This window comes from Magnolia sinica, chromosome 6, assembly GCF_029962835.1.
Source record: "Magnolia sinica isolate HGM2019 chromosome 6, MsV1, whole genome shotgun sequence".
In the NCBI taxonomy this organism is placed as follows: domain Eukaryota; kingdom Viridiplantae; phylum Streptophyta; class Magnoliopsida; order Magnoliales; family Magnoliaceae; genus Magnolia; species Magnolia sinica.
This window is the reverse complement of record NC_080578.1, coordinates 95,348,406-95,420,494: the sequence shown is the minus strand read 5'-3', so window position 1 is coordinate 95,420,494 and position 72,089 is coordinate 95,348,406. Positions and strand designations below refer to the sequence as shown.

General features: G+C 38.0%; 2 protein-coding genes across 7 annotated transcripts; one reads left to right on the top strand and one right to left on the bottom strand.

The window, feature by feature from the left end:
* Nucleotides 1-13,179: 13,179 nt before the first annotated feature.
* On the top strand, nucleotides 13,180-13,752 carry LOC131249747 (uncharacterized). Its single transcript, XM_058250512.1, has one exon. The coding sequence runs from the start codon at nucleotides 13,180-13,182 to the stop codon at nucleotides 13,750-13,752; it is 573 nt and encodes a 190-aa protein (XP_058106495.1).
* Nucleotides 13,753-39,655: 25,903 nt separating this feature from the next.
* LOC131249149 (COPII coat assembly protein SEC16-like) lies at nucleotides 39,656-59,293 on the bottom strand. 6 transcript variants are annotated; one of them, XM_058249726.1, is made up of 12 exons: nucleotides 59,146-59,291; nucleotides 55,574-55,811; nucleotides 54,576-54,682; nucleotides 49,528-49,636; nucleotides 49,359-49,398; nucleotides 47,330-47,419; nucleotides 46,787-46,886; nucleotides 46,101-46,240; nucleotides 45,476-45,578; nucleotides 42,840-43,082; nucleotides 41,593-42,761; nucleotides 39,656-40,162 (listed from the first exon to the last, which is right to left on the bottom strand). In XM_058249726.1, exons 2-12 carry the CDS (start codon nucleotides 55,710-55,712, stop codon nucleotides 39,868-39,870), a joined length of 2,535 nt encoding a protein of 844 aa, XP_058105709.1. In that variant the 5' UTR covers nucleotides 55,713-55,811; nucleotides 59,146-59,291; the 3' UTR covers nucleotides 39,656-39,867. The 6 variants fall into 6 exon arrangements, with proteins under 6 accessions (XP_058105709.1, XP_058105711.1, XP_058105710.1 ...); XM_058249728.1 differs by having other exon boundaries at nucleotides 59,140-59,263; XM_058249727.1 differs by lacking the exon at nucleotides 59,146-59,291 and adding an exon at nucleotides 56,129-56,842.
* Nucleotides 59,294-72,089: the final 12,796 nt, after the last annotated feature.

Below are 72,089 nucleotides of genomic sequence, written 5' to 3'. Positions count from 1 at the left end.
GGTCTTAATTCCCATCTAATACAGGTAAAATCATGTGGTGTAGCCTACCTGAGTTTGGATTGGCTCCGCCATTGATTTTGTGGTAAATTATTTTTATATTATTTGTGTTTTAAATATTAAATGCTAATAAAGAAACTTAGAAAGAAAGAAAAAAGAAACTCCTCCGAGTTTTTAAGTCAACTCACTCAACTGTGTTGAGTCTTGTTTTTGCGTTTTTAAAACCATGATTAGGAGTAAACTATCTTTGGGTTCTAATCCTTGCCCTAGTGGTAGACTCTAAGGAGTTTCAACACGGGGTCTTGGGTTTGAAACCCATAGGTAGTGAAATCCCACTATGGTGTGTGTGTGTAATTAATTAATATTTTTTTATTTTTTTATTTTTTAAAAAGAGGCTAAACTATATCTTTATAAACTTTATTAGTTTTGAAAGGCTCAAGTCATTCTTGATTTTAGTTCTATTGGTACTAAGAAAGAAGAGCTTTACTTAATTCATTTTTGTTTGCAAATGAATTCATTGAAAATAAGTGTACCAGGATGATTGCATGGAAAAGGTGTGATGATTGATCTAGACAGTTCATCATGTAGGACCCACCTTTGATTTTCCAAATCTTAAGAGTCACTTTGATCAGAGGATCCTAGCCATCTAATCAATGACAAGAAAAATGGATGGTTGTGATGGATTATATTTTAAAAAGGTCTTATCACCTTCCTAGACTACCCATCAACATGCAGAGCCCACCTTCCATTTCTCAGTACTCAAGAATAACTTGATTAAATATTTCTATCCAATCAATGAGTAAGAAAATGAAGTCCTAATTGATCATAGTGAAAAAATGATTGATTCTCCATCATGTGATAGTTGACTTTGATGGCCTATATATCTTAATAGTCACTTTAATGGGACAATCCAAACTATTCAACCAATGGCCTAAAAAGTGTATGGACCAGGCTATTTATATTGGAAGAGATCTGGTAGTTAATCTAAACCGTTGGTCATGTTGGGTCCATCTTTTATTGTCTATGATTTCAAGAATCACTTTGATTAGATGATCCTAAATGTAATAATTATTTATTTAGATATGAATAATAGAATAAGCTTTTGGTACAAGCACTCAATAGTTGTAGATTAAGCTTGTCTTTTTATTTTTATCCATCCAATAAATGTCCACAAATCCAATAGTTAGATGATCAAATAAGTATAATTTCTAGTTCATGGTACATCTGAGCTGAGAAATGAAATTTGCTCTATTTAATTTAACTTGCATGTAATGTATATAATTTCTAAGTGTCTATGTATCATCCACCGACCAGAGTATTAATGTTTTTCTTTAAAGAGACTAGCTTGCTTAGGGCAATTCATTTCAAGTACATGTAAAATAAGCTCATTTTATAAGTACTGAGGTGGGACCCATGTGGGCCTGTCTATGACATCCAACCTGTCCATCATGGTTTCCTACTAATTATGAAAGTTAGACTCTCAAAATTCAGACCAATCCAATCCAATCATGATGTGGGCCACATCCATCTCAACCATCCCCTTAACTGACACTTGTATCCAAGCCACCTAAATCGTCCAAGGTCAATAGAGTAGAGTCCGGAGATGAGATCTACGGTCCTCCTCTAGGATGAGTACCTTAGCTCTTCTTTCCTTCTCTCATATCTCCAATTACATTGGCGACAACATGGTCGTCCCTTCTATTTTTATGTTTCATATTTTGAATATCCCTCCTCTCACAAACCTCATATTCATAGTTGAGCAATTCTTAGTTATACTCTGCGCCTTGCCAATTTATTGGATCAAAAGCCAAATTTTCCTTAAACTAGCTTTCTTCTCTTTAATTATTGGCATAATGTAGTTGTTCAATTTTATTAAGCAGTTGCCACCTCCTTAAGTTCATTATAGAATGAGACATTGCAATCTTCACTTGAGTAGCAATATAGATTTAGTTATTGACACACACACACACACACACACACACACACACACACATATATATATATATATATATATATATATATATATATATATATATTGTTGCATCCTACATACTTTGCATTTGTATTTCTTTCATTCTTCGTATCTACCATCTCTTCTAAACATATCTTAGGTTGAGACATTGACTATTTTAGCGGCGATTTGGAAGAGTAGTGGTTTATTAATCGTTTCTAACATCGTTTGTAGCCAGACTAGCTCATTAGTATAAGACTTCTTAAAACTTTAAAAATTCTCAAAAAAAATTCTGAATCCTGTAAGGTAGAGATCGCCAGTGTCTAACACATTTCTTCACCATCACCGATCAAGGCCCACCTGAGTTTCAACTCACCCAGCTTTGCTTAGACCTTAGTCAAGTTTTCATGTTTTCAAAGGCTTAAGGCATTCTTAGTTTTAGTTTTGGAGTTGGTAAGAAAGAATAGCTTTACTTTTTATTTTTTTGGCAAACGAATTCATAAAAAATGAGTGTTCTAGGATTGTGTTGAAAAAGGTGTGATGATTGATCCAGACAGTCCATCATGTAGGACCCAATTTTGATTTTCCAAATGTCAAGAGTTACTTCGGCCAAAGGATCCTAACCATCTAATCAATGACAAGGAAAATGGATGGCTATGATCGATTATAATTTAAAAGGTCTTATCACCTTTCTAGACTACCTATCATCACGTAGACCCCACCTTCCATTTTTCCCTGTCTCAAGAATATTTCTATCCAACCAGTGGCTAAGAAAATGGACGGTCCTAATCTACTATAGTGGAAAAGATTAGATTCTCCATAGCGCAATACTTGACTTTGATGGCCTATATACCTTAAAAGTCGCTTTGCTAGACAATCCAAACTATATAACAATTGCTTTAAAGTAAATACACCTGATTGATTATATTAGGAGAGGTCTTATCATTGATCTAAATTCCTTCATCTTTGATTTTCTATGCCTTCCTAGATTTTCTATGATCCTAAATGTGAATATTTATTTAATATTAGGACTCATATAGACACCTATGGAATGGTTGTAGAGTTGTTGATGCTATTTAACCACGTCAGATCCTATGGCTAGTAAGCCGACATGTGGCAGCACCACCATACGAAAGATTAGGACCGTATCCTTATAATCGATGCAATTAACAAAAGGAGATTGTAAAGCACAAGAAAAGTTGTCGCCGTGAGACGTGTGTTACACATCTGAGTGAAAATCACAAGACACGTGATAAAAGAAGAGAGTCCATGGGCTCCACAATGGACTAAAGAGGATGTCACCAATACACTTTTAACTAGTGGTGATCCTTTACATAACATATGGTAAAAGACAAGTGATTACACATACGTAGAACTATAAGTGGATTGCTGTCCTTACCTTAGTGGTAGACTTCAAGGAGTTTCAACACGAGGTCTTGGGTTCGATACCCATGGGTGGTGAAATCCCACTACAGCATGCGTGGGTATGTGTGTGTGTATTATATATATATATATATTTCAAAAGTAAGTTGATTATATGAAGATTACAAAGACTTATCTCAAGATAAAAATATAATTAGTTACATTTACCAGATGATTGGCCGAACGCTGCTGCCAACAGAATACTACTCTTTTAGCACCATGCTATCTATCCTTTGTATGTCATAAACACTTCTTATTATTATTATTATTATTAGTCAATCTAATTCCTCTACTATTAGCTAACCCAAATTGCAAATCAATTTAGATCGATTAGATTAAAATTAGTTAGCTTTGCCACCATATGTTGACGATTACATCGCCGAACCTACAATAATTCTTAGGTTTTAAACAAATGGTTAGGAGGGTCATCTTGCCAAGTGACTGGAGATTCCACTGACCATCTCATAATAAAGTTTAGTCGAAGCGACGAACAAGCCGCCATTTAACCATGACTGTCTTACCACAGAACTAGTCGAGCGATAAATAGGTGGTCAGTTCACTATAGCCTTGCCTGCCAAGAATTAGGTTTCAAGCAACGAACAGATAGTCATTTCCGCAACTATCACGCTACAGGAGAAATGACGAACAGGTTGCCAACCCTATTGACCTTCCTACCACGAAGTACGCAGCTGAGTAACGAATTGTTGATCATCTAATCATGATCTACTTGCACAAAGCTCAGTCATGCTGGGTGATGTACGGATTGTCATTTATAACAGTTGTCTCACCACGAAGCCCAGTCGTGTGGTGAATGGATTTTTGAAGATTTGCTTACAATCGACTATCTCACCACGAAGTTCAGTCATGTAATGAATAAATTGTCGAAGATTCACTTGTTATTGATCATCTTGCTATGAAAGTTGAACCTGTGTAATGAATAGGCAGTCATTTCCAACGACCGCCTTGCTATGAAGCTAGCCGAGAGACGAACAAATGACCACCCCTCCCACAAACCACGATTGTCTCACATAAAGAAGCGTCATATGACAAACGAATTATCATTTCCAACAACTGTCTTACAACGAAGCAGCTAGTAGGTAATTTAGCTTTCATGCCCAACGACCTTCTTGCCTGAAGCCTGATTTTTTTAACAGATGATGAATCGATGGTCATTAGTATGCTTTTCTTTCTTTTTTATTCTCTTTTTATTTTCCTTTTTAACCGATTGTACTTACTTTAATACATTAATATTATCGACTTCAGCCTCCTTTTTACTATTAATTAATAGTATGTATTATTAAATGGTTTAAATTATCACTCACTTAATTGAAAGTTATTTCTCTAAATAAAAAAGAACTCATTAGAAGAGCGAACTCTCCCCTTCTTCGATCACTTGATTCTTTAATATCGATAGTTAGATAGACAAGCGATCTTCGCAAATTCAGTCTTAATCGGTCTATTTTGACGCTTGGGGTCGTAATATGTTTAGTTCGATTCGAGCCACATACAACTATAGCACGCCAAACACATACACATCGCATGGGCGATAGAATTTGATCCAAACAAGAATAAGTTTTTATTAATTTTTAACCTTTCAATAAATGTCCACCAACCCAACAGTTAGATGATCAAATAAGCATAATTTTTTGTTCATCATCTATCTAAGCCATGAAGTGTCTCTATATTTCACCAGTGTACTCTGTTGAAGTATCAAAGTTTGTATTTAAAGAGACTTGTGGGGCTAGAAATATTCCTCCACATCCATGTGTGGACACTAGAAGGCGGATTTTTCGGGAGATGGTAGATTGACTCTCCTTTCCAGTGGTTGTCTTGCTTGAGGGCTTTCATTTTAGGGTAAAAGGGTGTTATATTTGATTAGAGTTGCCACTAATCAATTATTATGATCCTACATTCGGTTAGACTCTTTAGAAACGCTTAAGATTGAGAACCTAAAGATCTATGACCCTAAGATGACTCGTGAGTTTGCGTTCCAGAGATTTCGAGTAAAGGACTGCAATTTTAGAGAGAAAGGCACCCACTCTGCTCGTACGAATGTATGGTTTTTTACTTCGCAAGATCTGACTATGAATAAGACTAGTTCTCGTATGTAGAAAATATAATACGATACAATAGCAATTGTAACGCCTGTATTTTTTTAAATAAAAAAATTAAATTTTAAATTTTAAGTTTTAACGTTTAAGTGAGAAAGAGATCCACTCATCATCCTTCCTATTATTTCTCGTCATACAAAATTTCTCGTATCTCGTAGTTCCCCAACCAATTTTCCTTCTTTAAAAAGAAAAACGTAAGAAGAGTTCTATTAAAACTGAAAGAAGCAATGAATAACTCGTAGAAAAAAAGAACGTAAGAAGAGTTCTATTAAAACTGGAAGAACCAATGAATAACTCGTAAAAAAAAAAATTACAGAAGGAAAAGTGGGAATGAGGAATTTCTTTGGAATTTACTTATTCAGGTAAGTAATTTTACATTATTTTTTTCTTATTTTATTTATGCAATATGTAATTTATCATGATCTACGCATTGGATGGATTGGATCAATCAAACATCCATTGTGTAGTTTTAATTAATTCATGTAAAAATGTATGCGCATGACTTTGAGGCTAATATGTAGAATGCGATATTTTTTCATGAACAGCGATCAGTATGATCCATACTGTTCATGGGTGTTATAAGAATTAATTATATAATATTTTTAAGAATCAGATCGATCCAACACCTTAATAGACTATACTGGTCATATATCTATCAATTTTCTTCCTTAACTTAACAAAATTTTAAAAAAATGGAAGAATAATTCTCTGCGCAAGATACAATTTGGCACAGAGAATTATATGACATATTTTTAAATGTATGATTAAATCATCACAATTCATTAGTTCCTTAAGATTAAATAAATTAAAATCTTAAATTCTAGACAGATCAGACCATTGGATGGGCAATATCGATCTGAATAAATGATAAATAATAAATCATACATTTTATTTATTATGTGTAATCGTAAGATTTAAAGAAAATTCTTATTTATATGATTTTAGAAAATCTTAATTCAATTCAAACCGTTGGTTCACAGAATCATCTTCACCACATCAAGGTGAGTGATCTCGATGTATTTCTCATCCATTAGTTAAAATAGATGGATTGTTCGATGTGTTATATTATTATCCTGATTTAATTGTCATGATTCAATTGTTATGTACTCTTAGTTGATTTAAAGGACTATGATTTCTGTATTAATAATGATATGATTTAATTAAGGTGTTAAACTATGTTGATTCAAATGTGATAAAAGTCTATGCAATACATGATTCATGATTACTTGGTGCATCTATCAATTGCATGCACAACACGTGCTGAATTCCTGGGGAACCTTCCTGGATGGTATATCCTGGTAGAAGCGTTACCAGAAGCTCACTATACTAGCGGAAGCCTACTCAAGGAGTAGATGCGGGCCTTGCCTATGCCTACCAGATGGTAGGAGCCTGCTAAGGGACAGATGCGGGTTGATGGGTTTCCAACTCAAGCAAGTGGACGGATTCCCCCTTGATGCATTATTGCATTACATTTGCATTTTTAAAAAAAAATTATATTGTGTATGATTATTGGGCATTCTATTATAATTTAATGTTAAGAACCATGTCGGAAATTCTCATTAGACCTGGCCACTTATCCTTTTTATTGATGGAAAAATCATACAGATGTGAATGAGGGTGAGCCGGTGGCTCAAGAATAGGAATATGTAGCCGAGCCGGAGGAGGATTTAAGGGACACGTGGCCCTACTTGACAGAGGAAGAAATTACTGCCTTGAAGTAGCCATGATTTTTTTTCTTTAATTATATTTGATTTTTTTAGATTGTTAATTAATTTTTTTCAAGTTGTTGGACATGTTTATTTCATGTCATAAGACCCCGAATGGAAGGGTCCTCAACTATGTTTATGATTGATTATTGGAATAAATGGTCATTTCTTATTTATATGATGCTTCTTAGTATGAATGGAATATAGATTTACGGTAAAGCAACTGGATATATAAGATCTCTTGTAAGCAATTTAACTGTTTAAGTACACTTAGTGTACAAGTCATGACATGGATATCGGGTCCAAAGTATACGCTAGGTACCTGAAATTTGGGTCGTGACAGAATAGTATCAGAAAATAGTTTTTCCAAAACCTAGAGTAACATATAGGTCATGTACCCCACAAAATTTCATAAATTGTAGACCCCTAAAATTAAAAATATTTCATCAGAATTTTCCTCTTTATTGATATATGGAACGAGGTACACAGAAATTCAAAACTAAGCTCCTATTCATTTTTAAACGTAAAAATAAAAAACTTTAGATTCTCGGCACTCCTATTTGAATATAATTTAAATTAATATGGGTTAGTGTGGACCGAAATTAATTTTTTAAGATTTTTAATCAATAAAATAATGTTTTGACAGCAATAGGCAGCAGAAATTACCCAACTTGTAAAATTCGTAACTATAAAAGTACTATTCTGATTGAGGCGATTCAAAAGCCTGAACGAAGATAGACGAATCTAAATTAATATAAAAATAATAATAATAAATTAGAATCTCAGAGTTACTATATTGATTAAGTGAGTTAGTACAAGTTGGTCAGAATTCATCAAATTCTAAACAGGTCTGACTGCAGGAAATTTAAAAATAAAAATAAAATTTGTGATTGAAATTTTTTAGCTAAGATTTCATAGAGATATATTAAACTTATAATAAGATCTTCAGAAAAATTTAGAATCTAATCTAAAATTTTAAAGTACAAGAAAAGGTGATAGAAACAATAGTCATCAAACCGAAAATCAATCTGCCCATACTAGTTTTCTATCGATTTAACTAATGAAGTTTTTCATTTTAATAATTACCTTTGGTTAAATTAATATTTTTATTTAAAGTATTTTAATATATATATATATATATATATTAAGAGTAAAATGAAATAAAATAAAGGTCATTATCTCTACTAAATTTAAAATTCTTTCTTATAGGATAATAAGCCCATACTTAGCGATTTTTATTTTTTTTACTGAAAAGGGGGGGGGGGGGGGATTTAATGTTAAACTTACTAAGACTTATTTTTAGGCATATAAAAATATTTTCCCCAAATTTCAAGGTCTAGGGTAAGTATTTCTAATTTTTGACAATTTGTTTATATTGTTGATTGAAAATCTGGACCATTTTAGTGTCCCTGATCAAACACAATAAAATTGTTATTCAAAAATATTTTAAATTTTTTCGAGAGTCATGTACATATAAATTATGAAAATTCAAATAGTATGTCATAAATGACAAAAATAACTGCTAGATAGCATGATTTTTCTCCCTTAGTAGTGACGAAAAACCCAGTAGATGCAATGATTTTGATCTGAAAATTTTTGTAAAAATCCATCAGATAGTTAGTGACCTATGTTCCAAATTTTAGATCATTCTGAATTCCAGTTTGAAAGTTAAAATTCTGGAAATAATAATGTGTCTATCAAATCCGAATTTGAAATTTTCCTTTAGTCACGTCGAGAGATGCAACGCTGATCTTTAATCATCGTGACGTGTAAAACTTAGAAACCCAACCTATAATCCTTGATTGATATGAAATATATATATATATATATATATATATATATATATATATAATATTAAATTTTCTTCTCATATGATTAAATGGCCCCCAAGAAGACCCATAGTATTCGAGATTTGTTACCCTCCGCGAGTGCACCTCTCCCTAAGACTCCCGTAGCAAATTTGACTATTCATGAAGAATCAGGGACAGCTCCTGAAGAGCAGGATGAGAATATGATAAATGAGGATGAAGTGGGCGATGTAGGGCAAGTTCCTCTACCACCTCCCTATCCAGTTAATATGAGTGGCGCAGGACTGAGCACTCATTTGCCATTATCTCCAAATATGATGCATGCTAACTTCAATGGACCTAACATTCAGCCCTAGGATGCAGCCTTTAGGTTGATGACTCAGATAGCAGCCATGATGAAACAACAATAAGAACAATTTACGGCTTAGTGGGATATGTTAACGAATTTGAACCAAGCACCTCATAATCATCAAAATTCTTCACCGCATGGAACGGAACCACCTCGAGAAGTAGATATGCTCGAAAATTTTTCCAAGCTACATCCGTCAGTTTTCAAAGGAGCTTCTGATCCATCAGTTGCGGAAGATTGGCTTAAACAAGTCGAGAAGACTTTAAAAGCTATGAATTACCCTAATAACCAAAAGGTTCAACTCGCAACATTCATCATGCAGAGCGAAGCAGATGTATGGTGGAGAGCAGCTAAGAGAATGGTACCAACTGGACATTTGTGGACTTGGAAAGAATTCTAAGATAAATTCTACAAAAAATATTTTTCCAAGGCTTATCGAAACCTGAAGATGGTAGATTTTGCAAACATACAGCAAGGAGCAATGATTGTGGCTCAATACGAGCCCAAATTCGCTGAGTTGTTACGATATATCATAAGACTAGACGAAGATTATAAAATAACAAGATTTGAAGAAGGTCTTCATCAGAATATCTGAATAAAATTTTGTTGTGCGGATATTCAGAAGTATTCTAAAATTGTAGATAAAGCCCTTCGAGTCGAGAGATATTGTGAACGTTTTCTGAAGTCGAAGGTAAGAAGCTAGATTAGAATCGCACCAAATCAACAACAACCTTTGGAGAAGAGACAACGGACGCATGTTTAAATAGCACCATCAGGAAATCAGGAGCAACATTTCTCTAGAAATTGTTCGTATTGTGGAAAATATGGATATAAAGCCCAGGTGTGCTGGACCAGACTTAAAGACATGAGAGTGATGTCGCTTCAGCAAACACCTCATAGATTGCAACTTCCAACACTTACTCAACAGTCGGGTCAAGCGTCACGTGCATTACCTTCTAAACCTCCACAGAATCAACATAATAGGCCTCAACCTCCTACATCTCAAAACCAAGGAAATTAATAAACCAAAATGCAGGCGTCGAGAGCTCGGGTTTATTCTATTCATTCCATCACACCGGCAGACAAGCCTGAAGATGACCATAATGTCATGGAAGGTACAATTGATATGAACGGCATTTTAATTTATATGTTGTTTGATTCTGGAGCTACATTATCTTTTATTGCGTCATCCATTTTAACTCCATTAGGGTTAAAACTAGAAAGTCTTGTAAAGAAGATTTCTGTGAAGTCTCCCATAGGAAAACCTGTTATTTTAGATAAGATTTGCAACTCTGTTTCGGTCATATTAGGAGGGATTCCAATGATAGCTAACTTAGTCGTCATGGACATGTCTGGATATGATATTATTTTTAGTATGGATTGGCTTATCCCTAATCATGCCAAGTTGGATTGTTACGAAAAGACGGTTAATTTTTCTGTATTTGGAAGAAAGTCATTTACAATTCAATGGAAGCAAAGGAATGAAAAGATCGAGCATGTTATGATGTTAATGAATGGAGAGACACCAAAATTGTCTGTAAACCAAATTCCAGTGGTGAGGGAATATCAAGAAATTTTATAAGATATACCGGGTTTACCACCTCGTAGAGAAGTAGATTTTGGTATTGATCTTCTGCTAGGATCAGCACCAATATCTGTCTCCATATCAAATGGCATTTGTCGAAATGAAGGAATTGAAGGAACAACTAGAAGAATTGAAGGCTCAGGGATTCATACGACCGAGCATGTCACCGTGGGGTGCGTTGGTACTGTTCGTGAAGAAAAATGATGATACTAGACACTTATTTATTGATTATCGTCGATTGAATAAGGTGACAATTAATAACAACTATCCCTTACCATGCATTGATGATCTGTTTGATCAGCTAAAAGGAGCTCGGTATTTCTCCAAGATCGACTTAAGATTTGGATACCATCAGCTGCGAATCAAGGAGGAAGACATCTATAAAACGGCATTTCGAACAGGCTGTAGACACTATGAATTTTTGGTTATGCACTTTGGACTAACCAATTCCCCAGCAGTGTTCATGGACCTAATGAATAGATTATTCCAGCTTTATCTGGATAACTTTATCATTGTATTCATCGATGATATCTTGATTTACTTCAAGACTAGTGAAGAGTATGAGCTACATTTGAGGACAACATTACAGACTTTAAAGGACAATCAGTTGTATGCTAAATTCTCTAAATGCGAATTCTGCAAGAAGAGTGTTAATTTCCTTGGCCATGTTATCTCAGAAAAGGGAATTGGAGTAGATCCAGTAAAAATTGAATCCGTGGTGAAATGGGAACGACTCACAAATGTCTCAGAAATTAGAAGTTTTCTTGGACTAGCTGGGTATTACAGAAGATTCATCAAAGATTTTTCAAAGATTTTTCAAAGATTTCCAAGCCATTGACAAGTCTGACTCAGAAGAGAGTACCATTCAAATGGACCGAGAAGTGTGAAGAAGCTTTCGCCGAGTGAAAGCGACTTCTAACCTCTGCTCCCATCCTTACTCTTCCCAAAGATGGACTGATGTTTGAAGTATATACAGATGCATCAACAAAAGGTTTGGGTTGTGTACTGATGCAATTTGTTAAGGTCATTGCCTATGCATTAAGGCAACTTAAGCCCCATGAGCGTAATTACCCAACTCATGACCCGGAATTAGCCGTCATTATGTTCGCATTAAAAATTTGGCGACATTATCTGTCTGGCGAACGATTCAAAATTTTTACAGATCACAAGAGTCTTCGGTACTTATTTTCACTGAAGGACCTGAAAATGAGACAAAGAAGATGGACAAAATTCCTGAAGGACTACGATTTTGAATTACTTTATTATCCGGGTATAGCAAAGTTACTAGCAGATGCTCTAAGCAGAAAAGAGTATAAGTAGAAGACTATACCTAGTTTGATAATCCACGAATGGGAAATGCTGAGTTTCATAAGAGAATTCGACGTTAAACTAAATTTCCAGGAGCAAAAGGTTGAGATATGTAATATTAAGGTGAAACAGACTCTTAGAGATCGGATTATCGAATCGCAAGCTAATGATAAATGGTTGCTGAAAATGGTAACCAAATATCAGGATAATTAGGAGTCTAAATGGAGTAATAGGGAAGATAAAAGGATTCCATAACAAGGACGTATCTGTGTACCTAATGTCCTGGAGTTGAAAGATGAGATTTTAAAAGAAGCACATCGAACCAAGTTTACTATTCACTCTGGAAGCACGAAGATGTATCAGGATGTGAAGAAATTATTTTGGTGGCCGAACATGAAGAAAGAGATCGCAGATTATATTTCTCGATGTTTTATTTGCCAACATGTGAATTCAGACCATCAGAATCCATCAGGTTTGTAGCAGCCATTGAAAATACCCGAGTGGAAGTGGGATTGTATTTTTATGGATTTTATGGTTGGTCTCCCCAAGACTCAGAAAAAGCACGATGCGATATGGGTGATTGTCGACCGACTAACAAAGTCAGCACATTTCCTTCCCATCCGTATCAACTATTCAATGGATGAACTCGCTAAATTGTATATCAGGGAAGTTGTAAGACTCCACGACATCCCTAGTTCTATCGTGTCAGATCGTGATCCTCGTTTTACTTCGCGATTCTGGATCAACCTACAGGAAGCTATGAGAACCACTACAGACTATAGTACAGCATATCATCCGCAATCCAATGGGTAGACCGAACATGTGAACCAGATATTGGAAGATCTATTGCGCGCATGTACCCTTGATTTTAAAGGAAGTTGGGATGACAATTTACATTTCGCTGAGTTCGCCTACAACAACAGTTAGCAGGCAAGCATAGGAATGGCCGCATATGAAGCTTTATATGAGCAGTCTTGTCGTGCGCCTAATTGTTTGACCAAAGTAGATGAGAAGAGTTTGGTCGGGCCAAATATTGTTCAGGAAGCTACTGAAAAGGTCGAGATCATTCGTAAGCGTTTACAAGCTACGCAAAGCCGTCAGAAGAGTTATGCCAATAATAGAAGACGTGATCTGGAGTTCGCAATGGGAGATCATGTATTTCTGAAGGTCTCTCCGATGAAGGGACTTATGCGGTTTGGTATAAGAGGAAAACTTGCACTGCGATTTATTGGACCTTTTGAGATTCTTGAACGTGTTGGAGCAATAGCATACCAACTCGCTTTACCTCCTCAATTGGCAAGTGTTCATAACGTTTTTCATGTATCGATGTTGCGGAAATATGAACGAGATGCCTCCCATGTTATTGAGTGGCAAGATCTTGAGCAGCAAAAAGACACTTCTTATATAGAGAAACCGGTTCGAATTTTAGACCGTAAAGAGCATGTCTTACGTACAAAAATTATACCGTTAGTCAAAATCTTATGGTTACATCATGGAGCGGATGAAGCATCTTAGGAATTAGAAGTAGAAATTCTCAAGAAGTATCCTCATCTCTTTAAGGAATGACATCGAGTAAATTTCGAGGACGAAATTTTTCTTTAAGGGGGGTAAAATGTAACGCCCGTATTTTTTAAAATAAAAAAATTTAAATTTTAAATTTTAAGTTTTAAATTTTAAATTTTAAGTTTTAAATTTTAAGTGAGAAAGAGATCCACTCGTCATCCTTCCTCTTATATCTTGCCATACAAAATTCCTCGTATCTCGTAGTTCCCTAACCAACCTTCCTTTAAAAAAAAAAAAAAAAACGTAAGAAGAGTTCTATTAAAACTAAAAGAAACAATGAATAACTCGTAGAAAAAAAAGAAGGTAAGAAGAGTTCTATTAAAACTGGAAGAACCAATGAATAACTCGTAAAAAAAAAAAAAGAAATTATGGAAGGAGGAATTTATTTGGAATTCACTTATTCAGGTAAGTAATTTTATATTATTTTTTTCTTATTTTATTTATGCAATATGTAATTTAGCATGATCTACACATTGGCTGGATTGGATCAATCAAACATCTATTATATAGTTTTAATTAATTCATGTAAAAAGGTATGCGCATGACTTGCTAAAGTATATAATGTGACATTTTAAGGTGTTTGCATGGCTTTAAGGCTAATATGTACAATGTGATATTTTTTCATGGACAGTGATCAGTATTATCTGTACTATTCATGGGTATTATAAGAATTAATTATATAATATTTTTAAGAATCAGATTGATCCAACACCTTAATGGACCGTACTGGTCATATATCTATCAATTTTCTTCCTTAACTTAACGAAAAAAAAAATTTTGAAGAATAATTCTCTGCGCAAGATATAATTTGGCACAGAGAATTATATGACATATTTTGAAATGTGTGATTAAATCATCACAATTCATTAGTTCCTTAAGATTAAATAAATTAAAATCTTAAATTCTAGACAGATCAGACCATTGGATGGGCAATATCAATTTAAACAAATGATAAATAATAAATCATACGTTTTATTCATTATGTGTAATCGTAAGATTTTAAAAAAAAAATTATTTATGTGATTTTAGGAAGTTCTAATTCAATTCAAACTGTTGGTTCACGGAATCATCTCCACCACATCAAGGTGAGTGATCCCGATATATTTCTCATCCATCAAGTTAAAATAGATGGATTGTTCGATGTGTTGTATTATTATCCTAATTTAATTGACATGATTTAATTGCCATGATTTAATTGTCATGATTTAATTTTCATATACTCTTAGTTAATTTAAAGGACTATGATTTCTGTATTAATAATGATATGATTTGATTAAGGTGTTAAACTATGTTGATACAAATGTGATAAATAATATATGCAATACATGATTCATGATTACTTGGTGCATCGATCAATTGCATGCACAACATGTGCTGAATTCCTAGGGGACCTCCCTGGATGGTATATCCTGGTAGAATCGTTACCATAAGCCCACTATACTACTAGAAGCCTACTCAAGGAATAGATGCGGGCCTTGCCTATGCCTACCAGATGGTAGAAGCCTACCAAAAGGCAAATGCGGGTTGACAGGATTCCAACTCAAGCAAGTGGACGGATTCCCACTTGATACATTATTGCATTACATTTGCATTGTTAAAAAAAAAAAATTATATTGTGTATGATTATTGGGCATTCTATTATAATTTGATGTTAAGAATCATGTTAGGAATTCTCACTAGGTCTATCCAGCTTATCCTTTTTATTGATGGAAAAACTGTATAGATGTGAATGAGGGTAAGCTGGTGGCTCAAGAACAAGAATACGTGGCTAAGCCATAGGAGGATTTAAGGGACACGTGGCCCTACTTGACAGAGGAAGAAATTATTACCTTAGAGTAGCCATAATTTTTTTTCTTTAATTATATTTGATTTTCTTAGATTGTTAATTAATTTTTTTCAAGTTGTTGGACATGTTTATTTTATTTCATAAGACCCCAAATAGGAGGGTCCTCAACTATGTTTATGATTGATTATTAGAATAAATGGTCATTTCTAATTTATGAGATACTTCTTAGTATGAATGGTGATTGATCGATCCGAATTTCTGATGGGCGGGATCTAATTATATCGGCAAGTTGCACAGCATACGTTTGAAACGATTGAGTGTAGGGTGCAAAGTATGTATGTATCAGATGCTTGGTGATGTATTGATACCTATAATAAAACAATGACTAACTGGCTAAGGTTTCTGATGGACCTGCTCCAATTATATCGGCAAGCCTTAGAGCATATGTCCACTAGTTAGATACAAGAAAATAATTAAATGCAATATAATGTTAATGTATATGAGGAACAAGGGGATTGAGAAGGGAATGAGTATTGTACGATGTTAATGCTCTGTGTTAGACTATTTAGAAATGCTTAAGATTGAAAACCCGAAGATCTTTGACCCTAAGATAACTCGTCAGTTTGCGTTTCAGAGATTTTGAGTAAAAGACCGCAGTTTTAGAGAGGAAAGGTATTAGGCACCTACTTTGCCCATACGGATATATGGTCTTTACTTCATGAGATCCGACTACAAATAAGACTAATTCTCGTATATAGAAAATATAATGCGATACAATAGTAATAGTGATTGATCGATCCGAATTTCTGATGGGCAAGATATAATTATATCGGCAAGTCACAGAGCATACGTTCGAAACGATCAAGTGCAGGGTGCAAAGTATGTATGTATGAGATGTTTGGTGATGTATTGATGCATATAATAAAATGATGACTAACTAGCTAAGGTTTCTGATGGACCTGCTCCAATTATATCGGCTAGCCTTAGAACATGCGTCCACCAATTAGATACGAGAAAATAATTAAATGCAATATAATGTTGATGTATATGAGGAACAAGGGGGTTGAGAAGGGAATGAGTATTGTATGATGCTACTGTACTGTGTTAGACTCTTTAAATACGCTTAAGATTAAGAACCTGAAGATCTTTGAACCTAAGATGACTCATGAGTTTGCATTCCAGAGATTTCGAGTAAAAGATCACGATTTTAGAGAGGGAAGGTATTAGGCACCCACTATACCTATACGGATGTACGATCTTTACTTCACAAGATCTGACTACGAATAAGACTAATTCGCGTATGTAGAAAATATAATGCGATGCAATAACATTGGTGATTAATTGATCTGAATTTTTTATGGACATGATCTAATTATATCGACAAGTCGCAGAGTATACGTTCGAAACGATCGAATGCAGGGTGCAAAGTATGTATGTACGGGATGTTTGGTGATATATTAATGCCTATAATAAAACAACAACTAACTAGCTAAGGTTTTTGGTGGACCTACTCCGATTATATCGGCTAGCCTTAGAGCATGCGTGCACCAGTTAGATACGAGAAAAGAATTAAATGCACGTAATGTTGATGTATATGAGGAGCAATGGAGTTAAGAAGGGAATGAGTATTGTACGATGTTAATACGCTGATTTGATGAAACTGATTGAAGCTTGTATGGTGGATGAACGGTAGTATTGTAAGGCTAGATTTATTGGCTTAGATTTGAACTTAAGTGGCCCAGGAGACTTGAACTCTGTCCAAGCTAGGCTAGGCTAGACCAGGGTTGGAGTCTCTCACTCTCACTCTCCTTGGTAGAGGGATGGACAAATGGCTAAGGCTAAGGGATATCTGGATGAGAATGAATGCTTCCTAAATCTAATAGATGTGAGTGAATGCTTGAAATGAGAAGGGAATGTGGTTATTTGTAACCTCCAAACTTGATTTTCTTGTAATTCCTGATAATCCTAATAAAAAGTGTGGTCGAAGGGTTAGTATTAGAGATTGCTATATGGCATTATCTCATCGGTTATTGGATAATATGGTAAAAGGGTAATTTTGAATAAGGAGATGGGTATCGAAGTAAATACACTTTAGCCGCACACTTAGGGTCTGACAAAAGGAGATTGCATATGCTTGAGGGATGTCACCCCAAAGAGGGGGAGTGCCACATGGCCAGCAGAAACCCAATCACTTCTGGTCCCCACTTGGACTCTTGCTTTGGCAAGCAAACTCTTCCAAGCATGTGGAGGATCTGTTGTGAAGGTTGCAACTTTGAGGTTTTACGACCTATTTCTTCAATTGGGCGGCTTGGGTTCGGGCTTGGTTTTGAGCTTAATTAAGTGAGTTGACTGAGTTGTTGGATTGGGTAGGCTAATCGGGAGAGTTGACTGGGTAGTTGGATTGGGTAGCTTGACCGGGTGAGTTAGCTTAGCGAGTTGATTGGGTGAGTTGACTCGCCGAGCTAACTTATAATTCTAGGGTTTTAGGTTTATAGGGTTTAGGGTTAGGCTAACTGGGTTGAATGGGTCGAGTTTAAGATTTAGGATTAAGGTTCCTAAGATTTAGGCTTGTAATATTAGGATTTAGGATCGGGGTTTAGTTGACCATCCATTAGTTCAAACTCAATCAGCATATCAACCTTAGGTGGGGTGTCTACACCATGTAAAAAAGCTTATTTCATAAGTGCCGGTTGTGGGACCCACATGCACCTATCTATAGCATCCAACTTGTCCATCATGGTTTCCCTACTATGAATCCTAGACTCCTAAAATATCAGGTAATCCAACCATCGTATGGGCCACCATTTGGAATTTAGTTATCCATCATTTTCAAAATCAAGCCCACTTAATAATTTTTGTAGAATCCCATCAACACTGCCGTATCACATAATTCACGTCTTAGATGGCATATAAAACACAATAAATTAGAAAATAATAGACAACCACTCAAACCCTCTAAAATCATGTATACATGATGGTTGGATTGACTTATTTCTTAGAGTTCCAATTTTCATGGTGGGGCAACAATGATGAAAATGTTGAATGCCACACAACACACGAGTCGGCCTTACGTACCCGTAGAGTAAGCTTTTTCTACAACGACTCTTAGAGCAGCTGCCCTCGTACCAGCTTCACGACACAAATGGTCCACTTGTTGAGAGGCCCAAATTTTTGAACCATCTATATCGTTATTAATATTATAAATAGGCTAATATTTCATTTGATTTTTACAGTTAATGAGAGCCATCGATATTTTCTTCTCCTTTGATATAAATTGATATACAGATAATGATGGTCACCATCATCCGTTCATTCTAACTTTCTTTTGGTAGTTGGCATTACACATTTTCTACAATATGGACGGTTCAGATTTTAGCACGACTCAACATGTGGTCTCAGTGGAAGGGCACAAAAGATCCACGGCTTGATTTTGGTATTTTGTCAAATCATAAGCATATTATTGTAATTTTCTTTCCACTCTTCGACGTCGAGACTCGAGAGTGGGTTGGACAGGCTAGGGTACCGCGCATGCATGGGAGGATGAGGATTGTGTAGTGAGTGGGACCCACCGTAATGTATTTATCATTATCCACGCCGTCCATCGGTTTTTTACGGTCATTTTAGGGCATGAGCCCAAAATTGAAGTATATCCAAAGCTCAAGTCGACTACACCACGGGCAACAATGGGAATTGAAAGCTTACCGTTGAAAATTTCTGGACACAAAAATTTTAGATCAAGCCGATATTTGTGTTTTCCACTGTAGGCCCTAGGAGGTTTCAGCGGTGGATATCATTATCTCCACTCTTTTCTGCGGTGTGGTCCACTTGATCTTTGGATATGCTTCAATTTTGGCTTTATGACCTAAAATAAGCTATAAAAACGGATGGACGGTGTGGATAATGACACATAAAATGGGCCCACAGAGTTTATTACACAATACGCGTCCTGCCTAGGAACGGCTTTGATGGGCTGATATTGGAAATGATTTCCGGACCGATGATTACACGGTCACGATGAGGCTGACTCTAGTCTGACAGAACCTTCGATATCCCTTAACGACGGGTAGGAAGGTAGGGTATTAGGGGCCCACCGGAACACATGGACAGTCCCTGTTTAAGGTTTCAACGGTGGGCGTCACTCTCCCCATTGTTTTTCATGGTGGGGTCTACTACCTCATTCTTTAGCTCATGCACTAAAATGATCTCTCCAAACGGATGGACGATTTGGTTACAACACATACATCATGGTGGGCTCACTTGGTGACGTCACTTCAATAGCGCGTTTGGGGGGTGTATATCGAGTCGAACCGAGTGGAGCTGACCTCAACTCAACTCGGCTACCAACTGACCTCAGCTCGAACTCGGCTTGGCTATGTCCTCAAGCCAGACGGGACAGCTCAGCTTGGTTCGTTCAGCAGCTTGGGCCAGCTCGAGCCGACTTCGAGTCAAAATCCAGCCAAGTTCACCTGTGCAGCATTTCCACAAACACCTAAACTGCACTTTCAAAATCCTACTATATGTAAAATAACCACAATAGTTTTATAAGTATTTTATCAAACACCTTCTAAGCAACATAAAAACCAAGAAAAAAAGGAATATTTGTTTTCAGTACATACCTTCCTTACCACCAGCCACACTTCGTTGAGTCATTTCATCAAACACTTGGTGAGCAACATCAATATCAAAGTAACTGTGTCACTGAACTGGTTCGATCCGAGTTCGATTCGAGCCGGGTTCAATCCAAGTGAGTTGGGGCCAGCTCAAACTCATTTTCAAGCTCAAAAAATCACGCGGCTTGAACTCAGCTTCGAAAGGAGTCGAACCGTGCTTTTTCGAGTCAAGTCGAGGGAGCTAACCAAGCTAGTTCGGATACAAATGTATGGCTGTGAAAACCTCAACCGAGGCACTGTTGTGGCCCACCTGACGAGGAGTGGACCACCATTTATTTTGGGCAAGAACAATCACATGGTGAGACTCACCTGATGAATGGCTTGGATATTGTACCGGTCCGCCACGCTGGCAAGTATGGGGGCGTGTACATGAGCTGCCCGGAAGGGGACTGGGTCCTCCCTTGCCTGAACCGACTCGGTCCAGTAGGAGTTCTGTGGGGCCCACCGTGATGTATGAGTTTTATCCACACCGTCCATCCATTTTTTCAGATCATTTTACTACCGAATCTCAAAAATGAGGCAGATCTAATTCTCAAGTGGACCACACAACAGGAAGCAGGGATGATCATGACACCCGCTGTTGAAACCTTCCTAAGGCCCACCACCGTGATTTTTATTTGCCATCTGACCTGTTTATAATGTCACATAGACCTGGGTGAAGGGAAATCACAAATATCAGCTCGATCAAAACTGCTGCAACTCCCATGAACTTTTTAATGGTGTTGTGGACCACTTGATCCTTGGGTCTGTCTCATTTTTGGACACATCCCCTAAAATGATCTACAAAAATGGATGGACGGCGTGGATAAAACCCATAAATCACAGTAGGCCCCACGTATCCCCTGCCTGGACCCAGTCCATCAGCTACCTCCTTTAATTGGAATAAAACCAATTTCATTTCTAATCCAAACACTCTGTTTTTATATTTTTAAATAGAGACGTGGGGAAGTATGTAAATGAGAGACGGAATACAAATGATCATGTTCACATGTTTGGCAAGGTTTTTCAGTTCCAACCCACATAACCCAAAGGGAATGTACGTTTCCTGTCTATCGCACTCATTTCCCAGCTGTGGTCAACATACAATGGATGGTTTGAAAAAGAAAAAATACATATATCCAAATTAGATAAGATAATGTCCATGAATCAAGATAGAGGTGAGTTTTGTGGCTCAGAATTTTGGGTCAGTCTGAAATTAGTCCAATTTTCAAGGTGAAACTCCTCTTTCCTTTCAAACACTTGAAATTTTTTTTTACCATTTTCCCTTTAATTCACATGATTTATAGTATTTCAAACGGCTCTAAAATCATGTGGTGTGGCTCACCTGAGTTTCAACACACTCAGCTGTGTTTTGACCTGAGTCAAGTTATCATGTATTTTTTTAAAAAAAATTACCATTTTACATTTAATTCACATGATTTATAGCATTTCAAACTGCTCTAAAATCATGTGGTGTGGCCCACCTGAGTTTCAAATCACTCAGCTGTGCTTGGACCTGAGTCAAGTTTTCATGTTTTAAAACTATGCTTTGGACTAAGCTAGCTTTATAAGCTCTCTTAGCTTTTAAAGGCTCAAGGCATTTTTAATTTTAGTTTTGGAGGTACTATTTAAGAAAGAATAGCTTTACTATTTATTTTTTGGCAAATGAATTTATTAAAAATGAGTGGTCTAGGATGTTTGTATTGAAAAAGGTGTGATTATTGATCCAGACAGTCTATCATGTAGGACCCAATTTTGATTTTCCAAATGTCAAGAATCACTTTGGCCAGAGGATCCTAACCATCTAATCAATGACAAAGAAAATGGATGGCTGTGATCGATTATAATTTAAGAGGTCTTATCACCTTTCTAGACTACCCATCATCACGTACACCCCACCTTCCATTCTTCCGTGTCTCAAGAATATTTCTATCCAACCAGTGGCTAAGAAAATGGACGGTCTTAATTGACCATAGTGGAAAGGATTAGATTCTCCTTAACGTGATACTTGACTTTGATGGCCTATACATCTTAAAAGTCGCATTGCTAGACAATCCAAACTACGTAACCATTGCTTTAAAGTAAATGCACCGGACTATTATATTAGGAGAGGTCATATCATTGATCTAAATGGCTCATCATCTTTGATTTTCTATGCCTGCTATGATTTACTTTGATTAGACGATTCTAAATATAAACATTTATTTAATAATAGGATAAGCTTATTGTAGGAGCACGAGCACTCGTATAGGCACCTATGGAATAGTTGTAGAATTGTTGACACCAGATCTAACCACATCAAATCCTACGGTTAGTAAGCCGACATGTGGTGGCACCATCATACGAAAGATCAGGATTAAATCCTTATAATCGATGCGATTAGTGAAAGAAGATTGTAAAGCACAAGAAAAGTTGTCATCAGGAGACGTGTCACACATCTGAGTGAAAATTATCACAAGACAAATGATAAAATAAGAGTCCATAAGCTCCATAATGGTCTAAAGAGGACGTCACGACTACTTTTTTAACTGGCAATAATCCTTTACACAACATATGGCAAAAGACAAGTGGCTACATGTAACTCCTAGATTTTCACTATTTTGGATTTCTAAAAATCCTTGTAATTTTTTTGCTATAATTAGCTCGCGTTGTCACTAACTAACTTTTAATATTCGTGATGAACCTATACGCAGGCGGTACCAATAAAGAACCACACAAATTTGATCAATCAACCGTAGAAAGTCAACGAATCCACCCGATCACATAAGCATCGAGTATAACCTCATAATTTGTTTACATAGGGCACAAATCTAGCCGACTTATCACTGACTAATCAAGACAACCACAAATAAATTAAAGATCTACCCAAAGTTGAGACAACTAGGGATCAGATCTTAATTAACAAACCAAACTGACTTAGTATCCTTTTAGCCTAAGAACCAACGGTTTAGAGTGATTATAATTGAATCGTCATTTTCACTAGTTGCGAATAGGCTACACTATGAACTTAGCTAATCCAAACCCTAATCATTACGTACGAGAAATCTTGCTACCCAATTCATTCCAAAAATATCCTGATTATCAAACAAGTTCTAGACCACTCATTAATGGGCCACTAAACCCGAGGCTATAGAAATATGTTCGTCTTAGTGGGGCTTGATGTTCACCGCAGGACATCGAGCTGAGAGCGCATCTCGAATCGTTCAACTTGAATTCGCAAATTGAGTGCTTAGGTTGTGTAAATACCTTATATGAAAATATGGAACTTTAGTGAAATAAGTCCATTTGTTCTTTCACAAAGTTATGACTTTGGGACCATCAATTCATGACCAAAGTCAGGATACCAACTAAAGATATTTCCCCATACATATTTGTATAGCTGCGGCCCCGATTGACCATCGGCGACCGTCAACCAGACTTCTAAGCATACCCGTCGATCAGCGGATCCAAATGGCTGGCGGATCATATCCATACATAAATCATCATTAGGGCTAATTATCCTATGGTGTATATCGACATGTATACCCCATAATGGGCCCTAGAAGTTAGAAACACTCTCCCATAGGGCTAGTATAATGAAAACTTAGCTCTTGGGGCCATATGCACAACTTCTGAAACTATATAAGGGCTTCATTTAGGCACCCCATCTCTTTGTACGAATTTACATTTTTCAAATGAAAGAAAGAGAGAAAGGGAAAGAGAAAGAAGAAGAGAAGAAAAGTGAGAGTAGGAGCGGGGAGGCTTTAGTACTTCCCTTCATCGGTTTCCTCCAATCAAAGCCATAACATCGACTATTTTCCTCCGCCGAATCCACCTCACTCGTGATTGGGAGGTAAGAAACAAATCCTACTTCCCAACCTAGGTTTTTCTAGGATGAATTGCATAAATCTTACCTAATAATTGCTTCTAAATTGGTATAGAAATCATTTTCTCCAAATTTCTAATACTAGGAGTGTCGTAAGTTGAGTGGATCGTCACAAGGTACGGACCATTATGCCTAGGTTTTCATTTATCAACCTTTGAGGGTCTCAGTTAATGATTTGTTGTGGTGAATGATTTGTAAATAATTAGCATGTTCATATTTCATGTTTGATTGTAATATGTGTCATTGCTTGTCTATGCATGCTCACATGATTGATTGAACTCTAGATTGAATGCGTTGATTTATTGATGCTCACGTGTTTGATTGAATGCTGCAATGAATGTATTACTCTATTGTTGCTCACATGTTTGATGAAATGCCTAAGTGATTAAATCTATTATTCCATTAGTACTCACATGTTTGATAAAATGCCCAAATGAATGTATTGCTCTATGATGCTTACATGTTCGATGAAATGCCTAGGTTGTTGCGTAGTAGTATGTTTGTTATAATTGCATAATTTAGTGTTTAGTTTATAGTGATACTTATAATTTCTACGATGTTGGGTCAGTCGATAAATCGCCCAAATCAACGGGTGGCCCGAATTAGGGCAGCCACCTTAGGATTGTTTGATCAACCCAGGTGAACACGGACAACTGACATTAGTTAGACTACACGGGATGCTTGCACCCAATGCCAGTTGTGTCGAAGTTCTCCAAGGTTAATTAAATTAGTCCATTAGTCGACTAATCATGTATGTTCACAATTTATGACACAACCAAATCGAATATAGGATAAACCGTTCTCAATGGATGAGTCCATTCATAACCGTTAGTGCGATATGATCCCACTAAGACTCATAAGCCAGGTATGGTGGTATGGGAACCGTGTCTGAGCTGTCGGCCTATGATGAGTTAACGAGCCTCCCCCCCTAGTGACCAGTAAGCACTAATGGAGGTGATAGATCATTGTTCGAACGACCCCCATCAAATTACCCGACCAATAGTTCCGTGCCAGAGTACCATTCGAATGACATAGGGCATGAATGAAATTGGGTGATGAGCTCTTTCCTTTATGTGTTTTAGTTTTATGTGACAAGCCTGCACCTCGGAACTAAATGATCATACCGGATATTGGGTGACGATTGATACCGAGTTGATCCTCATTCATTTGGGTATCATGTCGTACATTTGGAGTTGTTGATTCTTTATATAAATAGGTGATACCTAAATTTAGATCAAAGGACACTGGTGAGGAGTCACTACGTGCCGCAACAAGCCACGTGATCCAGATAAGGACTAGTGATATGACGTTGGTATCCTAGCTTCGCCAGTATGCTGGATGAATTGAACTTAATAATTACTCAGCTAACATGATCATTCATCGCATCGCATTAGTTTAGAATGTGGCGAAACAGGCGTTGAAGTCACATGTTGAGGAAGTGTTATTATTTACAAACCAGGTGGTCGGAGTTGAGTATTGAGGGACTGTCGAATGGTGAGAGCATACATCATGTCATATCTTTATATGTACAATTAATAAGAGTATTTATAAAATGTTTAATTTCTTGTTTTATCATTACCTGTGTTGATTGGGTTGATAACATGTGTAACTTAGAACTAATGGAACCACTGAGTTAGCTACTCACTCACCTAGGACAGTGTTTTAAAACACCAACCAGGCATATCATTGATGCAGGTACTAGAAAGACCTCAAACAGGTAAGCTTATATCGGGTTGTGCCAACGTCGTTATGTTTTGGAGAATTTGGCATAAACTGAAAACTTTACACTTTAACCATTTTAGGTATATATATTATGGATTGTGGCTTGTATAATCTCATTTTGAGCGATCATCACTATTGGAATTGTATTTTTGACTCTTAGTCCTATATTTCTAAATCTTCTGTTATCTCTATTTCGCTTTAGATCCGCTAAGCGAATTGCGTTACTCTAATTATCCATGTGCGGAATGAATGTGAATTTGAATGAGGTCACATGTGCATTCTCATTAGGTTAACACCCGGGAACTTGAGATCGGGGTCTTTGTACTCAGGTGCCAATTTTCGGGGCATTACACTACACATACATTGAACTATAAGCGGATTGCTCTAAAATTCATAATTAACCAAGATGGTGATCAATAACGACACTTGGTGAAATATAATTGGTCATTCACGTTCGGAAACAAGTTGATCATACGAAGATCACAAAGACCCATCTTAAGATAGAAATATAATTAGTTATGTTTACCATGTTTACCAGATGATTGGCCAACTATAGAAAAATCTCAAAGATTTACTTTGATTTAGAAGTAAAATCGACCACAACAACTAATTAATCAATTAATCTAAAGAAGATCACAAATGTCGATTTTAATGTAAGTCTCCAGCAAACCACCTTACACTTCTATAAATTCAATAGAGAATGAAGAGCTTAAGCCCACGCCACTACCAACACAACACTACTCTTTCGACACCATGCTACTTATCCTTTGTCTATCATGGATATTATTATTATTATTCAATTTAACTCCTCTACTATTAGTCAACCCAAACTATAAATCAATCCAGATCGATTAGATTAAAATTACTTAGCTTTGCCACCTTTTGTTCATGATTCCATCGTCGAACGTACGATCATTCTTAGGTTTTAAACAAATGGTCAGCGGGGTCATCTTGCCACATGACTAGAGATTCCACCGGCCATCTCACAACAAGGTTTGGTCGAAGCGACGAACAAGCCACTATTTAACCACGACTATCTCACCACAAAACTAGTCGAGCAATAAACAGGTGGTTAATTCACTATAGCCTTACACGCGGAATAAGGTTCCAAGCAATGAACGGATAGTCATTTATGCAACTATCATGCCAGGGAGTAAGGATAAATGATGAACAGATTGCCAACCCTATTGACCTTCTTACCATGAAGTACATGGCTAAGTAACGAATGGTCGATCATCTAATTACGACCAACTTGCCACAAAGCTTAATCGTGCTAGGTAATGTATGGATTGTCATTTATAACGGCCATCTCACCACGAAGCCCAGTTGTGCAATGAACAAATTATCGAAGATCTGCTCACAATCGACCATCTCGCCATGAAGTTCAGCTATACATTGAATGAATTATTGAAGATCCACTTGTTATTAACCGTCTTGCTATGAAACTCGAACATGTGTAATGAATAAGCAATCATTTCTAACAACCGCCTTGCTACAAAACTATCTGAGAGGTGAACAGACGACCACCTCTCCCACAAACAGACTATCATTTCCAACAACTTTCTTACTACGAAGCAGCTAAGTAGGCGATCTAGCTTTCATGCCCAACGACCTTCTTAAATGAAGCCTGATATTTTTATCGAATAATGAATTGATAGTTGTTAGTTATGCTTTTCTTTCTTTTTTATTCTTTTTCTATTTTCATTTTCAGCCAATTGTACTTACTTTAGATACATTAATATTATTGGCTTTGGCCTTGTATATTATCGAATGGTTTAAATTATCACCCGCTTAATTAAAAGTCATTTCTCTATGTCAAAAGGCATTCATTAGAAGGATGAACCCTCTCCTTCTTCAGTCACCTTATTCTTTGATATCGATAGTTAGACAGACAGGCGATCTTTGTAAATCGGGTCTTAATTGGCTATTTTGACGCTTGGGGTCATAAGTTTGATTTGAGCCACATACAACCCTAGCACGCTAGGCACATAACACAGCTTAGGTGATAGAATTTGATCCAAACAAGAATAAGCTTTTATTAATTTTTAACCTTTCAATAAATGTCCATCAATCCAACAATTGGATGATCAAATAAGCATAATTTTTTGTTCATCGTTCATTTAAACCAAGAAGTGTATCTATATTTCGCTATTGTACTCTACTGAAGTATCAAAGTTTTTATCTAAAGAGACTTATGTAACTAGGAATGTTCCTCCACGTCCATGTGTGGATATTGGAGGGCAGATTTCTCGGGGGATGGGAGATTGACTATCCTTTCCATTAGTTGTCTCGCTTGAAGGCTTTTGTTTGGGAGTAAAAAAGAGTGTTATATTTGATCAAACTCTCCACTAACCAATTGTTATAATCCTATAGTCAATTAGATTCTGTAGAAACTCTTAGGATTGAAAACCCGAAGATCCTTAACCAATTGTTATGATCCTATATTTGATGACTCGTGAGTTTGCGTTCTAGAGATTTCGAGTAAGGGACTACGGTTATAGAGAGGAAAGGTGTTAGGCACCCACTCTACCTGTACGAATGTACGGTCTTTACTTCATAAGATCTTACTACGAATAAGACTAGTTCTTGCAGGTAGAAAATATAATGTGATGCAATGGCAATAGTAATTAATCGATCCGAATTTCTGATAGGTAAGATCCAATTATATCGACAAGTCGCAGAGCATACGTTTAAAACGATCGAGTGCAAGGTACAAAGTATGTATGTATGGGATTCTTGGTGTTATATTGATACTTATGATAAAATGATGGCTAACTGGCTGAGGTTTTTGATGGACCTGCTCCGATTATGTCGACAAGCCTTAAAGCATATGCCTGCTAATGAGATACGAGAAAATAATTAAATGCAATGTAATGCTGATGTATATGAAGAGCAAGGGGGTTGAGAAGGGAATGAGTATTGCACGATGGTAATGCTTTAATTTAATGAAACTAATTGAAGCTTGAATGGTTGGTTGAATGATGGTATCACAAGGCTAAATTGAGTGGCTCAGATTTGAACTTAAGTGGCTCAGGAGGCTTGAAATCTAGCTAGGCTAGGCTAGGCTAGACCAGGGTTGGACTCTCTCTCTCACTCTCACTCTCCTTAATAGATAGATAGCTAGATGGTTAAGGCTAAGCGATTCTGGATGAGAATAGATGCTTCCTGAATCTAATGGATGGGAGTAAGTGCTTGAAATGAGAATGTGAGGGGGCTATCTATAGCCTCTAAACCTGATTTTCTTGTAATTCCTGATAATCCTATGGAGAAAAAGTGGTTGAAGGGTTAGGATTAAAGATTGCCACATGGCATCATCTCATGGGTTGGATGAGGTAGTAAAAGGATAATTTTGGGTAAGGAAATAGACATTAGAGTAAATACACTTTAACCGCACACTTAGGGTCTAAAAATTGAAGATTCCACGTGCTTAGGGGATGCACCCCAAAGAGGGAGAGTGTCATGTGGCCTGCAGAAACTTGGTCGCCACTAGTCCCCACTTGGACTCCCTGCTTTGGTAGGCAGCTTCCTCCAAGCGTGTGGAGGCTCTGCTGTGAAGGTTATCACTTTTATGTTTTACTTATTTTTTTTATTGGGCTTGGATTCGAGCTTGGTTTTGGGCTTAACTAGATGAGATGACTGGGTTGTTGGATTGGGTAGGCTAATTATGTGAGTTGACTCACCGAGCTGACTCAAGATTATAGGGTTTTAAGTTTCTGGGATTTAGGGTTAGGTTGACTGGGTTTATTGGGTTGAATGAACTGAATTTAAGGTTTAGGATTGGGTTTCCTATGGTTTAAGCTTCTAATATTAGGGTTTAAAAATAGGGTTTGGTTGACCATCCATTAGTTTAAACTCAATCAACTTATCAGCTTCGAGTGGGATGTCTACACCATATAAATAAGCTAATTTCATAAGTGTTGATTATGGGACCCACATGTGCCTGTCTATGGCATCCAACATATCCATCATGGTTTCCCTATTATGAAGCTTAGACTCCTCAAAAATTAGGCAATCCAACCATCATGTGAGCCACCACTCAGAATTTAGTTGTCCATCATTTTCAAAATCAAGCCCACTTAATAATTTTTTACGCCCAATTTTTTTAGAGTCCCATCAACACTGCTGTATCACATAATGCACATCTTAGATGGCATATGAAACACATGGTGGAATAGAAAACAATAGACAACTACCCAAAACCTCTAAAATCATGTATACATGATGGTTGGATTGACTTATTTCTTAGAATTCCAATTTTCATGGTGGGGCAACAATGATGAAAATTTTGAATGGTGGGGCAACAATGATGAAAATGTTGAATGCCACTAGACTCACTAGTGGGCCTTACGTACCTGTAGAGTAAGCTTTTATACAACAACTCCTAGAGCAGCTGCCCTTGTGCCAGCTTCACGACACAAATGGTCCACTTGTGGAGAGGCCCAATCTTTTGAACCATCTATATCCTTATTAATATCATAAATAGGCTAATATTTCATTTGATTTTTACAGTTAATGAGAGCCATCGATATTTTCTTCTCCTTTTGCTATAAATTGATATACAGATAATGATGGTCACTATCATCTGTTGATTCTAACTTTCTTTGGGTGGTTGGCATTACACATTTTCTACAATATGGACGGTTCAGATTTTAGCACGACTCAACATGTGGTCTCAGTGGAAGGGCACAAAAGATCCACGGGCTGATTTTGGTATTTTGTCAAATCGTAAGCGTATTATTGTAAATTTTTTTGTTACTCTTCGACATGGAGACTCGAGTGTGGGTTGGACTAGGGGTGCACATCGAACTAGTAGAACCATGGAACCAAACCGGAATCGACAAAAACGTACGGTTTGATCCGGTTCTAGAGTGCACCAGTTCCATTTCTGATTCCAAAAATTAAAAAACCGTTTAGTTTGGTTCGGTTCTCAGTTTGGGGTATGTAGAACCAAACCAAACCGTGAAGCGTTCCATCGATCCTCTCTCTCAGGTTCTCTCTTCCAAAACTGTGGAACCGATCCAATTTTAACAGTCCAGTTTGGTTCTAGGGTGCTACCAGTCCGGTTCAGTTCCGATTATCTTAGTACCGTTAGTAGCAGTTCGGTTTGGGTTTCACCCCAGAACTAGAGTGAACCTCCCCGTGTGCACCCACCAACTTGACTAGGGTACCACGCATGCATGGGATGATGAGGATTGTGTAGTGAGTGGGACACACTGTAATGTATGTGTCATTATCCACGCCGTCCATCAGTTTTTTACCACTCATTTTAGGGTGTGAGCCCAAAATTGAAGTATATCCAAAACTCAAGTGGACTACACCATTGGCAGCGTACAGTTGAAAACTTATTGGGGGTACCAAAATTTTAGATCAAGCTGATATTTGTGTTTTCCCTTCATCTACGCTGTGTGACTTTATGAACAGGTTGGATGGCAAATAAACATCACTGTGGGCCCTAGAAAATCTCAACAGTGGATATCATTATCGCCGCTGTTTTCTGCAGTGTGGTCCACTTGATCTTTGGATACGCTTCAATTTTGTCTTTATGACCTAAAATAAGCTGAAAAAACAGATGGACAGTGTGGAGAATGACACATACATCACAGTGGCCCCCACTGAGTTTACTACACAATCCGCGCCCTGCCTAGGAACGGCGGGCTGATATTGGAAATGATTTCCAGGCCCGATGATTACACGGTCACGATGAGGCTGACTCTAGCCTGACCGAACCTTCGATATTCCTTACAGGGTGTTTGGCGCATTGGGAAGGATTAGGTGGGATGGGATTCGAAAAAACATGGTCATTACATATGATAGGGATTGTCCTCTGTTACCATGGGATTAGCTTAATTCCGTACTATGTTTGTAATACGGTGGTACATTGAATGGATATACCCACCATCATTTGGAACTATTGAGAATAACACGTATTATATCCAAACCGTTCATCTGTTTTGTAACCTCATTTTATGGCATGGGCCTAAAAATGAGGCAGATCCAAAACTTATATGGCCCCACAGAAGTTTTCAACATAGGTATTCAATCCCCGCTACTTTCTATGGTGGGATCCACTTGAGCTTTAGATCTACCTGATTTTTGGGCCATGCTCTAAAATGATCTCAAAAAATGGGTGGACGGTGTGCATATAGCCCACACATCATGCTAGGACCTACACAACTTGCTAACATTGAGTGGAATTGGCACAGACCCGATGGAATACCATCTAATCTAATTCCCAGCTTTTCCAATCTACCCGAACATTGAGCGGAATTGGCACGGACCAAATACAATTCCATCCCACCCAATCCCATCTAATACCATGCGCCAAACGCCCCCTTAACGGCGGGTAGGCGGGTAGGCTATTAGGGGCCCACCGGATCACATGGACAGTTCCTGTTTAAGGCTTTCACGCAAGCACAGGTGGTTCCACGTCACGTGATTTGGATGAAGCGGATCAGCTACTGACAGGTTGAGTAGCGAGACGTGCTGCTGAAGTGATATCACCGGGTTCTGTGAGCCCCAACATGATGTATATTTTATATCCACACCGTCTATTCATTTGGAGAGATCATTTTAGGGCATGAACCAAAGAATGAATCAGATATATAGCTCAAGTAGACCACACCACAGAAAACAGTGGGGAGAGTGACACCCACCATTAAAAACTTCTAAGGGCAATAAAAGTTCTCGATAAAGCTGATATTTGGGTTTTCTCTTCTTTCATCTCTTTGTTAACTTATGAGCAGGTTGGATCTGAAATAAACATTATGGTAGACATTAGGAAGGTTTCAACGGTGGTCGTCACTCTCCCCACTCTTTTCTACGGTGGGGTCTACTCCAGCTTTGGATCTGCTCATTTCTTGGCTCATGCATTAAAATGATCTCTCCAAATGAATGGACGGTGTGGATACAACACATACATCATGGTGGGCCCACTTGGTGACGTCACTTCACCACCAAGTCTCACTACTCAACCTTTCCGTACCTAATCCGCGTCCGATTTGGACCCGCTTCATCGCAGCCTCTCTTACAATCAGATGCTTGATTCTCTCTCGAGTTTTGCTACGCCCACACGCGTGTTAAAGTGACACGTGCACCATGCCACAAAGGTGAGACATCCAATCCAATCCAATCCATTCATCAGAAGGGTACATGCACTGGATAAAGAACCAGGTCGGTCCACTTGTCAGGTGGGCCATAATTCAGGAAACAAATGTATGGCTGTGAAAACCTCAACCGAGGCACTGTTGTGGCCCACCTGACGAGGAGTGGACCACCATTTATTTTGGGCAAGAACAATCACATGGTGAGACTCACCTGATGAATGGCTTGGATATTGCACCGGTCTGCCACGCTGGCAAGTATGGGGCGTGTACATGAGCTGCCCGGAAGGAGACTGAGTCCTCCCTTGCCTGAACCGACTCGGTCCAGCAGGGGTTCTGTGGGGCCCACTGTGATGTATGAGTTTTATCCACACCGTCCATCCATTTTTTCAGATCATTTTAGTGCCAAATCCCAAAAATGAGGCAGATCTAAGGCTCAAGTGGACCACACAACGGGAAGCGTGGGTGATAATGATGCCCACCGTTGAAACCTTCCTAAGGCCCACCACCGTGATTTTTATTTGTCATCTAACTTGTTCATAATATCACATAGACATGGATGAAGGGAAATCACAAATATCAGCTTGATCAAAACTGCTGCAACTCCCACGATCTTTTTAATGGTATTGTGGTCCACTTGATCCTTGGGTCCGTCTCATTTTTGGAAACATCCCCTAAATGGATGGACGGCGTGGATAAAACCATAAATCGTAGTGGGACCCACAGATCCCCTGTCTGGACCTAGTCCGTCAGCTAACTCATGTAATTGGAATAAAACCAGTTTCATTTCTAATCCAAACACTCTGTTTTTATATTTTTAAATAGAGACGTGGGGAAGTATGGAAATGAGAGACAAAAGACAAACGACCATGTACACATGTTTAGCGAGTTTGTCCAGTTCCAATTCACAGAACCCAAAGGGAATGTACAGTTCCTGTCTATCGCACTCATTTCCCAGCTGTGGTCAAAATACAATGGATGGTTTAAAAAAGATAGTGTCCATAAATCAAGGTTAGGATTATCTAACCAATCTGACTCTATGGTGATTCCTACTGTTTGGTCATATCCACACCGTCCATCCATTTTTCCAGATCATTTTATGGCATGAACCTAAAAATTAAGCAGATCCAAAACTCAAGTGGACCACACCACAGGAAAAAAAGAGATAATGACACTTACGGTTGAAACTTTGCTAGGGCCGACCGTAATGTTTATTTTCCATCTGCCCTTTTGATAAGGTCACACAGACCTGGTTGAAGCGAAAACATAAATATCATCTTGATCCAAAACTTTTATGGCCCTCAAGAATTTTAATAGTGGGAGTTCAATCACCACTTTTTCCTGTGGTGTGGTCCACTTGAGATTTTCATCTACTTCGTTTTTGGGTTCATGCCCAAAAATGAGTTGGAAAACAGATGGATGGCATGGATAAAACACGTACATCACAGTAGGCCCCATTGAGTCACCTCCCAATCGTTTAGTGCTCTTTGATGGACTCGCCGATGGTTAACAGACTCGTTTGCTCCTGAGTCAACTCAGAACTCGACTAGGTCAGGGTTGAATCGGCCCAACTCGCTGGGTCTGATGAGGTTGACTTGTGTTATCCAACACAATCATGTCCTACCAAGTCGACTCAGTTGAGCTGCACCAGACTCACCTCAGTCTTAAGACCATGGACTCACTAGAACTTAGATTCGATGTTCGTTCAACTGAGTCAGGTTGACTCGAAGACTCAAGTACAACTCGACTTGATAACTAATATTTATAAAATAATATTAAAAACAGTAATAAATATTTAAAATAATTATAATCAGTAAATATAAATAGTGTTAGTGTAGTGTAACATATTTGAGTAGTTCTATGGACTTTAATTTACAAATAAAAAACATCAAAGAGATAAACATTCCTTATGACAATGGATTAGATTCCTACCTACTTCTCACATATTTTATTACTACAAATACTTCTACTAGATGAGCGACTCAGCTGACTCAGTAAGTCCTACCGAGTTGGAATCGAGTCAATGCCAAGACCAAGGCTTAGCAACTGGGCCTAGTTTCGAGTCAATCAATGACTTTCAAAACAATCGTTTTACTCAAGGCGTGTCAATGATGAGCCCATGGTATCAACGTGGGTCCATCATGTCAATGTTTCGGATTTGTGAATTGTAGGCACCCGTTTTACAAATTGAAAGCGTTGTCTAACGCCACCGTCGCAGCGGACCGGTGCTAACCATCCATAGACTGTGTTCGGTCATGTCGATGTTCTCACCTAAAAATAAAGCCTGTCCACATAGCAAGTGGACCACCATTTTCAGAGCAAGCAGATGGCTTAAAAATCTTTGGCTATGTCTTCCACCACTGGATACGTAAAGACACCTATGTATTTTGGATACTACTTAAGAAAGAAATGCTCATGTCCAACCAATTTGGATGATAAGTTGCCTTCAAACCAATTCATATTAGGTAATACATCCAACCTGTCTAATAAGTTCACTCCATTATGATCTAAACCATTGATCGGAACTCGAGAGTCATCTTAATCATAGAATTAGAGAGTGATCAGATCATCTTTACACCTGTAGTGGCTATGAGGATTGTTGAACACGAACTGTTAATCTTCAACTTTGTGTGAAAGTTTTAAGATGATGTAAATACAAGTAATAATAGAGACAGGTTGACTTGTGGGTAATGGGCCTTCATGAATAAGATCCAATCAATCATGTTGTATGAGATATCCAAACTATTTAATAAGTTCACCCAATTATGATCTAAACCATTGATCATAACTCGAGAGTCATCTTAACCATAGAATTAGAAGTTGATCAGATCATCTTTACTCCTGTAGTAGCTATGAGGATTGTTGAATATAAACTGTATATCTTCAACTTTATGTGAAGGTTTCAAGATCATGTAAATACTAGTAACATTAGGGCAAGTTACTTGTGTGTAATGGGCCTTCATAAATAGGATCCAATCAATCATGTTGTGTGAGATATCCAACCTATCTAATAAGTTCACCCAATTATGATCTAAACCATTGATCATAACTCGAGAGTCATCTTAACAATAAAATTAGAAGGTGATCAAATCATCTTTACTCCTATGGTAGTTATGAGGATTGTTGAACATAAACTGTTTAACTTTGACTTTATGTGAAGGTTTCAAGATTATGTAAATAGTAGTAATATTAGGACAAGTTAACTTGTGGGTAATGGACCTTCATGAATAAGATCCAATCAATCATGTTGTGTGAGATATCTGACTTGTCTAAGAAGTTCACCCCATTATGATCTAAACCATTGATCGTAACTTGAGAGTCATCTTAACCATATAATTAGAGGGTAATCAGATCATCTTTACACCTGTAGTGGCTATGAAGATTGTTGAACACGAACTGTCAATCTTCGACTTTGTGTGAAAGTTTTAAGATCATGTAAATACAAGTAATATTAGAGACAAGTTAACTTGTGGGTAATGGGCCTTCATGAATAAGATTCAATCAATCGTGTTGTGTGAGATATCCAAACTATCTAATAAGTTCACCCAATTATAATCTAAACCATTGATCATAACTCCATAGTCATCTTAACCATAGAATTAGAAGGTGATCAGATCATCTTTACTCCTATAGTAGTTATGAGGATTGTTGAACATAAACTGCCTATCTTTGACTTTATGTGAAGGTTTCAAGATCATGTAAATACTAGTAATATTAAAACAAGTTAACTTGTGGGTAATGAGCCTTCATGAATAAGTTCCAATCAATCATGTTGTGTGAGATATCCAACTTGTCTAGTAAGTTCACCATGTTATGATCTAAACCATTGATCGTAACTCGAGGCAGCACGCTGGCACGCCCAGGGCAGCACGGTAGCACGCTGGAGCGCCCAGGGCAGCACGGTAGCACGCTGGCACGCCCAGAGCAGCACGGCAGCACGCCCATCTTAACGATAGAATTAGAGGGTAATCAGATCATCTTTGCTCCCATAGTGGCTACGAGGATTGTTGAACATAAATCATCTATCTTCGACTTTGTGTGAAGGTTTTAAGATCATGTAAATACCAATAATATTACAGACAGATTAACTTGTGGATAATGGGCCTTCACGAATAAGATCCAATCAATCATATTGTGTGAAATATCCTAGATTCACCCCATTACGAGGATCACCATGTGTAAAAGTCTAGTTTTGAGTATGAACTAGACTTCGGGTTTGGATCTGCACCCGAACCTACAATCATAACTTAACCCATCTTCAATCCCCAATGGAATTTGGGTCCATCCTAGAAACTTGCTTTCTGTACTTGATTTGGAAGACTCAAGCAGAAATTTTCCACTACACAAAAGATTTTTTGGATTTTTAACATTTGTATTTCTTAATTTTGTTTAATGTGATTTAATCGATGTTCCGTTTGGACAGTCCCCCCAACAAAAACTGCTTACTTGGTTCTAAATCAATTGCCCCTTTGGATGAAGACTTTCCTAGTAGTAAGTTTTGTATAATGGAAAATTAACAAATTCTCATTTTAATACAAAAAATAATTAAGTTTTATTTGGTGCTTGGTGTTAGGCCAACTTACCTTAACTCACAATTTTATTGAATTTTTAGAATTTTGACTATTGGGATTCTTAATAATAATAAAAAAAAATTTACAATTTAGCAGTTCTTTAGGGGGAAAGGCTATAAATGAGGGCATCATGACAATTTTACATCAATGCTTGGATAGATTATAGCAATTTGAAATGTTTGTTTTCCTTAAATTTAATTAGATGCTTAGAATCTCTAAACAAAATTATTATTAAAAGTCATTGGCAACCAAGGATTGGTGGGGACAGAACCAATGATGTAATGATACTAACCATGCAATCATTGTATAGGAAATGGACAGTCCATGATTATTATCAAATAATATGGATTGCTGTCTTTTGCAGCTCTACTTTGAACACATCATCAATACTAATTTTGCCCCTTGAAATCTCAATCTTCTTCTCATGGAACTAAAACCCTTGACCTAGAATCTATATTGTCCTCAATTCTAAATATGCAATGTTTTTGGTGATGTTCACCAAACCTAGACTGCTCAATTCCCTGCATCAAAAGACAATCATATTTGAATGTAAGAAGTACACAATGGAGGAAAGAAGACATTAAAGATGAAAATATCATATCTCGCGAATTTAAGTCTAATCAATGTTTCAAGATAGATTTATTGTCATTTTATAAATATTTTAGAAAATGCAGAAGAAAAGAGATAATAAACTGTCTTTAAGATGCAATGAACTCATAAAAAAGATTTGCGCCTCTGAGCATAGAACAGATTTTCAAGAAATGATACTAATATGCCTCACAAAATACTTTCTAAAAATGTGTAAGAGGACAAAAGTGAGAATGCAATATTTGGTAGCTTGATCTGCGAAAACGATATATACCTCTGGACTAGAGTATCAAGAATGTATAAAACCTATTGGAACATGGTGTCTTTGGCAAAGAGATGCCTTTGTGCCTCTTTAGGAAATCATCACACTCATTCACAACATCCAATTACTCTGCCATAAATGGGTATGATCATTTGTATTGTGGTAGTTATTTTTATCACTTTTAAACAGATAGTTATTCAACAGTATAAAATAATTGCCACATGTGATCCAAATCATAGTTATTACATTTACAACTGTCACCACATGTACGACACATGGCGCCAATGCCACATGTATACCCATGTCTCAGTCACTCTCAATCATCATTATGGTGATTTTAGCCACCAACGAATCAAAATCTCTTGTTAGACCCAGGTTCACTTTTAATTGTACCATGGCTCGAATGAATTCGAACAAAGTGAGATTAGACTCTTCAGGCTCCTTACAACTATGCATATGCAGGAAGTACGCTTGATAAAGAGCCAAAAATGCCCAAGTAGCCCTACAACCTACACCACGTGCATTTCACACTGTCCTTGTAGAGATTTAAACCCAAGTTTGGTTGAGGCAAAACCCCCCGTGGCACCCTTTACCAGCCCGAAGTTATGTTGGCTTCATTTGACCTACACGATCGCTCCTGTGCTGAATTTGCCAAATTTTCCAATGTGCCAAGCATTCTGAGAAATGTTTTTTAATGTGTCAAACCTAGCATTCTAAGCAGACGTGTTTTCGAATATGTCGGACCTTCTAACCAATCCTTTTCGATGCATCGGACCTTCTAACCAGATCCTAGTACTCTATGGTTGTCAAATCTGCAAATTTAAACCATTGTGCGATCATACCAATGTGAATCTGAAGCAGTTGGCAACTACCATCTATAAGCCTATTACAACACTCCCATCTTCATCATCTGTATTATCAGTCCCCAACATCTGAATGTAAATCCAATTGCCTGTCTCTGAATTAGATCCTCTCAGATTTTACTAATTCATCAGATCAGTGTTTCACCAGCCTCTGTCGGCTCTCAAGTTACACATCCATCGCCATTGATTGCAAGCTGAAGGTGTTTGGCACCAACATGTCTTCTATCACCTCAAGTTTTCTATCATCGCCATCATATTCTCAGAATTTTACCATTAACCATTTGTGGCATATGAAATTACCATCATTTACATTGCTGCTCTAACTTCATCGCTGTGGAATCTGCTTTTAGTTTTAAATAAATTTCTAAACACCTTTCAAACTCGAGCCATTCCTTTAGAGCACCTCGAGTTTGAGAAGGAATAGGTATTAACATGAATACAACCATATATTGTGATGTAATTGTAAAATATCTTTGAATTTATCTATTAAGATGCAGAATCTTGTATATATTTGTAATTCTCTCAATCTTCTATCTATTTGTGATTCTCTTGTTACAACACATTCAAGCTTTCCACAATGTAATTCCTCTAAGTTTACAATAAGTAATGGATTCTTTGCTTCTTGTTCTTCTTTGCTTTCCACAGTGTAGTCCCTCTAAGTTTACAACAAGCAACAGATTCGTCGCTTCTTATTCTTCTTTTGCTTATGTTTCTCACCAATGCCATTAAGACTACTCTCGTGGGCCCCATTGCCCCTGATTTCCACTATTTTGTGGACCCCATTTATCCTCTGCGGCATTGGTGCAACTAACATGCTAGTATTGGTCACGCCGTTGTGGGAAGAGCTTAAGACTTCCTCTTGAATTTTGTCTGAAATTGTATGATTTGAATTCAGTGAGGCCAATTCTTTTTGGGAGTTGTCTGCTTCACTTGAGGGAAGATCCGTATCAGCGCCCCTGTAAGCATAGGCACAAACAAATAAGGGAAACGGATTCAGAAATGTCACATGTCTATAGCTAAGTGCACCCATGTAACATAAGCGAATGAGGATAATGGATAAAGAGGAAGAATGATATGATTCTTCAGCCTCGCATGGGCCAAGTGGGGGCCATGGCATGTAGGCCATTGATCCAAAGGGTCAAGATGTAGATAGAGTCGATAAACCTTGCCCCAAGGACCTGGCCGATCAGAAGCTCGCAGTTGCACCATTTTTGTTCTTTTCCGGTTAAATGTGGATGAATTTATTTCCTTCCTAGCCATCTGTTTGCAGGACGAATTTTGAACAATCCATTGACAGGCCCATCCAACCAATATCTGGATAACCAATCCATGGGTCCCCACTTGTACAAACCCCAAGGCTCAAGGATATTGTACACATTCCATCTTGAGGTTCATACAATTCCAGGAAGTGAAAAAAAAAAAAATTAATAGAGAGAGAGGCTATGATACACTGTGCTTTGTTTTTTTGAAAGATGACGATTATATTAAAGAAAAAGATTACAGCTACAAGAGGTCCGCTGAGATAGCAGACCGAATTAAACTCCTAGGAAAATGAACTCGCTATCCTTCAGGGCGTCAACATGAGTGGCCCATTCAATCAAAACTCTCTTAGCCTTCGACAAGACGAATTCAGCGGAATTAACAGTGTCCTAAAGCACCTGTTATTCCGTTCTTCCCATACTGACCACTATACCGCAAGGATAGCCAACCTCCAGATCTTCATATGATACACTGTGCTGTACCGCAAGGATACCTGTTATTCTGTTCTTCCCATACTGACCACCATACCACAAGGATAGCCAACCACCAGAACTTCCCTATGATACACTGTGCTTCACACATGTTGACATGGCAATTAATAAATTATTATTATTTTTTATTTTTTATTTTTTTTTGGGTGGGGGGGAGGGGGGGTTGTTAGGTGTACATACATATATACATGTTTGATCCTTTCAATTTTGAGCCACAGCCCAAAAAGAGGCCCCACAATCCTGAAGGTCCATATTTCCGTACATGTATACCACCCATACAAGTTGATGAGTCACCACTATATTGAATTGGTGGTGAACTACCACTAGAGTCTAGTTTCCCAATGCCATGTCGGCCAAGGTATGCAAGAACTGTTACATACCACAAAAGGCCAATATATGGTTTTTTTTTTAAAGCGCTGTAATGAGCATTACGGCCCATATCATAATGGTAATGATGGTGTCCATTACGACCACCATTACCATTATGGAATACCATGATGTCGCCATGCCCAACCTTTCATTGGAGAAGAAGGGTATCGAAATTTCATTGCCATCATGTTAAGTGCTACCAAGAAAGTTTTGGTTTATTCTAGAAGAACTTCAGCACATTAAGAAATGTTTAGTACCAGCATTACCTGAAATTGTGAATTGTAGAATCATCATGAGTCTTGCCAGAAGGCTTATCCATGTCATCCATATTTGGTGCATCCCTTGCATCAAACCAGACCTGGGCCTCATCGGAAGAAGTCGAGCCAGACTTTCCAACCCTGTCCAAATTCACTATCTTCTGCTTGGTGGAAGAGGGCTCTATTCTGTAATCAACGTTCTGCCCACATCCCCGAGCAAGAGCAATGGCCTTGTCTAATATGCTCAAAGCTTGCTCAACCTCAGGACTAATAAAATAACCCTCTTTGCTGACATGGCGCTGTTCGGCCATTTCATTCTTTGAAGAGTGACGCATAAGTTGGTCCACCTCCAAATGGTCAGCCTGTTTGGTCTCATCCTCAATTTCATGATACTGTTTGCCAATTTCATTCGGATCCACCTCCAAATGGTCAACCAGTTCGGTCTCATCCTCAATTTCATGATGCTGTTTGGCAATTTCATTCATTGAAGAGTGACGCGTAAGCTGGTCCACCTCCAAATGGTCAACCTGTTCGGTCTCATCCTCAATTTCATGATGCTGTTTGGGAATTTCATTCATTGAGGATTGATGCATAAGCAGGTCCACCTCCAAATGGTCAACCTGTTCGGTCTCATCCTCAATTTCATGATGCTGTTTGGCAATTTCATTCATTGAAGAGTGACACATAAGCTGGTCCACCTCCAAATGGTCAACCTGTTCGGTCTCATCCTCAGTTTCATGATGCTGCTTGGGAATTTCATTAATTGAGGATTGATGCATAAGCAGATCCACCTTTAAATGGTCAACCTGTTCGGTCTCATCCTCAATTTCATGATGCTGTTTGCTAATTTCATTCGTTGAAGAGTGACACATAAGCTGGTCCACCTCCAAATGGTCAACCTGTTCAGTCTCATCCTCAATTTCATGATGCTGTTTGGGAATTTCATTCATTGAGGATTGATGCATAAGCAGGTCCACCTCCAAATGGTCAACCTGTTCGGTCTGATCCTCAATTTCATGATGCTGTTTGCTAATTTCATTCGTTGAAGAGTGACACATAAGCTGGTCCACCTCCAAATGGTCAACCTGTTCAGTCTCATCCTCAATTTCATGATGCTGTTTGGGAATTTCATTCATTGAGGATTGATGCATAAGCTGGTCCACCTCCAAATGGTCAACCTGTTCGGTCTCATCCTCAATTTCAGGATGTTGTTTGGCAATTTCATTCGTTGAAGATTGATGCATACGCTGGTCAACCTGTTCGGTCTCATCCTCAATTTCACTGACCATTGTTGGTTTTATATCTACTGATGTATCTGCATGTCCCGTTTCAACCACCTGTTCTTCGGTGAGGACACTGGTAGAATTTTCATAATCGAGAACTTTCGCATCCTTCCCTTTATTGTGGGATTTTAGATTTTCTCGAATTCGAATAAACATTGCTTTCTCCTCCAAGGCCTTTCTGAAATCATCATCACCCTGTGCCACAGAGGCAACTGCCTGGAAAGAGAGAGTCCATCAATGTGGTTTCTACTGTAAATAGAAATAGACGAGACTACAAAGCAAATTTCCATGGCAATAACTTAACTAGTTGTACTGTGGAAAGGACCATAATTCTGTTAGAACCTTGACACTATATGCCATCTGTATAGCTGTCCACTTGTGGGGCCTTTCTATTTGCTTAACTGCTTTGAGAACTTCTATGTTAATCTCTTTGGATTCGACATATTTTTTCTTTCGCTTTATGTGAAGGAGTTTGCTAAGACCACACGTGTGGAGCCCTGGCCTTCTATAATCAAGCACACATGCCAATGTAGAACATATGTGTGGTATCCAAGCTTTCCTTCAGGAAGGCCACACCGTTTAGATCTTCTTGCATAAAAATCAGGCATTTTCACTGCTCAGGTAGGACAGAATGTCCAAAATTAACGGATGGCTAATTGCTTTTGTATATTGTCGCTCACCTGAGGAGCAACACAGCCCGACTTTTAGGCCAGGAAATCTAAACACTGTGGCCTCTCCTGAAGGGAAGCTCGGATCTGACACGTTCCACATTGGCATGTGTGCTTGTGTCGATGAGGAGGACTCCACACGTGTGGGCTTAGCAAACCTCAACGGTAAAAATCCATTCAAGTGATATGCCTGACATGCTACGCATAAATGGGCAGATAAAATATAAGTACATTCATGTCTGACATGTTTGAAAAGGAGTACTCCAGTGTCAGGATTGATGAGGTTGTCCAGAAACTACCTAAATTACAGTTTCGCGGAGGGAATCGCATCCACCCCAAACTACCATGGATAACTTGCTGTCCAACTAAAAGTCACCTGCATGAAGATTTAGGGCCTGTCCAGGAACGATGAAAATTTGGAAAAGAAATCAATGAACATGGACATCTACTTTTCCCCTGTTTGAGAGGGAAAAAACACCAGTATGCAAATGGTTTTCATTTCCAAGATTTCACTCAAAAAATGCGGATATCAATTTCTTTCAAAAAAAAACTGTTAAATGCAGATTTTAAAGGTTAAGAGGCAGCTCTCTCCATTTGAGCATTGACAAGTTTTTAAGTTTCCATATAAAACTATACTCCAAACCAAGTAATGTAATTACTATTGGACTTCGCAGTTCTCCATTTTCTAAGGATTCCATAGGGGTTTTCTGCACCTACACCCCCAACAAGCAAAAACACCCAAGCATACTCTAATGTCATTTCTTTACATAGTACTATAAAATAAAGGAATGGTTCCTTAAAATTTCAAGATATCACCTAACTATATTATACATTTACTGGAACAAGAAGCAACAGATGTAGTGATGCATAAAACAGATGTAATGAATACAAGCAGAGAAGAAAATCAAGAGCACCCAGGGCATTTGCTTTCATTATTTAGATGGATTTCACCCATCCTAGACACCCACCTACACACACCCCCAATGTGCAGATATGGCACAAACAAGCCATTCAAGAGGTGAGCCCCAATGTTTTAGATAACCTGGCACAAAATGAGGAGGGGACACTCGTCAAGTGAACTACACATGTAGGGAATAAAAAAATGGATGATTAAAATACCCCTCCAATGGTCCAAGTTAAATGTTCATGCACAGCCCACTCATTCATCAATGTCCCTGCATAACCGAGTGGACAGGCTGGTTCTAAATGGAGGGTGGTTGTTAAGCATTGTTTGGATGCAACACATTGATTTCCACGTCCGAATATATGGCTAGCTTGGTAGTCGGCAAGCAGAGAGGCATAAGAACTGGTAAATCACCATTAGGAACGGTCCAAATCCATGTGGTAGACACCAAACATGTGATCATTAAAAACAAGGCTAGAACAGAAGCGGAAGAGGAAGTTAAGGAGTGTATAGCTTAGAAGGGAAAGATGTTTTTCTTAGCGCATTGATCTGGTAATGGTTGGCAGTGGTTTCTTCCATATAAAGAACACGTGTGCAAATTCCGAGCTATTCATCTGCTTGGAACAAGCCTAATCTTCCGTCTCAAAAGGCAGGCTGTTTTACTCAATTGGGCCACAGCATACAAAGTAAACCAACAGTTAAAACAACTTTTCTGGCCATCCATTTCTATAGTATGCCGTGACCCACCTGAAGTGTGAAATCGCCTGATTTGGGGCTAGAAGATCTAAAAAGAGTAGTTCACCAGATTGAAAGCTCAGATCTCAAACGCATGCTCCACATTGACGTGCGTGCCTGTTTGTGGATGGGCAGGGCTCCCACATGCATGTGGACATAGCAAACCTCTAGAAAATGTTGTTAACTATAGCATCCCAACCTATTGAAATCCTTAGCAACCCATAAATGACAAAGAGGATACTAACCAAGCATTGAATGAAATGTGTAAAATGGTACATGTTTAGAGAAATGAAAAATCTAACCTTTTGATAAAGCTTAAAACCACTTCCTATGAGCTGCCTCGAGACGAAGTTTATAAATGTTGCAGGGATAAAATCGAGCTTGATATCAAAATTCGCTATTGTCCTGCATAATTAAAAAGTGAGTCCTTTGTCAGGCTTTGCATGGATTTTAAAGAAATGTTAAGGCAAGACCTTTGTTTAACATAGCCAATGACAAATTGTATAAGCAAAGAAGAGTACCAATACTTAGACATGATACCATCCTTGATATGCCTAGTATCCAAAGGTCGCAGTTCATACTGCTGTGACCCTTGGTTCAGTGATCCAAACCGTTGATCTAATGGCCCCACTGCAGTACATGGAACATTCCCCAATAATATCCCCAAAGGGACCACCTTAGACCTCAATCCATGGCATGTAAATAGACAGTTAAAGAAACTGAAATGCAGCAATGGTCCACATTCAACTGAAAAGAAGAGCCAAGGATTGGATGACTAGGCTCTGCCACTCTTGGAGATCTGTGGGTCACAGTCCATCCACGGTTTGACCTTCAGATCAACTGTGAAAATATGTGGTTGAGGCCGTTCAGCGCCTTGGCTTAGCAAAGGTCAAGGACTAACCTTTAAAAGGAAGTATGGTAACTTACCGAAAGTAGCTTTTGTTAGAGCTCACTTTCTGTAAAGCCATGGCTCCCACCATATCTATCCGTACTATATCCTTTGCTTCAGGGATCCCATCACTTGTGAACCCATGAGTGCGTACATCAATATGTTCTTTGTCAGAGACCTGGGACCAAAGTTTGGAAAGCACATTAACAAAGGGTGTGTTGTTTGGTTGCACCAAATATCATGATATTTCATGGTAAAAATTTCATGATATTTGGTGCAACCAAACACACCCTAAATGAACATAGAACCTAATAAACACCCTAAATGAACATAGAACCTAATAAGTAGTGATGGAAATGGGCCAGGCAAAGCGCAGGGGCACGTAAGCCCATTTATCTATCAGGACTCATTTTGGGCCACTATTTAACTAGGCCTGAAATTCAGGCATGGAACAACCTCTAACATGTGCAAATGAGCCTGAACAACCTTGGGCAGTGAATCAATAGAAACAGTTGTCGAACCTGGCCCTGTTTGTTTATTGATTGGCCCTGAAATTCAGGGCTATACCCTGCCCCACACACCTAAAAACCTGGCCCAAGCTTCGTTGAGGGCGGTTAGGATTGGAAACCAATGGGCCTGCCCGGCCATTACCAGCCCTTCTAAAATGAAGACAATCAATCAGAAGTGAAATGGAAAATTGCTCCACTAGAATATGCAATTATACCGTGTTGATAAGCACAATGATGAGATCGTCGTCGAAACAGTCAAGCTCAAAGAAGTGTACAATAGCCTCCCTTGCCGAGACCGGCCATGGCACCTTCACCCTTTCTTCCAAACAGTTAGTGAAAAAGTCAATAATTCATATGAAAGAAGCTCCAAATATTTACAAAGAACTTCATGAATTGAGAGGTTTGCTAAGCCCATATGCATCACTACATGTGATGCCATGTGCCAACCTGGCACGTCTATGAACACCTGGGTACGTGGCCTGGCACCAGACCAGTGCACTCATCAGGTGGCCCACAGGTGTATGTTGCACATGCACTGTTGACAATTTTTTACACAGTCCATTCATTCCATACATGTAAGGTCCACATGATGAGTTGACTGGCATGATTTTTGGTCCAGATCATCTAAACAGTAGGAGCCACCTGATTCATGACTCAAACGACCTATAAAAACATGTCAGATTGGCACATGACCGGCATGTAGCTGTGGGGGGTAAGCAGAACTCCAAAAATCTAATGCTAAATAACTGTTTGCTAACCTCACAAGAGAAATCTCTTCACCGATGCGGACCTGTTTCAAACATGTCAACTGTACAATCTTGAAAGGTGGAATCCTAAATTGTGGCCACCTGGAAAACAGAAAAAATAAATAAATAAATAAATAAAAATAAGAGACGGAGAGAGAAAGATAGTGATATATAAATCAGCAATCAAAACACCGCAACATTAGATATTAGAGAAGTGACTTCAGAACTCATGCCTCTCTTCTTGCATGCATTGTCAAATGGGAGACGTGCATAATGACATTAAATTTCAGATTTTAAAAAAAAAATAAAAATTAAATTAAATGTCTTAGCCATAAGAAACTGCAGTATTTGAGGAAGTCAGATTATATTCTTTTTCTTGATGACTGTAGAAGAGTCGTAGGCAACAGATCAGTGTTATCATTTACTACTTTCTTTTCTTCTTCTTTGGTTAAGACAAGGAAACAGACTCTCTCCCTCCCTAAAGCTTTTGAATAATATGCAGGATGCTCAACTGTTAATCTGAACTGTCCATTCTTTCATAAAACTAGAGACAAGCCGTGGTGCAAAAGTCACACAAAGCGAACGATCCCAAGCATCCGATCAATAGCATGGAAAATGGCCAGTCAAGATTGAGACAACAAACAAACTAGGTCTAATCATCATCTTACACCATCTATCCAATAGATCCCACTTTGTATTGCTTATGATTCCAAAGTAGCACTTTGGTTTGATGATTCTAACCATGCAATATGTGGCCAGTAAAAAACAGATGGTTGGACCAAATTTCCCTCTTTCACAGGGTTAAGATCACCCAATCGGCATGATTCTTGCACCATGGCTTGCTCCCAATCGTACCATTGAATGAACCATCCTGATTGATGATTGGGCATCCCACGCGCCATTCAAAAGCTTTGGGTCCCCTACTAATGTCCCCATGAAGGTAGGGTCATTAGCAAAACCCACGTGTATGTGTGTGTCTAAATCATTTCCCATATACATGTGTGTTTATGTGCACACACACATACATGCATATGGGAAATTATTCAATGCAAACGTTTTCACCAAAATTACAGTGAATATGTTTTCAATGAATCATTTGTGGGCCCCACCATGATGTTTGATGACATCCACTCCTACCATTAGATTTTCCGCCCCTTATTTGGACATGGGCCTAAAATCACACCGTCTTCTGAGTTAGGTAGGCCACACGATAAGGAAACAGTTGAGGAAGGATGCCCACCCATGATTTCACAGAGGGCCCATTGTGGTGCACGTATGCCATCCAACCAATTCACCTAAAGCATATGCCCCAGATGAAGGGATCCTATAGTCATCATGCCATTTCAACATTTCGATGGGCCCCATTGATGATTAAAGGTGGCATCCGCCCGCAAACTAATTTGCATTGGACTGATTTTTGGGTCCCTGACCAAGCAAACCAGGGGGCATCTGATTGATGGTTGGATGTCATCAACACTTCAGGGTGGGCCCCACACAATATTTACATCATAATTTCTTTGAAAAGTTTCCATTGTATCATTTCCCCATATGTATGCATGTGTGCGTATGTAATGCAATCAAGGCCTAAAACATGTATAAAGATTTTTTATGGGCTTCGAAATAATAATATTGAACATATTTTACTATTTATGCATTCTTTTGGCTTTGAACGTTCTCTCAAATGGTACAGCTGGTTTTGAACCATCCTTCAGGCATGATTCCACTTCTAAATTCAGTACTAAGTGCTGCATTTTTCTCTCTCACTATTTGATTACATCAAAGCAACCAATCAGGTATTTTCCTCTCATTGAATATTCTAGGGTGAGTAACAGAGACATATAAAGCGGGAAAGAACCCATTGAATCTAGGATAGACATAATTCTGAAACTCCTCGTGGTGCATGAGTAAGAACAAAAATTCGACATGCGAATAGATGTAAATCTCAAGTCCCCAAGATGTTAAGTGTTGCTAAAAGATGAGGAAGCCGCAGAATACATGTAGCAAGAACGATGCTATCGATATATGTGAAAACAGTCCTCACCATTTGTTAAAAAGTGTCGACTCCCATGAGACACACAAACCTGCAATAAGATTGAATTTATCTTAAATAGATTGTTCAAGCCTCAAAATCTAAAAGTTCTAGTAGCAGTATGTTAGTCCTATACTCAACATTTTTCGATGAAATCTCAATCCCAATTATTTTAACTTACAGACATCAATAGGTCCATCGACATAGCCTTCAACCAGTAGTGTATGAAATGGAGAGCCTTCAGGCCCTTCCCGGTACATAACACGGAGCTGATCACTATCCTGTTTTAACTGGAAATAGGAAACAAGAGATAGATATATTGCTGTGTCAATCTCATTACAACAAAGAAGTTATAAAATTGCAGGCAACCAAGCCCAAAAAAGAGATTTGGTAAATGCATTAGAACATGAATATTTCAATCTCGAAATTCAGGTCATGCATCAAAAATGGGAAAACTACAGGCATATATGATATACCTATATTCTATCATCAACATCTGTATTGCATTGACATGGATATAGAATCCAACACCATTACGGAATATGGGGAAAAAACCAAAAATATAGAATTCATGGATTCGGCACTACTAATCATGTTTTTGAACCTAGACCATCGTGACCCATTTTCTTGGGAAGTGTGGTCCAACACATCAAACCATAATGAGTTATATACTGTTGGTGTAGTGGTTAGAACATTTTATTTTCAAGTAGAAAGTATAAGTTCAAACTTTGAGTCGTTTAGTTGCATCTATACATACATAAAGCTAACAGCTTTTGGACATTTTTGTCCCTGCAATTAGTTTCATTGGGCAGAACTTTGAATATCAAAGGACTAGGAAGACATTTTAAATGGTCAGGGGTATTTTGGGAACTGGAATGTGACTGGTTTCCTCCGTACACCCGCAAAAAAGCCTTCAAACGGCTTAGATTTTAGCTGCAACCAGGTGTTTTGTCTTTTCAATTCCTTCATGCAAGTACCCTGCAAAAGGCCTTCAAATGGCTTAGACTTTAGCTGCAACCAGGGGTTTTGTCCTTTCAATTCCTTCATGTAAGTACCCCGCTGGAACTTCTTTCTTTGCATGCAGCCTGCATGGAGCCTAGTAGTAGGGAGACCATGCAACAAAGGCTCTGTGCGGCCCACTATGATGACTACGTGAAATCCGTATATCTATTGCACTGGCTCACATTAAGATGTCAACCCAAAAACAAGGCAAATCCAGAGCTCGAGTAGGCCACGACATAGGAAAACATCCAGATGGGTCACCCACCATTGAGACCATGAGCACCCATATCTCTTTCTCTCTCTATGCATACCTACAATTTCTCCCGTTTTTTCTCCCCCTTTCCAATTTTTCCCACGTTCACTCTCCCATCCTCTCTAAACACGTGTTTGATGGGGACATCACGCGCACAGGCACGCCCCCCACCCTACGCACGTACTCAAGGAGGAGGAAGGCCTTACTATCGATCTGGATCGATGATGACATCTATGGAGGACTTCTTAGTTAGGGAGTTGGGCTATAGATCATTGGAGTGGACCCAATCATCATGTGGATCCCGCCATTGGATCTCATGATCATGGCCCACTACCTTAGATGATCTAGGACTTTAAGTTTTGGTTATTATCGTTATTAGAAACATCATGAACGGTTTTGATTGCGTTGATTAGTTGTTATTTTTGTTACTTCGTCTCTAAGTATTGGTGTGTGCACATGGCGCGGCTTTTGGGGTTTAGGGTTTTCTTATAAATAGGCAACCTCATGTAGGCTTTTTTTCATTGAAGTTTATGAATAAAATTCTATGTTTTCTTCTTCCTCTCTAGTTCTCTGAGTTGAATAATCTAATTGGGTGCGAAACCCTCCCTTCTTGAAGGGCTAACTACTGTGATGCGAAGCCACGACCATCATAAATCGTCCCCACCCCTACACCCCATATCCCTCATCTCCCACAGCCATTCCATCTTCAAATTTATCCTTTTTTGGCACTCAAGTTCTTTTCTATAGCAGATTTCCAGATTCTGGCCCACCAAGGGGCTGAAACTTCGGCGGAGCACCACACACTCACCATACAACGGATCAGCTTGAATTTAGCGTGAGAGATGACCTCTCCTGGCCGACCAGACCCTAACTGGACGTTTCCAATTTTGTGGGCCCCACACATGTGCGGACAAAGGTCCACGCACGTGTGTCTGCGCCGGGCCGCTTTCCGCATGCGCGGATTGTCTCAGGTTCTGGATTTTTCTATCTTCTCCTTTTTTCTTCTTAAATCTCAAACCCTAATCATAGATAATCCCAAATCCCAAGTTTTTTCCACTTTTGCAAACCCTAGACTTTCCCCGAATTGAAACGTGGTAAATCTCTTGAATTGGGGAGCAATCCCTTGCAAGGATAGATGAATCTTACACTCATTTGGGTATTGTTTGGTTTATAATTTTATTTGATCCAACCCTAACTTGTATAGGCTTGGACCCCCGTAGATTTCCCTTGTTGAATGTTTGATCGTATGTGGGACGTGGATTTTTGTGATAGGCTTGGACCTCCGTAAATTCCCCTTGTTGAATGTTTGATCGTATGTGGGACGTGGATTTTTGTGATTGTTTAGAAATTGTTATGATCTAAAGCTTGAAATCTTGCATATTATTTTTAATTTCATGTCCTGCATCAGTGTTGCACATGCCACTCCTAGTTTTCTTCAAAGAAAACATTTAACCACATAATTGACTGGGTTTATAGTAATCCAGCTCCATTTTGGCGGTCCATTCCAATCTTGGCCATCCAGTTCAGTCCAGGTTTTTAAATGCTGCTATGGATACTACTTCCAAGATCTTGTACAAGAGAATCAGGGGTGACATTTGTAACATCATTTGTACTCTTCCTTTTGGAACCATGCTGCTATATATCCCTGCCTCTGTCATGCATGCATTGCCACCGATTCCATTTTCGAATTACATGTCAAAATGTTTTGACACTGATTCTTCTCAACCTCAGGTTCGATCAATCCATGTACATAGATCAACATCAAAAGCAAGCAGTTACACCAAATATTCCTGTGTATTTGTGATACCAAACCCCTTAATTGTGTTGACCAAATGCTGTTATTTTTTAAGCGGGACATGTTGCTCCATTGCACTTACATGTCTTTCAATGAAGTGTGGTGTTTTGAGCAGAGGTGGTTCACTACAAGATCATCCCAATATAGAGCAGCGTGGATACGAAAGCAATATTCTGGTTGGAGGAACCAATTTGTCAAAATGGTGGCTTCTAATTATCTGGAATGGTCTCGGATGAGATCTTGGGAGATGTGTGGTACAGGATGGTCCATCTTGATTTTGGAAAACTTCATGATGCAGTCCCGATGGGGTTGACGGCCACAAGCTTGGAACTGCAGCGAAGTGTGGGGAAAACACCAATGTAATGGTGTAGATAATCAGTCCACAAGGCCCTGCAAGAATCTCAGAAGCAGATAGACAAAGACCCACAAAAAACTGATAAAAATTAGCAAGATAATCAGAATTTGAAACCCTGCAGGCGGATCAAGCAATGGGTTGTCAAAGGTCATGAAAACAAGCAACTCATGAGCGACTCCATGGGATCAGACAGTTTTCGTTTGGCATAATTGTGGGAACACAGAGATGTAACTCACATTTGAGAAAGAGAATAAAAACCAATCTCCGCTCAAAGATAATCTCTTTACTGAAATAACCCTCTTTCACATATTATCTTCCTGTTTGTTCATGAGACTGAATGATGTAATTCACCTTCCCCCACATCCTGACCTTTCGAGGCACAAACCTCCCCCAGTTCATGAGTTTGAATTTGAACTTCTTTTCTAATCCCCTCAAAAGGAGGTCCCTTTGAATCTTCTTAAATCTCTTAACTACACTACAATAGCTAGACAAATGAATGGGTACAAAGTAAATAGGCAAATTTGCAAGAGTTAACTTTATCAGGGTTATGCGGCCAGCAAGAAATAGGAATTTTCTTTTCCACACCAAAAACTACCTTTCCACCACCACATCCCAAAGACGCTTTCCCAACTTGCTAACCCACAACAGGAGACGAAGATAGTTCAACAGGAGATTTTCACCTACAACCAAAGATATAGAAAAGATCTAATAAAGCACCCTCAAGCCTCATCCCCAAAATTTTGCTTTTCTGAATATTGAGCATTTTCCCCCACATGGCTTTGAAGAACCTAAAAGCTTTCTCGAATTTCCGCTTGCATCGCACTTGTTTCATAGAAGAGGATTGTTTCATCCACAAAATGCAAGTGAGAGACATGAAAATTTGCTTTTTTCTTTCACCCTAAAACCTTCAAGTAATCCTTCCTTGCTTGCTTACTCCAAAATCCTGCTTAAAACTTCAGCAACAATCACAAAGAGGAATGTAGATAATGGGTCCCCTTGCCTTAGACCCCTAGACACCCTTGAAGAACCCTCTTGGAAATCTCTTTACCAAGACAGAGTAGTGTGCCAAACTCACAATTTCATCATCCAATCTGTCCTTCTCAACATGTAATCTAAAAATTTCCAATCAACATTGTCATATGCCATTTCCATATCTAGGTTACATATAGTATCAGGTCTCCCTTCCATATATCCTGAATCGATATATTCATAAACCACCAAGGCTCCATCTAGAATCTGGACAAAGGCCCCTTGTGAAGTCAAAATGACACCTCCGAGCATTTCCCTAAGCCTCTTTGCGAGGGATTTCCCCAAGACTTTTTAGGGACATCCAATAAGGCTTGTAGGTTAGAAATCTTTGAGATTCTCCTCTCCTTCCTTTTACAAACCAACACAAATAAACGAGGCTCCTATTTATTTGGAAATTCTGCCCCTCACATAATATTTAAAAAATAAATAAATAAATGAGTTCTTTCATCTCCTAGAAAATGTGGAAAAACATGATTTGGAAGCATCTCTTCAATAGAGCAGTCTAGAAATTTCGTTTCCAAATATGCTCGGATAGTTCATTCATATTCATGAAGAAGGCATCCAAGGTATCACCCCATCCAGCAGTTCATGTGCATGACAATGTTGTGGCTGGTGACAATTTATAAAGAAAAGCAAAGTGTAAAAAAACATTCAGTGAAGTCAAGCACAAACAAGAGAATAAATACATAGTACAAAATGAAGAACTTCCCAGGCGAAATATAACTATGGCATAAAATAAAACTCAAGTATATGTATTACATAAATAGGATGTCATTTAGTGTCTAGAAAGCACACCTTCCAATCGCCGTGTGATGCTCCATGAGTCCCTGAAGCACTCCTTGACATCTCGAGAAAATTTGAAACTTGTGTGGTCCGTCTTCGGACGACATCTTCAATGTCTCCTACACAACAGGTCAGAAATTTATACAAAATTCACGCATCTACACATTAGAAAACAAAAGGGCATTTCCAACCACCTCTCTGCCCTTCGTAAAAAGAAAACACATTTCTTTAAACAAGAATATAGTAGTCATGATGCAATATGACATGAATAGTATCCCAATGCACCACTATATTAAAATGGTGCCCATGGTTCAATGATCTAGACTTTTGCCATGATGTGCTCCACCATGGAGGAGAGGCCTGAGAATCTTCCAGATTGGAAGTTCGTAACCGTTCAATTGGTGGCCAAACAAATAAACCATTAACAGAGAAATACAACAGTCTGGACTTCAAAAAGGCAGAAGGTTGGTGGATAATTTCCAACCTTGGGAATTTAGGGGTAATCCTCTACCAATGACACAACCTGTCACAGCAGTCTGGATAAACTCAACATGGGCCCCATTTGAGTGTGATGGATGCCTTAGGACACCATTCACTTCCTGATGCATCAGACAATATGACTCCTCTAATATCAATTTCAATTGGTCCATGGATAATCTAATGCAAAAAAAAAAAAAAAAACAAGAGTTTCCCTAAAGATACATCTCAGTCCAAATAAACTATAAAGCCCATAGTTATCAGGAAACATGTTTCCCTTGAAAGTATCAAAGCTTCTTGCTCCATGTTAACCACATTCATTTCATGCTTTGTGTAACCACTAGAGCAAATGTTGTGAAATAGGAATTTTGCATGCATCATTTCTCAATTGGGAATCCCCTGTCTTGCTGTTCGGAAACTAACCGAGCAATGATGTATGAATACTCAGTTATATGATGAAAGACAAATATCTTACATTAAAAATTGAAAATTCAAGAGAATAGAACCCACGAGGTCAATACTGTAAAACCAACCTTCAGTCTCACAGGAGGATGAACGTAGGAGTTGATTTCTGACAAGGCTCTTGATTGACTCCTCATTTGTAAGATTGGGCGATGCTAGAGTTTTATCCAGTCTATCTCGGAATTCCAAGATCTTCTGTTTTGTTTCCATTTTTACAACTCCAGGAGCACCAATGAGTACTTTTCCTCAACAGTTCATATTTTATATGGCAGCCACATGCCAAAACCGTGTAGTCACTTCAAATAGCTCCTGAATGTAACAAAAGAAATTTAACCCACTTAGTAAAAAACATGCCAATATCATTCCACATTTACATAGAAATTTAACAACAAAATGATAACTACAGCCATAAAATGCTATCTGGAGATTAATCTTTCCCCATTTTTTATTTTTTTAAAGAAACTCTCAAAATGTGCCAAAACCTTTCATGCAAGACTCAACAAACAACATCTTTCCTATTCATTTGTTCAAAAAGAAAAAAGAATAGTAAATCATGATAAATACACATAAACAACAAATATGGCCGAAAATGATGTCTATAAAAAATTTGAAAAAAAAAAAAAAACCTCTTTAGCTGGTCCCATTTGCCCTCCTAGCATTTAAAACCAAAACATCTCAAAATCCCCCACCACCTACATGTAAACTTAAAGAAATTATTCCACATTCATTGAAAGGACACACGTGCACAAAGACACACCTGTACATGCATACGTCACAAATATCTACACATACATTATCATCATCATCATCAATATCATCTAAACCTTATACCAACTAATTGGGGTTGGCTACATGAATACCTTTCCGCCATTCCATTCTATCAAGGGACATAATTTCAGTTTGACATAGGTCATCAAGTCTTTTCTTACTACCTCTACCCACGTGACTTTGGACCTTCCCCTTGCCCTTTTAGAGTTTGTACATACATGCATACCAAAAATCTGCCAAAAATATAACCACAGTAATAGAAGTAGCTCTAGAGAACGTCCTTTCTCAACTAAAGGCTTATCAAAATTCATCCCCGCAGGCAATTTTTTCTGGAAATACTGCCGTATTCAGGAGAAACTATCCAGGGCTAAATGGTAATGCCAACACTAGTACTAACCACTCAACATGGCACACATGTAAACAAACCAGATTGTTAATCTATTGCAACATGTCATGGATGGCCATACAATAAAAACCTCACGAGTCAAATGATCCTAGCCATCAGTCAGATGAATTTTATTCCATTGAATGTCAACTGTTGATTGGACTTTTTCTAGTGATCCATCTGTAATCCTTGAAACTCCTCAAATTCATGCTACAATCAATCTGACTGGTGTGACTTTTGGGATACACCCCATCCATGGTAGGGCCCAATAAATGAAAGGCTCAGATCTCATATGTTGGTACCATGAGAATTAAGTCTCCATAGGATTTTCCTGGACTGGTCCAGGCTCCCTCCATGCCAAGCCCAAAGCAGCTCCCCAACCAATCCTGGCATCACCTAATCAACTTTAAATGAGGAAGCAACATGGCTCCAAACAGTGGTCGTAAACAAGCAATGTATGTATGAAGAGATGGCCGATGGATTCCGCACTTCTGAGGCACATGAGACAAAAGTTGGGGAGGATCAAGGATCTTCTCTGGAGATTAATGACAGTTTGGATCCTCTTGCGGCCCACTAACCAAACGAATATCGCCACCCAAAGAAGAGCCCCATAAAACCAAAAATGAAACGGATGAGGACCCATGCGAGTGGAAGAATGAGAGCATAGAGCAATGAGCGATTGGACTGAAAAAATTCCGGACCGATTCCTGGACCAAATCATCAAGTCTTTTATGGATAAATTGGGAGTAACATTCATAAGGATGTGCAACATCTCAGCAAACTTGGCAATTTCGTTTTCCATTAAGTTCCTACGATACGGGGGAGACAACACTGCGTTCCTGCCAACTATCCAGAAGCGATTTGACACCAAGATGGAACGATCAGGAGCCAGGCGAGCAATTCTAGGGAAACAGTGGTAATTGACCATTAAAAACTTCTTGAGTGCCACAAAAAGTTTTGGATTGAGCTGATATTTGTTTTATCCCTTCATCCAGATTTGTGTGATCTTATCAACAGGTTGGATGCCAAGTAAATATTACGGAAACATCATAGTGGGCGCTGGGAAGTTTTTAATGGCGGGCATTCAATCATCACTGTTTCCTATGGTATGGTCCACCTGAGATTTGGATCTGCTTCATCTTTGGACTCATGCCCTACAATGAGCTGGAAAAATGAATGGACAGGGTGGATATATAATGCATTCATGCATCAAGGTGGGCCTCACGATTAGGGCAGCATGGTGTTGTATGAGGCAGGGGCCGCACCCAATCTTTCTGAGAACTCTATGTTTGTTTTGCAAACTGGAGCATCAATATATAGTGGTGCCATTCTGATGGATGGATTTGATCTCAGACCTATTATGCCATGCTGGCACACGCATAGCATGTGCAGGAGATTTATTGCACATGCACGGGGACTTAGCAAAGCTCAATAACACTAAAAATTTGTCAAAATTCCTCACTCCATATTCAAATTCTCACAGAAATTCAAACAATAAAAAATAAAATCACTACAAGCAAAAATGACAAATACCATCTTGATCATGCCCTTCTTATCAACTAGCATCCAACACTAACGTTCTTTTAAAATTCATCCACCCATATGAAAATTTCTCCACAAGTAATTCCAATGGTTTACATCCAAAAGGATACCACTCTACTTACAAGAAACAAATGTATATTAACAAAAATGGCCAGAAAATAGACAAATACACAAATTAAAAGGTCTCTAGAGACTTACCTTTTCACATCTTAGCATCTAAAACCAAAAAATTAATAATAGTAATGATAATGATAATGATAAAACTCAACCAATTTGTTGAAAAACTACTAAAAATCACAATAAATACAAAATTACCAAAAAAAAAACAAAAACAAAAACAAAAGATTAATAGAAACACCGACCACAAGCTTTCTATAGAACAAACTTTCTACATCTTAGCATCCAATAAAAAGAAAAAAGAAAAAACTCAAATTTCAACCACCAATTTAATAAAATACTAAAATCACCATATATAAAAATCTAACAAAAATCTAGCAAAAACAAAGTTATACAAACACCATTCACAAGCTCTCAAGAACACCTTTCTCATATCTTGACATCTAAAACTGAAATAAATAAATAAATAAATAAATAAATTCAAAATCAAAATCAAAATACATCTTCCAATCTATTCAAAAAATACTAAAAAACAAACCAGCATGTGTACAAATCAGACGACAAAATTAGCAAAAAGTTTATATAAATACCCTTTTCATAACTTAGCATCAGAACTCAAAACTCACCCACCTAAAAAAAAAAAAAATCACCATAAAATACAAATCTAACAGAAAATCCTAGCAAAACATGATAGAAACACTAATTACAAGCTCTTTAGAGAATACCCTTTAAATATCTTAGCATCTAGAGCCCAAATAAAAAATAAAAAATTACACCCACCCGTATACAGATTTTTCTACAATCGATTGAAAATAGGAAGAAAACATATACCTGAGAGAGAGAGAGAGAGGAGCAGGTGACCAGCTTTAAAATCTCCACCCAGATCCACCAGCTTTAAACCTTTAACGTCATAACAAGAAAAAGACTATAAAAATCAACGCGAACAACGTCGACAGAATAAATAAGTCGCGGCTTCGTTGGAGCACCGGATCCACGGAGACGATTCTTCGCTGCCAACGGACGCGGATTGCCTGCCACACCCTGTCACATGAAGTTACTGCGGTCAGAAGCTATGTGAGGCCCACCTTAATGTTTTTGAGAAATCCACGCCGTCCATCCGTTTTTCCATCTCATTTTAAGACATGAATGCAGCAATGTGGCAGATCGATAGCTCAAATGGGCCGCACAACGGAAAAAAGTGGACAGGTAAATGCTTACCCTTGATACTTCCCTGGGGTTCTTCGTGATGTTTATATGCCATCCAAACTATTCATTAGTTCATTCCTACTGAAGTGAACTGAAAAGGCAGAAATATTTGCCCGATCCAAAACTTCCGTGGCCCCACAAATGTCTCAACAGTGGATGTTCAATCCTTATTTTTTACTGTCATGAGGCCCAGTTGAGCTTTTGATCTACCTTATTTTTGGGCTCATGTACTGACATGATATGGAAAAATGGATGGACGGAATGGATTTCTCACACACATCTTGGTGGTCCCCAACTAGCTTCTGACCGAGGGACTTCCTGCGAGTGTTGAAACGAGGTATCCTTCACTCAGTCTACCACTTGAGCTAAAGACTTGGTTCTTGTAAAAATCATGATTTAGTAAGATACAATTAATATGGAAAGAATCCTCTAATCTGCATGATATTCTCATGGTGGCCCACTAAGCATTATCTGGATCTAATGAACGGCCTAGATCAATGTGTTGGACTATATTGGTGCCTCACCCACCTTGATGTATGTTCTGTATATCTACCTCTTCCATTAGTTTTTCCACATTATTTCTGTGCATGGTACCAAATTTTGAAGCAGCTATAAATCTCAAGTGTACCATGTTTATACTCAATTTTTTGTACATAGGGTGGACAAATGTTACAAAGTCATACATATGACTATGATACATTTGGTGAGACCATTTCTCACTATTCTTATAAAATGAGAGATATTTTTAAAGACATTTAGAGGTTTTGTAATGATCAAAAATGTTCCAAATATCTAAAGATCAGTCTGATATCCAAACTAATTAGACAGGACACGGATCCAAGTCAAGAGAGAGTGGATATCTACGAATTGAGTCCCTAGCCATATATCATTTGGAATTAAAAGAATGGGAGAGCTTGAACTGGTGGATCCAGTCCGACAATTTCCATAATTAAAAGGGAGTGAGACCATGCCAAGATGGGCAGTGCCGATTAGGTCATTCAAATGATTGACTTGATCAATTGAATGGGCGGACAAGATAGCCCCAATAGATCCCAAATCTAAATGCGGCAGAGTTTCGAATGATTAACAAGGGACTATCTACATAAAAGTGGAGATTTGAAAACCGGCAATTTCAGATTTATGGAGACCTTATTTGTAATACATACCGTAACCACAAAGGATCCCAGATGATTAAGGAAACCCAACAAAGGTTTTACTACCTTAATAACCTATAAAAGGAGCACAAGATAAGAAATTTGATGGCCACATGACACATAATCTATCTTCTTTTACATTTATCTTTACACTTATCTTAGCTTAGCATAGTTTAGTATTAACATAGATTGTTATGTCCAACACTAACGTTACAGTATTATAAGTTGGATTAAACATCCATAACTTTAAATTGTTGGATTCTGATTTACCAAGTTCTTACTTGGGTGATTATCTCTTTGGCCACGTCCGGTTGACCATTCACCTCGATCATCTATTCTTCCAAATGAATTGGGTATTTATTTCTCATTTTGTTTGTTTATTTAATTCATTTAATATTCTATTGATTGCAATAAGCTTCACTCAAATATTAATAAAATTGATATTATTTTAGTATTCTTTTATTCATTTGTTCATCTTATTCCTTTAACAAACATGTTAGTATAATCATCAGTGAAAGAATAAATTTTTGGAACAGTATGCTTAAGGGTTTAGATTAAAACTATAAAAGAGATTAGATCAAGTAATTGCATAGGCACGATGAACATAACTATCATCTATTGATTAAATTCTTACTTACAGATTATAGTAACAAGATTTATATTCAACTTGATAGATTATGATTTCTTCCTGAAGAGGTGCTAAAGTGCCTCTTCATGAAATCCATACCCATTCACAACAAATAATTGCTTTTTCATGAAAAGACATGACTCTTTGTCCTATGGCAATTATTTTTGTACCCATTCAGACTGGAGCAGTTATCCAACAGAAAAAACTGTATCCACATAAGTGATACATGACATAAGTGACACATGTACAATTATGTCACAATTACTCTTAATCAACAAAGGTCATAAAATTATCAGGATAAACCCTCGTTCAATTCCAATTGAACCATGGCCAAAAAAGTTTGAACCATATACCAAAAAGACTATCTTTTTGCTCCTTGCGACGATGCGAATTTGCGAAGTGCGCCTAATAAAGCGCCCAAGCAGCCCTACAGCCCACGCCACGCGCGGACAGTGCTTCGCACCGTCCTCGAGGAGATTTGAACCCTGGTTGCATAAGCAAAAACTCCTTCTCTTACCAATTGGCTATACACACTATTTATGGAAAGTTTAAATAATTAATATATTTATTTACTTTCTAAAAATAACTTTTATTTTTGAAATTTATTTATTTTTTTATTTTTAAAAACACAACATCTATTCTTACAAATGAATCAGGTATTTATCTCTCACTTTGTTTGTTTATTTAATTCATTTGATATTCTGTTGATTGCAGTAAGCTTCACTCAAATATTAATAAAATTGACATTATTTTAATATTCTTTTATTCATTTGTTCATCTTATTCCTTTAACAAACATGTTAGTATAATTATCAGTGAAAGAATAAATTTTTGGACATGGCAAAAATTTTCATCAGGAAGAACTAACCCATATCCTTTCTCAAATTGGCCGATTGCAGATTACAACTTATGGTTGGCTTGACAATTGAATTTTCGAATCTAAATAAACGCAAGGATCACAAGCATTCAATAAAACATTGAGTCACTCTAATATGCCCGCACTTCCCAATTGCACATGCAAACCAAATACAAGCTATTAATCGCACATGCGGCCTCCTGTTTAATTGAATTGCATAATCTACCACACCATGAAAAACAATATTTATAGAATACCCACAGTTAAAAACATGCTAGCCCACCGTAATTTTTATTTGCCATCAAACCGGTTGATAAAGTTAAACGTGTGTGAAGGAAAACATAAATATCACCTTTGTCCATAAATTTTTACAACCTTTTACATAAATATGAGCTTTATCTGAAAACTTTTATAACCTTTTATATAAATATCAGCTTTATCTGAAAACTTTTATAACCTTTTACATACATATCAGCTTTATGACTTTATCCAACAACTTTTATAACCTTTTACTGAATATCAGCTTTATCCAGCAACTTTTATAGCCTGAAAAGGGTTTTTAAGGTTTTTAAAAGTGAGCATTCAATCTTTACATTGTGGTCCACTTTAGACTTCAATTTATTTTATTTTTTGGGTCATCCTTTCAAGTGAGCTGAAAGATCTGATAGATGACACAGATATATAACACATACATCAAAGTGGGCCCCACGGTCAAGGCAACACCACTGATATATTACCCAAGTAACACCTAATCCTCTCCCCTACAATGTACCATTCTTCCAAAATATATATATCATGATCTTCACATTTTGATTTGGGTCCAACTGGTGTACGGTTAAAAAGATAGTACAATAAAAAAGAACTTCAAAATGGAATGTCCAGATGTGGGGGAGAGTGTTCCGTGTTTGAAAGCCCGCGGTGGAAACAAACAACAACCGACGGTGTAAAAATGGTAAACGGAATGGCAACTCCCCCTGCCACCTGGCTGGTGGTCGGTGCTCTGTGGGCCCCACCATGATGTATGTGTTTCATCGATGCCATCCATCTATTTTTCTAGAACATTTTATAACATGAGACTAAAACTGAGGTATATCCCAGTCTGAAGTGGACCACATTACAGGAAACAGTCTTAAATGAACTTCAACCATTAAAAACTTTTTGGGGGTCATAAAAGCTTTGGATCAAGCTTATCTTTGTTTTTTCCCTTCATCTGGGTTTGTATGACCTAATCAACAGATTGGATGTCAAATAAACAGTACAGTGGTCATTAGGAGGATTTTAATGGTGGATATCCAATCACTATTGTTTTCCTGTGGTGTGGTCCACCTGATATTTATATTCCCATAATTTTTGGTATCAAGCCCTAAAATTATCTGTAAAAATTGATGAACGGAATGGATGAATCACATACGTCATGGTGGGGGCCACAGGTCACCGACCATCAGCCACGGGGCTGATGGCAGGGGGAGTAGCCAATCCGTTCCCGTAAATGGGCCCCACTTAGAATATTTAATACGCGTGTACATTGTTCAAGATGCGCGTCCTGTATCGGAAGCTGATTGCGTCCTGCCTCCGTTGTACGGAACTCGGTTCAGGCAGAGGCTCTGTGGAGACCTTTGTGATGTATGGATTTTATCCAGGCCGTTCATTCAATTATCCAGATTATTCTAGGCATTGAGACCAAAAATAATCCAGATCCAAAGCTAAAGTGGACCACATAACTGGAATCACTAGTTTAATGACACCTATCGTTTAAATCTTTGTAGGGCCCACCCTGAGATTTATTTTCCATTCAACCTTTTCATAAGGTGACACAAACCTGGATGAAGGGAAAACACAAATTTCAGATTATCCAAAACTTCTGTGGCCCAAATAAGTTTTTAATGGTTTTTGTTCAATCCCTACTGTGTAGTTCACTTCAGCTTTTGATCTGGCTCATTTTTGGGCTCTTATCCTAAAATGATCTGTAAAAATGGAAGAACGGTGTGGATAAAACCCATACATCATTATGGGGCTCATATAGCCCTTGGCTGGACTGATTTGGTCCAGCTGGGCAGGACGCAATCGACTTGCTCGTGTATCATGTAGTTTGCCTTTACGGAATTGGTAGAGGTGACGTCGGTGGACTGCCGACGTTGAAAGGAACGGCAATCGACACGTACCAACTCACAACCACCGTTTAAAGACGGTTAGATGGAAAAGTTTATAAATTTATCCATATAACAACCTACCTTTAGGGTTGTACCGTTTTAAAATATTCAGATTAATACACTTATGTTTACAAATACAGAAAAATAGTCATCTTTTAGATGTTGACTTGAGTTATGTGAGAGAAAAAACATGGTTAAGATAAAAATAAATAAATAAATAAAATGATTTGAAAACTTTCCTTTAAGTTTACATAAAAGTAACAAAATATTTTGTTTCACCGGAGTGTGAGTTTAGTCCCACATTAGATAAGTAAGAAAAAAAATTTAAACTTATAAGAAAAAGATTTTACATGAGGCTTAAGCCTCTTGATACCGATTCCCTACTAGGGGTGGCTAACAGTGAAGTGTGAACTGGTAGTGGATGTACTAACAAGCTATCAAAAAATAAATAAATAAAGTTTCTTTTAAGGAACGTATGAATTTGGTTGTTGGGAGGCTATGCAACCAATTTTAATTTATGCCATATAAACCTTTGAAGTTTATATAATAGATTTCCCTAATTTTGAAAATTTTAAAAAAAACTAATTCAATCTTTTAACCCATTTTCTTATTTTGAATCCGTGGAACAATTTCATATTGTTCACTCTTCAATACATCTCAAATCAAATAAATATTCTAATTTCTTCGTTTTTAAAATTTTAATTTTATTTTAATTATTTTTTAATTTAAAATTTTTATAATTATAGATTTACATATTCAAAATTTTCTATGAGTACCGAGCACCTTACTTATATTTACAATATGATCTTTCTCTCAACGGGTCATTAATAGCATTAATGAGCATGCTACCTTATTAACACGTACCACATGAATTAGGGTCATGCGTCATTCAATATTTTGTTTTTATCAAAGACATGCACTTTACATTTCACAGGTTACGTGTCCCCAACCAAAATGAGGCTAAAATATCCCGGGGCATGAGTAGGAGTTTTTCATTATTAGATGAGTGATACCAACATGTGTTACATCTCTTCTTCTTCTTCTTCTTCTTTTTTGGGTTAGCTTGTTGGTACACATCCATGTCAGTACACACACTCCATGTTAGCCACCCCTGCTAGGGATTGATACCAAGACCAGTGTTGAAACGAGGTATCTCCGCTCAGTCTGCCAGTTGAGCCATGGATCTGGGTGTCATGTGATACATCTCATCTATCCACTGGTGCATTTCAAAAACAGTTGTAAACATTTGAATTGCCTCATTTTGGACTCATCTCTAAAATGAGCTAGAAAAATAATGTGGATAAAACCCATTCATTATGGTGGGCCCACAGAGCACCTACTAGAAGAAATCGGATTGTCTACTGAGTTACTTAGTACACTTTTATCATACTGAGTAACCTTAGTTGGGCTTACCGTGAATGTGTGTAGGTTATCCATGCCATTCATCTGTTTTTCTAGCTCATTTTAGCAGTTGAGTCGAAAATCAAAGTATTCTCAAAGCTAAAGGGACCACACCAAAGGAAACAGCGGGAATAATGACTTCCACCGTTGAAACCTTGACAGGGCCCACAGTGATGTTTATTTGTCATCAAACCTGTTCATTAGATCACACAGACATGGATGAAGGGAAAACACAAATATCAAATTGATCCAAAACTTTTGTGGGCCCCAAGAAATTTTCGACGGTAGAATTTCAGTTCACACTGTTTCCCGTGGTGAGGTCCACTTGAGATTTGGATATACTTCGTTTTTGGGTTAAAGGCCTTAAATTACCTGTTAAAATGGATGGACGGAGTAGATAAAATATTTAAATCATGGTGGACCGCACAGAGTTTACTCAGAGCGTGCTCAGTTACTCAGTACGCAATCCGCGTCCCTACTAGAAGCGTCAGTGAGCAGTCCATGTCCTAAAAATACAATTACAACAACGGTCCACAATAAATAGAAGGAACTTCAAAATAGAACGTAAAAATGTGTAGAATGTTCGGTAACAGACAGCCCACTGTGGAAACAAACACAACTGACGGTGCAAACGAACGCTCAGATGCTCTGAATTATAGAAAAATAGGTCCCACTTGTCATATTCAAGACGCTTGTACACTGTTCAAAAATACAACGCTGTGTATTATATAGTTTCTCTTTTCCCAAACTTGACGAGGATTGCCGGAAACGGATTGGCTACTCCCCCGACACCAGCTCCGTGGCTGGTGTTCGGTACTCTGTGGGCCCCACCATGATGTATGTGTTTCATCCATTTTTAAAGATCATTTTATTGCTTGATCTCAAAAATGAGAGGGATATAAATCTCAGTTGTACCACATCACATGAAAACATATCAACCATTAAAATCCTCCTATGGCCCACCATACTGTTTATTTGACATCCAATCTGTTGATTAGGTCAGACAGGCCCAGATGAAGAGAAAAAATAAATATCAGCTTGATCCACAAATTTAATGGCCCCCAAAATATTTTTAATGGTCAACCCTCATTCAACACTGTTTCCTGTAATGTGGTCCACTTGAGATTTGGATATAAGTCATTTTTGGAATTATATTGTAAAATGATCTGTAAAAACAGATGGATGGCATGGATGAAACACACATATCATGGTGTGTCCCACATCGCACCGACCATCAGCCATTGGCTGGTGTGAGGGGGAGTAGCCAATCCGTTCCCAGGATTGCCCACCGAAACTGGTGACAGTAGCGACTCGCTACTGGGTGGTGCTCTGCGGGCCCACCGTGATGTCTGTGTGTTTTATCCACACCGTTCATTTATTTTTCCATCTCATTTCATAATATGAGCTAAAAATATTTAAATAGATTAAAATCTAAGGTGAACTACACCATAAGAAACAGTGATGATTGAATGCCCACCGTTAAAATCTTCTCTAGGGGCACTAGTGTTTTCCATTAACACAGCCTAATCAACAGGTTGGATGGGAAATAAACATTACAGTGGGCCCCATAAAGTTTTTAACGGTGGGCATTCAATCACCACCATTTTCCTACGGTGTGGTCCACCTAAGATTTGGAACCGTCTCATTTTTGCGATCATGCCTAGAATAATGATCTACAATGGATGGACGGCGTAGTTAAAGAGTACATCCAATAACGAACCCGATTCGGGTCCTGCTCTATCCGCCGAATCCGCTCCGGTAATAGACAACCCACGGTGGAAACAAACGCATCCAACGGTGCAAACCAACACCGAGATACTCGGCGTTGGAAGTGGATTGTGTACTGAATAATTGTAAACTCTATGGGTCCCACCTTGATGTATTTGTCTTATCCACACCGTCCATCCCTTTTACAAGCTCATTTTTTAATATGAAACCAAAATTTAACTATATCCAAACCTCAGATGGACCACACCACAGGAAACAGTATGCATTGAATCCTTACCGTTGAAAACTTTTTTACAGCCACAGAAGTTTTAGATGAAGCTTTTCCTTTAATCCATGTTTGTGTTACCTCATGAACAGGTTGGACAGCAAATAAACATCACAGTTAGACTACATCGATTAGGTGAGACCGGGATCCATTATCTCTACCCCACATTTTACTCAACCCACTTGCCCAGAGCGGATTAGGTGAGACCCGGATCCACGAGGTGGGTGGGACCCTGACTGTAGGGCACACTACGATACACGCAACTACATCCACCTAGTCATCCGTATTAAAAGCTTATTTTAAGGCATGGTAAAAAAATAAAATATAATAAGGCAGATCCAAACATCAGTAGAACATGATACAGGAAACTAATCTAGCATTAAAAACTTCTCATGAGTTATGAAAGTTTTGGATCAAGCTGAAATTTGTGTGATCTATTTGTTCATATCTTTGTGGCCTTATCAACCACATCCACCTAGTCATCCGTATAAAAGTCTATTTTGAGGCATTGCAAAAGAAAATAAAATGAAGTAGATCCAATTATCAGTAGAACATGTAAACTAATCTAGCAATAAAAACTTCCCATGAGTGGTGAAAGTTTTGGATCAAGCTGAAATTTGTGTGGGCTATTCTTTCATATCTTTGTGACCTTATCAACAACATCCACCTACTCACCCGTATTAAGAGCTTATTTAAGGCATGGTAAAAAAAAAAAAAATGAAGCAGATCCAAATATCAGTAGAACATGATACAGGAATCTAATCCAGTATTAAAATCTTCTCGTGAGTTATGAAAGTTTTGGATCAAATTGAAATTTGTGCGGTCTATTCATTCACATCTTTGTAATCTTATCAATAGATTAAAAGGTAAATAAACATTTCAGTGGGCCCTATGAAGTTTTTAATGGTAGGGATTAATCACTAGTGTTGCATGTAGTATGGTCCACATAAGATTTGGATTTACTTCATTTGTAGTATCATGTCATGCAATGAGATTTCACAATGGTTGGCAGTGGGTTTACTTCATTTCTGGTATCATGTTGCGCAATGAGTATGAGCTTTCAAAATGATTTGGATGGTACGAATTTAAGGTAAAAACATTACTGTCAGCCCCACAGTTGGGTTCCTGCCTAATCCGCCTCCGGAAATATCCTATAAATCACCGATTTGCAAGATTTTGAAGCGGATTGCCTGCTGCTACAGGCACAGATGGCTGTGTAGGGCCCACAGATATGGGCGTGATAAATCCACTCCGTCTATCAATTTTGAAAAGACCACAGTAGGTAGAAATGTAAAAAAACAGGTAGATCCAAAGCTCATGTGGGCCATACCACACCAAACAGTGAGGATTGAACATCAAGGGTAACAGAAGTTTTTTACCAGGATGATATTTGTTTCTATAGTTTATCTGAGTTTTAACGGTTTGGATGGCTTATAAACAACCTGGGAAGCTACAGGAAAGTTTCAATGGTGGACGCTTTTGTTCCCACCTTTTCTTTTCGTATGGCCTACCTGAGTTTTGGATCTACCTGATTTTTGTATTCCTACACTATTGTGGTCATTAAAAACAGATGGACGGATTAGATTTATCATGAACATCTCTGTGGACCCCACAAGCCCCTGGCTCAGGTAACGTCAAAAAGACATGCGTCACCTTTTGGGATCTAGTAGGTAAAGTAGATTGCCGACATAAAGGAATCAATGATGACAGTACGACCTGCTGTATGGTAAAGCTTAATCTCAGGAAGTACAGCTGAAAAATGTCATTTTTAATTTTAGGACTTACAACTGAAAATTCACATTTTAATTAATTTTATAATTTTAAATTATTTAAAAATATAAAATATTAAGTATTTAACGTTAAAAACTACTTAAAATTGTTGGGTTTTTTTCAACCACCTCCACTTGACTTATTGATCATGAATGAATGTACGAAGGGCTTCTTTGGACAGTTGTAATAGATAGGATTGCATTACTAATTCTACTTCCAAATTTGGAACGACATGTTTGGAAGGAGTGTGAGATTGGATTAAAATTCACTTTATAACCTTTAGAAAATGAGCCTTGTGTTGGAAAGTGTGAGATGTAATTACTAGTATTATAGATGATCGATTTTTATTCCATCCATGTTCAATCCAAATGCAATTTTAAAGATATTTTAAGATTTATTTTTTAATGTATACATTCCAAATATAGTATTAGAAAACATGGAATAAACTCAATCGAGAAATAATACCTTACATATGCATTTATTGTAACTTTTGCAATTTTATCCACCTTAATCTCACCTAATATAGCTGGCCAAACATGAAGTGATTTGGATTTAAGGTGGATTGAGTTGTAAAAGTTATGATAAGGACTTGTTCGGTTTTTGAATTAACCAATAGATATTGTGTAAACATGTAATATTTAATTCTCCTGCGTTTACCTCACTCTTTTCAATGTTTGATTTGACCACATTGTTTTACACAAAAATTGAGAACGCCACAACATATTTATAAGTTCCATCATGATGCATATCACTTATCTACACCATTCATCTATTATGCATAATGAATTTATGGCATGGGCCAGAAAATGAGGCATGTCCAAAGCTCAAGTGGACCACGCCACATGAAAAAGGGAATCGAACACTTACTATTAAAAACCTCTTAAGACCACTGTTTAGTTTGGTGTGGGACATTTGAGTGTTGGATCTACCTCATTTTTCGGCTCATGCCTAAAAATATTGTGGTAAAACGGATGGACGGAATGGATATATCATATACATCACTTTTGGGTCCATAAATTTAAACTAACTCTTTTGAACCGATTTTCAAGGTGGAAAGTTTATGGATTTTGAACCGATTTTCTAAGTAGAAAGTTTATGGATTTTCAAAAGAGTGAAGTGATAATAATTACTCATTTCAAGGGTATTTACACATGCTTTGAAAAAACAAACACGCCCTAAATGCATGTGTAAGGTATTGTCCCTGGATTAGGTGTATTCTATGTAGGGGTGCACACGGTTCGGTTTGGTCCGGTTTTGGGGTGAAACCGGAACCGAACCGTTCCTAACGGTTCTAGGAAATTTAGAACCGGAACCGAACCGTTGGCACCCTAGAACCGAACCGGCGGATCGGTTCCATGGTTCTTAGCTTTTTATAATCCAACCCAATTGCAAGCCCATGTCCATCCATGTTGTGGTCCATTTGATGAATGGTTTAGATGTTGTATAAGGTATTCAAAAATACATTTATGAAAATAATTATTCTAGAGAAAATAATTATAAGATATGCAAAAATACATCGGTTCGGTTCCACGGTTCGGGTGTACAGTAGAGATGGGGCTCTACCATATTCTGGCACGACCCTGTCTACCATATCATTAGCCCATGTTAACGTTAGTATCACGTGTTCTTTGATTTTGAACGAAAGCTATGAGCTCGAATGCTATGTTGCAACGACAGACTTCCGATCTTCCAACGACTACGTATTCTATGTTTTCTAATATTAGGTTTAGAACGTGTGTATTAAAAAATAAATCTTAGATTTTACTTTTAAATTGCATTTGGATTGAACTTGGATGAAGCAAAAATCCATCATCAGTGCATTAGTAATCCCATCTCACACTCATTCCAAACATGTCATTCCAAAATTCAAAGTGGGATTAGTAATACAATACCATTTAATACAACTTAATATATACCACTATCCAAACAGGCTGTTAGACTACAGTTGACAATTATATCCCTGTCAATACTTTTAAAAAAACAATACTGCCCTTGTTTGGGGAAGTTTTACGAACCCACAGTCAGGTATATGTTATATCCACACCATCCATTTATCTTAGCCGGTCATTTGAGAGCATTAGATGAAAAATGAAGCAGATATAAAGCTCAAGTGGACTATATCATAGAGCGATAAAGACAATGAAGCCCACCATCCAAACCTTTCTAGGCCCAATGTGATGTTTATTCCGGATGATGGGAAAACATAAATATCATCTTGATAGGAAACTCTTGTGGCCCTTGTTTTCAATGGTAGGTGCTCGATTCCCACTGTTTTTTGTAGTGCAGGCCACTTGAGCTTCAGTTCTGCCTCATTTTTTAGCACATGGCTAAAATAATTTGAAAAAAATGAATGAATGGTGTGAATATAATACATAGATCATGGTGGGGCCTACAAAACTTTCACGCGTCAACATGTTATAAGTGTTATAAACTGGGCAATCGGGCGAGCTTTGGGACTCTGGGAGGTTCTTGCTCTGGAAAGCTAGGTGGGGCCCACCTTGATGTTATAAGAAAACTACTCTGTCCATCCATTTTGACAACTTATTTTAGAACAGGATACAAAAAATGAGGTGAATCCAAAACTCAAGTTTACCATATGAGAAGAAAAATTGGGAAAA

Excerpts from the sequence above, each read along its gene's own strand:
- LOC131249747 (XM_058250512.1), top strand. The coding sequence starts at position 13,180 with ATGGCCGCATATGAAGCTTTATATGAGCAGTCTTGTCGTGCGCCTAAT.
- LOC131249149 (XM_058249726.1), bottom strand. The coding sequence starts at position 55,712 with ATGGAAACAAAACAGAAGATCTTGGAATTCCGAGATAGACTGGATAAA. Across the intron at positions 54,683-55,573 it reads ATCCTCCTGTGAGACTGAAG|GAGACATTGAAGATGTCGTC; the intron begins GTTGGTTTTACA and ends CCTGTTGTGTAG. Across the intron at positions 46,887-47,329 it reads GAAGAGATTTCTCTTGTGAG|GGTGAAGGTGCCATGGCCGG; the intron begins GTTAGCAAACAG and ends TTTGGAAGAAAG.